This window comes from Oncorhynchus kisutch, linkage group LG13 (assembly GCF_002021735.2).
Source record: "Oncorhynchus kisutch isolate 150728-3 linkage group LG13, Okis_V2, whole genome shotgun sequence".
Lineage (NCBI taxonomy): Eukaryota > Metazoa > Chordata > Actinopteri > Salmoniformes > Salmonidae > Oncorhynchus > Oncorhynchus kisutch.
The window spans coordinates 73,266,845-73,337,074 of record NC_034186.2 but is presented as its reverse complement, the minus strand read 5'-3'; the positions used below and the strand labels follow the sequence as shown (position 1 = coordinate 73,337,074).

The 70,230-nt window shown below is 45.5% G+C and overlaps 6 protein-coding genes across 6 annotated transcripts; 1 reads left to right on the top strand and 5 right to left on the bottom strand.

Annotated features, from left to right (window-relative positions):
* Positions 1-17,114: 17,114 nt before the first annotated feature.
* On the top strand, positions 17,115-23,660 carry LOC109868242 (microfibrillar-associated protein 5-like). Its single transcript, XM_020457681.2, has 7 exons — positions 17,115-17,231; positions 19,657-19,725; positions 19,839-19,871; positions 21,957-22,025; positions 22,361-22,448; positions 22,628-22,701; positions 22,849-23,660. The coding sequence occupies exons 2-7, from the start codon at positions 19,683-19,685 to the stop codon at positions 22,962-22,964; spliced, it is 423 nt and encodes a 140-aa protein (XP_020313270.1). The 5' UTR covers positions 17,115-17,231; positions 19,657-19,682; the 3' UTR covers positions 22,965-23,660.
* Positions 23,661-23,736: 76 nt separating this feature from the next.
* LOC109868234 (adaptin ear-binding coat-associated protein 1-like) lies at positions 23,737-32,818 on the bottom strand. Its single transcript, XM_020457669.2, has 8 exons — positions 32,678-32,818; positions 31,593-31,693; positions 30,883-30,987; positions 29,666-29,747; positions 28,844-28,952; positions 28,377-28,635; positions 25,712-25,817; positions 23,737-25,635 (listed from the first exon to the last, which is right to left on the bottom strand). Exons 1-8 carry the CDS (start codon positions 32,770-32,772, stop codon positions 25,581-25,583), a joined length of 912 nt encoding a protein of 303 aa, XP_020313258.1. The 5' UTR covers positions 32,773-32,818; the 3' UTR covers positions 23,737-25,580.
* A 229-nt stretch (positions 32,819-33,047) lies between these two features.
* On the bottom strand, positions 33,048-35,274 carry aicda (activation-induced cytidine deaminase). The gene is made up of 5 exons (XM_020458518.2): positions 35,171-35,274; positions 34,427-34,592; positions 33,654-33,942; positions 33,464-33,579; positions 33,048-33,355 (listed from the first exon to the last, which is right to left on the bottom strand). Exons 1-5 carry the CDS (start codon positions 35,188-35,190, stop codon positions 33,305-33,307), a joined length of 642 nt encoding a protein of 213 aa, XP_020314107.2. The 5' UTR covers positions 35,191-35,274; the 3' UTR covers positions 33,048-33,304.
* Positions 35,275-42,993: 7,719 nt separating this feature from the next.
* Positions 42,994-45,805, bottom strand: nat14 (N-acetyltransferase 14 (GCN5-related, putative)). Its single transcript, XM_020457672.2, has 3 exons — positions 44,356-45,805; positions 43,754-44,056; positions 42,994-43,602 (listed from the first exon to the last, which is right to left on the bottom strand). Exons 1-3 carry the CDS (start codon positions 44,434-44,436, stop codon positions 43,144-43,146), a joined length of 843 nt encoding a protein of 280 aa, XP_020313261.2. The 5' UTR covers positions 44,437-45,805; the 3' UTR covers positions 42,994-43,143.
* A 109-nt stretch (positions 45,806-45,914) lies between these two features.
* LOC109868791 (uncharacterized) lies at positions 45,915-54,660 on the bottom strand. The gene is made up of 9 exons (XM_031787242.1): positions 54,501-54,660; positions 53,462-54,036; positions 53,077-53,149; positions 52,045-52,923; positions 51,683-51,862; positions 50,913-51,267; positions 50,590-50,744; positions 49,984-50,226; positions 45,915-48,378 (listed from the first exon to the last, which is right to left on the bottom strand). Exons 2-9 carry the CDS (start codon positions 53,860-53,862, stop codon positions 46,321-46,323), a joined length of 4,344 nt encoding a protein of 1,447 aa, XP_031643102.1. The 5' UTR covers positions 53,863-54,036; positions 54,501-54,660; the 3' UTR covers positions 45,915-46,320.
* Positions 54,661-55,038: 378 nt separating this feature from the next.
* On the bottom strand, positions 55,039-62,990 carry LOC116353138 (interleukin-11-like). The gene is made up of 5 exons (XM_031787241.1): positions 62,584-62,990; positions 61,465-61,631; positions 57,740-57,832; positions 57,439-57,600; positions 55,039-57,158 (listed from the first exon to the last, which is right to left on the bottom strand). The coding sequence occupies exons 1-5, from the start codon at positions 62,588-62,590 to the stop codon at positions 56,973-56,975; spliced, it is 615 nt and encodes a 204-aa protein (XP_031643101.1). The 5' UTR covers positions 62,591-62,990; the 3' UTR covers positions 55,039-56,972.
* Positions 62,991-70,230: the final 7,240 nt, after the last annotated feature.

The window sequence follows — 70,230 nt, the reverse complement described above, 5'->3', positions numbered from 1 at the left end:
GCATACAGAAATCGGTGGTGGTAGTCAAAGTCATTTGAACGGGAATGAAGTTGATTGGTGACGATGACATGAACATGTGTTAGGGTTGGCATCCATACAAGCTTTATACTCAGATTTTGACCCCAACATAGAGTGAGATATCACATACACAATAGCCTAAATGTAGGCAAATTTTGCTGGGGAGCAATGAGGAAATTCGGGATCTTTCTCCCACGGCCCTTTACCCCACACGATTCCATAGTAATTAAATTGTTTTGGTCGATTTTGATTGACCATTTCACTGCGTCTATGCATTAATCTGGGGCGGCAGGGTAGCCTAGTGGTTAGAGCGTTGGACTAGTAACCGGAAGGTTGCAAGTTCAAATCCCCGAGCTGACATGGTACAAATCTGTCGTTCTGCCCCTGAACAGGCAGTTAACCCACTGTTCCTAGGCCGTCATTGAAAATAAGAATTTGTTCTTAACTGACTTGCCTAGTAAAATAAAGGTTAAAAAAAAAAAAAATTCTATGAGACTTCAAGGAGGGCCAGCTTACTTTCTGATACAAAATGCAATGATGTGTACTGAACCTATCGCCCGTAATAAAGCGCAATGTGCTATGATAAACTGTGTACAATGGCTTCAAAACAGTGGCAGCTGGATTCATTAGATATTGCCATAGTCAATAACCGGATTGAGTGTTGACTGGATTATTTGTTTTCTGCTATTTAACAAAAGACCGGACCTGTTCCTATAGACGAAGCCTAATAATTATTGAAATAATAATTCATTTCTTAACTAACTCATCAACATACTTTTTGAAAGATAGCTTTTCATCAATCCAGTTACCCAAATAGTCATAAGCAGAGACACGATCAATGAGGCACCATCCAAAGTCATGCATCAGATACATTTTAAAAACATATACTTGTTTTTACTTGCATTAATGACCAATATCAGTTCAACAAAGGCCTTCTACAGGGCTATAAAGACAGATTGAAGCTTTGACAGAGGCTGATCAGCTGTGGGGGCAAAAGCATTCACCACAGTGTTAGCTGCATACAGGTGACAGTCATGTCTTCATTTTTTTACAGATGAACTAATATTGTTCATGTAAATAGTGAAAAGAACAGGACCAAGAATCGATCCCTGTGGGACACGCTTTGTTACGCCCAGAATACCTGATTTAACACCATCAGTAAATACACTCTGTTCTGTCCTTTAAATCATTTCCAAACCAGCTACACGCAGCCTGGTCCAGGCCAATTGATGAAAGCCTCTGAGTAAGTAATTGTGTCGAAGGCTTTAGACATATCAATAAAAAGGGCCGCACAGTGTTTCTTCTGATCCAAACAATTAAGAACATCAGTTAACCAAAGAAATAGCAGAAATGGTGCTATGACCAGGTCTAAAACCTACCTGACTGGTGTTCATTTTAGAATACATTTCATCGTTAAAAGGGATCTAAGTTGAGTATTTACCAAGGATTTGATCATTTGTGCTAGGCAAGAGAGTTAGGAAATGGGGTGATAATAATTTAGGTCACACAGGTGTGTCACACCTTTGTGAAGGGGGAGTATATAGGTCGCTTTTCAATCTTGCTTAATGCATCTAGCACATCAAAAGTGGAAAGTTGTTGAAATGAAAACAAAGATTCATTACAAGTTGCCAGAACTTCAATTGAGACTAGAGGTGGGGAGAGGGGCAGGCAGTCGACTGGCTGACCAGGGCCAAATAAACCACAATTTATTTACAATAAAAAGCCTGCAGAGATAAAAATGCTGATTAAAAGCATCACATCTCACTTTTCTTAGTAATAATGGCAGAGTCTGACACAATTTGCTTAGGCAAGGAAGGAGTGGGATTTCCACTGTTTTCCAACATGTAGACAGATCCGTCTGAGATGGAACTTAGACAGTAGATAGATTTGGCCTAATTTGCGAAAGTGCATCTATTTTACAATTGCCTGAAAAGCTGCAAATCAGCTACAGAGTAATTTTTTCTATCCTTGGCCCAGGCCTCATAAAAATATCTGATCATAATGAGATGTAGCTGAGGACAAGTCAGAGTAATACATCATGAAGAAAGCTTGTTGGGATTTAAAAAATGTCTCTTCATGATTATACGAGGACCAGTGTTAATCTGTTTAGTATCTCTAATAAATGCAGTAGAGCAGTGATCACTGAGATCATTGAAAACAATCACAGTAAGGTATTGAATTGTTACCCAGAAATGATTTGATATTGAGATAAAAACAGCTGCATTGGACCTTTAAGACCTTGGGACAGGATGAAGCCAGTACTGGAACTAGAGATATGGATTGAATCCAACTTTACATCTCCACCCCTCCTCCACCCCACACACACACACACACACACACACACACACACACACACACACACACACACACACACACACACACACACACACGCACACGCACACACACACACACACACACATGCACTTGGCTACCATTAGCAGTAAATAATACCTAATACCCTGACTGTTCCAAGCTCAGTATTCAATCTCATATGGCCCCTATCTGCCCTCTTCGCCCACGTTAGGAATAAGAGCTTATCAGGGTGTTTCATTAGAAGCAGGTCAATCAGGCACCATCATTACACTGCTGATGTTAGCAACAACTGACCCCAACACCTAACTACAAGAACAGGCTCCTTTAAAGTTATGTCACCACCTTAACAACAACTGACAAACATAATAACCTGAGGTGGAGAGATCTGCCTCCTTGACCCTTGACCTACACCCTGTATGCTTCAAATCAAATCAAATCAAATTTTATTGGTCACATACACATGGTTAGCAGATGTTAATGCGAGTGTAGCGAAATGCTTGTACTTCTAGTTCTGACAATGCAGCAATATCTAACAAGTGCAGTAATATCTAACATCTGTCCCTCTGAGTACAATAACTATACCTTAACTGCTTAACTGTCCCTCTGAGTACAATAACTATACCCTGCAGCAGATACAAAACGACAGACCACTGCATCCTAGCTGTAGAAGGAACTCTGGACCTGTCCCATTTCTGTCACTGAGAATGATTCCAACAGATGAAAAATGACCTCCCTGAATGTTACCCTAATAGCCCAGACCCAACCATGCAATGCTGTTAGCCTGCCAGTAGCCTATGTAGACCTGACCCCTAATTGAATGCAAAGCCAATGCTACCAGTTACGTAGCAGCATTTATTGGTTGATAGTGGGCAGACTGAATTGTATACCAATTAACACAAATAGGAAAACTACAAATCCTCAGCATGCGTGAGTGCATGTGTTAATTTGTGTGTGTGCATGTATGTGCTTGTGTGTGCATGCGTGCATGTGTGTCAGGAAGGGAGGTCTGTGCTAACCCCAGCTAAGGGCCACTCCAGATGACTTTATAAATAGACCCCAAGCCCCATCTATTTACACAACACATACATCATCACCTCTGGGGGCTATACTGCCACCCTGGCTCCCTCCCTCCCCCGTCTCTACTTCTCTCCCTCCCTCCCCCCTCTCTACTTCTCTCCCTCTGCCTCCCTCTGTCCCAGCCTCCCTTCCTCCCCTCTTTCTACCTCTCTTCCTCGCTCTGTCACTGCCTCCCTTCCTCCCCCTCTCTCCCTGGCTCCCTCTGTCCCTGCCTCCCTTCCTCCCCCCTCTCCTTGGCTCCCTTCTCCCCCTGGCTCCATCTGCCTCCTTCTCTCCCTGGCTCCCTCTGTCTCCTTCTCTCCCTGGCTCCCTCTGTCTCCTTCTCTCCCTGGCTCCCTCTGTCTCCTTCTCTCCCTGGCTCCCTCTGTCTCCTTCTCTCCCTGGCTTCCTCTGTCTCCTTCTCTCCCTGGCTTCCTCTGTCTCCTTCTCTCCCTGGCTTCCTCTATCTCCTTCTCTCCCTAGCTTCCTCTGTCTCCTTCTCTCCCTGGCTTCCTCTGTCTCCTTCTCTCCCTGGCTTCCTCTATCTCCTTCTCTCCCTGGCTTCCTCTGTCTCCTTCTCTTCCTGGCTCCCCGTGTCTCCTTCTCTCCCTGGCTTCCTCTGTCTCCTTCTCTCCCTGGCTTCCTCTATCTCCTTCTCTCCCTGGCTTCCTCTGTCTCCTTCTCTTCCTGGCTCCCCGTGTCTCCTTCTCTCCCCGGCTTCCTCTGTCTCCTTCTCTCCCTGGCTTCCTCTCACAATTTCGCCAAACAGTTTGACCTTCTGCTATCGGTTCTCTCACACTCTCTCTCTTCCTCCCTCCCTCAATCTGTACCTTCCCTCCCCTCCAAAACTCTCAAGGCAGCCTGACTTAGACAACTAATGGTTGTTCAACAGTTTGTCCCCTCTCTCTATCATGGCACCCCTTCTCTCGCACCCCCGTTTATCTTTACCTTATGTTTTTTTGTTTCCTCAAATGTATTATTACATCTTGTCCCCCCCCCCCCCCCTCTCTCTCTCTCCCCCTCTCCATTGCCTTCTGTCTCTGCAGGCCACTGCTTACTTGGTCTGTATGCAACATGTGGACATCCTACAGTGCCTTTGTTACATTAAAACCTTATTCTAAATACATTTTCCTCATCAATCTACACACAATAATGACAACACAAAATCAGGTTTAGATTTTTTTGCTAATTTAATAAAAGTAAACTGAAATATCATATCTACATAGGTATTCAGACCCTTTACTCAGTACTTTGTTGAAGCACATTTGGCAGCATTGAGTATTCTTGGGTATGACACTACAAGCTTGGCACACCTGTATTTGGGGAGTTTCTCCCATTGTTCTCTGCAGATCCTCTCAAGCTCTGCCAGGTTGGATGGGGAGCGTTGCTGCACAGCTATTTTCAGGTCTCTCCAGAAATCGGGTTTAAATCCGGGCTCTGGGTGGGCCACTCAAGAACATACAGAAACTTGTCCAGAAGCCACTTCTGCTTAATCTTGGCTGTGTGCCTAGGGTCGTTGTCCTTTTGGAAGGTGAACCTTTGCCCCAGTCTGTGGTCCGGATTACTCTGGAGCAGGCTTTCATCAAGGATCTCTCTGTACTTTGCTCCGTTCGTCTTTGCCTTGAGCCTGACTAGTCTAATATTCCCTGCCACTGAAAAACATCCCCACAGCATGATGCTGCCACCACCATGCTTCACCAAGGGATGGTGCCAGGTTTTCTCCAGACATGAAGCTTGGCATTCAGGCCAAAGGAGTTCAATCATGGTTTCATCAGACCAGAGAATCTTCATTTCTCATGGTCTGAGAGTCTTCAGGTGCCTTTTGGCAAACTCCAAACAGACTGTCATGTGCCTTTTACTGAGGAGGCCTGATTGGTGGAGTGCTGCAGAGATGGTTGTCCTTCTGGAAAGTTCTCCCATCTCCACAGAGGAACTCTAGAGCTCTGTCAGAGTGACCATCGGGTTCTTGGTCACTTCCCTGACCAAGGCCCTTCTCCCCCGTTTGGCCGGCTCTAGGAAGAGTCTTGGTGGTTCCAAACGTCTTCCATTTAAGATTGATGGAGGCCACTGACCTTCAATGCTGCAGACATTTTTTGGAATCCTTCCCAAGATCTGTGCCTCGACACAATCTTGTCTCTGCGCTCTACGGACAATCCCTTTTGACCTCATGGCTTGGTTTATGCTCTGACATGCACTGTCAACTGTGGGACCTTATATAAACAGGTGTGTGCCTTTCCAAATCATTGAATTTACCACAGGTGGACTCCAATCAAGTCATAGAAACATCTCGAGGATGATCAATGGAAACAGAATGGACCTGAGCTCAAATTCGAATCTCGTAGCAAAGGGTCTGAATACTTAGGTAAATAAGGTATTTCTGTTTTTCAAGAAAACAGTAGGGATTTTGTGGCTAATTGAGGTAAGACTGCTGAGTAATTCTGCTCATAGATTATGTATGTATGAACTACACATTGACACATCCCAAAGAGGGAGGTTAATAAAATACTTTCTTATTCCCCAGAGTACCAGAGCATGTCTTTAACACCCCTCACCCCGTCTCTTTGTAAATGGTTGTGCTGGATCCCCCCCTCAGTTGTTGATGTTTAGGGTGCACTATTTCCAGGAAACAGGGGGACAGGACTCATGTGACAGGGTTGGGGGGGGGGGGGGGGGGGGAGTTCATACAGGAGCACGGAAACTCTGTTTGACAAATGGAAACACATGGTGCAGGGAGACAATGGAGTGCCAACACAAAGATGCTGATCCAGGCGTAGATCTGTGGGAGGCTGTCTGCATGGCAGAGAGAGAGAGAGAGAGAGAGTGACAGAGAGGTGATTAAATAATAGGACAAAGCCAGGAGGACAGTTTGATATGAGGAACAGTGAGACAATAGGACAGAGAGGGGGTGGGGCAAAGCCAGAGGGACAGATAGACAAGAGGACAGACAGAGTTAAACAGAGAGACAGACAGGCAGGGTCAACAAGATACAGTAGATAACCAGACTGAGTGAGACAAGATGGCGAGAGAGAGAGACAGGATGACAGAGAGGTAAACAGAGAGACAGACTGGGTAAATAAGATACAGTAGATAACCAGACTGAGCAAGACAAGACGGTGAGAGAGAGAGACAGGTTGAAGACAGACTGACCCAGATGGATGGGAAAAAGAGACCGGGAGATGAACAGAGAGACTTTTAAATGGACAAAGAGAGAGATCAACAGAGAGAGATCCGGCAGACAGAGAGCTACATGTAAATGGATGGAACGAGATCTAGATGGATGGGCAAAATAAAGTGACCAAGTAGCAGGGTGTTTGAAATGTCAAGCCTAATGACTAAGTAAACTACACAGTCCAATCTGATCTCTCCCTCTCGCCCTCATTATATGTGCCCCGCCCCCTTGTTAAGTCAGTAATACTGGAATTGTTCTGCTGGATCAGGGGAATGGCATCAGTAAGGAGTCTGGATGATTCTCAAATTAACTATCTTACTAGAGGGAGCACTGACTCACACAATGTCACCTGATCTAGGTCATAAAGGCTGTGAGTGATTGAGTGTGTATGCGAGGGAGAATGTGCACTTGTTGTTTGTGTGTGTTTGTGTCCAGAGCTGTAACCAGGGTTAGAGTTTTAGTGAGTGGGTGTCACGCTGGTATAAAGGATTTGGAGACAGGCACAGGAATTCATCTGGGTTGTTAATACACCTGAAACAAACACGTATACGAAACACTGGGATGTACCCAAACAAAAGAGCGCAGGTAAACCTAGTAGAACGACACGGGGCCCGTAATAAACAAAACACGCAGCACAGGTTGAGAGAACGCATAGGTACTCACGCGACCAACAGTCATGTGAACAATGATCGATAGCCCAATGGGGAAACAAAGGGCACTTTTATACAAACAAATCAGTGAGGAATTGGAACCAGGTGTGCGTAATGACACAGTTCAGTGCAGCCTAGAAGGCCGGTGACGTGGACCTCCGGAACTGGTGAACAGAATGAGCAGCAGTACCTGGGGGATCCGTGACTGTGGGAGGCAGAGCTCCGCACAAACAGACATCAAAATGCAAAATGGAGCACACAGATAATCATATTATCACATTCACATGAATTATTAGAATATTACTTACAATTCTGTATTAATATCAGTGATGTAGAGGTCCAAAAAAAAGGTGGGTGATGGATAAGACAAACAATCACCAATATAAACTAAAACATGACATTTTTACTGAACTGTATTGTTTGCATTTTTATATCATTGTAATGTAGGCCTGTAGGGAAGATAGAATATGAACACGTCCAGATGGCCTAACATATGTTCTTTTTTAAAGTTCCTAACCTGTTTGATAAGATGAGTGCAGGTGGACCACACATTCCTTGCTTCCTCTCTCTCTGTCTCTTTCCTCCTGCATGCACTGCAGCCTGCCTCAGCCTCACCACTGAGCGCAATATCACTGTCTGTCTTAGTAGCTCACTCTCTGTAAAGCAAAATTATTATGAGAACTTTGTATCTTGTTTTTTTGCTGAAAAGGCTAATCTGGGCGGCAAATCTGGGGGATGCAGGCGAACATAATAAACAATCCACTGTTCATGATTCTACTTGTTCGCATAGAGGCATGCCTGATTAGAACTCAGTCAGAACAAGAATATATTTAGATATTTGTAATGATATAAGAAAATAGTGTTTGCTAGATTGATTACCATGCCTGGGCAGGATAACGCATGCGCAGGAGTGCTACTTACTTGTGGCAGTTGAAGTTAGACGAGGCCAGCTCTAAATGATGTACATTCAATACCCCTCATGGCAGATACAGGTTCCTGAGATTACAGTTTGGCATTGCCTCAGCTCCTGAAGTTTATCACAAAACTATACATCTGATCTACAAACTTATTGAAGGCGTGGACACATCTATAAATGACATTACTGTATGGGGGACATCGAAAGCAGAGCACAAAACAAGACTGAAAAAAAGTGCTAGAAGCAATAAGGAAAGCAAACTTGAAACTGAACAAAGAGAAATGCCAGCTTGGTGTAACGGAGTTGACTTTCATTGGAGACATCATCAGCTGTGAACCGAAAAGGACGTCCAGAGGTTCAATGGGATGGTCAAGTACTTGGGAAAATTCATACCCAACCTCTAAGAGAAGATTGCTCTGCTGAGAAGACTGACAGAAAAGAAAATGGAAGTTGCATTGAACAACTTAAAGAGACAGCTGACACAGGAACCAATCTTGGGATTTTACGACCCAGCGAGACCCATCAAGACAAAACTATACATCTGATCAGATGCATCACAGAGTGGACTGTTCTGTTGCAGAAGTACGAAAACAACTGGCAACCAGTGGCATATGCATCTTGTTCAATTACTGACCCTGAGACCCCCTTAAATTGAAAAGGAGCTGCTCAGCATAACGTATGCTTGTGAGAGATCCCATCAGTTTGTGTCAGGACAAGTGATCACCATTGAAACGGATCACAAACCACTGATTCTGCTGTTTCAAAAACCATTGAATGAATGTCCGCTGAGTGAATGTCCACTGAAGGTCCAAAGAATGATGATCAAACTACAACGCTATGCTCTGAATGTAGCATACACTCCAGGAAAGATGATGCACACAGCAGACACTATTTCTAGAGCTGTGGACCCGAAGGCGCCAGCGAGTACCAAAGCAGATGAAGAAGTGAGAGCAGAAGTGGACATGATCACAACAGCATTGCTAGTCGCAGATGGAAGACAGAAACATATGGACTGAGACAGAAAAAGACACTACACTGACAAACATGAAGAAAATAATAATCAATGGCTGGTCTAACATGAAACAAGACTTAACCGATTACTGGAACTGCTGAGCTGAGCTGACAGTAGTTGAAAATATTGTCTATAATGGAAGCAAAATAGTAATTCTGAAAAGTCGAAGGAAATGTTAATTCTCTAGGATAGGGTGCAGCATTCGGAATTTTGGATGAAAAGCATGCCCAAATTTAACTGCCTGCTACTCATCCCCAGAAGATAAGATATGCGTATTATTAGTAGATTTGGATAGAAAACACTCTGAAGTTTCTAAAACTGTTTGAATCATGTCTGTAAGTATAACAGAACTTATTCAGCAGGTGAAACCCAGAGGACAAACCATTCAGATTTTTCCCCACTATCTTTTCAATCTTTTTTCTTGCAGTTCCTACCGCTTCCACTGGATGTCAACAGTCTTTAGAAATTGGTTGAGGTTTTTCCTTTGTGTAATGAAGAAGGCGGGCCATCCAGAACGAGGGTAACTTGAAGTGTACTGTTAGATAGAGGCGCGTGACCAGAAAGCTAGCTACAGTTTGTTTTCCTCCTGTATAGAACACAGATCATCCTGTCTTCAATTTGATAAATTATTTACGTTAAAAAAATACCTAAAGTTGTATTACATAAGTAGTTTGAAATGTTTTGGCAAAGTTTACAGGTAATTTTTGAGATATTTTGTAGTCACGTTGCGCAAGTTGGAACCGGTGTTTTTCTGGATCAAATAAATGGACATTTTGGATATATATCGACGGAATTAATTTAAAAAAAAAAGACCATTTGTGATGTTTATGGGACATATTGGAGTGCCAACAAAAGAAGGTACGGCATGAATTATATTTTTATTTCTGCGTTTTGTGTCGCGCCTGCAGGGTTGAAATATGCTTTTCTCTCTTTGTTTACTGGGGTGCTATCCTCAGATAATAGCATTGTTTGCTTTCACCGAAAAGCCTTTTTGAAATCTGACACGTTCGCTGGATTCACAACAAGTGTAGCTTTAATTTGATATTTTGCATGTGTGATTTCATGAAACTTTGATTTTTATAGTAATTTATTTGAATTTGGCGCTCTGCACTTTCACTGGTTTTTGGCCAGGTGGGACGTAAGCGTTAAACCATTAAAGCCCCACCCTGCACCTCAGAGACCAGACCAAAAGGTAGGAGCTGACCTTTTCACTTGTAAAACCATCAAACAGGCAAAGCATCAATACAGGACTAAGATTGAATCCTACTACACCGGTTCTGACGCTTGTCGGATGTAGCAGGGCTTGCAAACTATTACGGACTACAAAGGGAAACCCAGACACGAGCTGCCCAGTGACGCGAGCCTACCAGAGCTAAATGCCTTTTATACTCACTTCGAGGCAAGCAACACTGAAGCATGCATGAGAGCACCAGCTGTTCCGGACGACTGTGTGATCATGCTCTCTGTAGTCAATATGAGCAAGACCTTTAAACAGGTCAACATTCACAAAGACGTGGGACCAAATGGATTACCAGGACATGTACACAAAGCATGCACGGACCAACTGGAACGTGTCTTCACTCTCTGTAAAACTTACATGTTTTAAGCAGCCCACCATAGTCCCTGTGCCCAATAAAGTGAAGGTAACCTATGTGAGAATACTGTTCATTGACTACATCTCAGCGTTCAACACCATAGTGCCCACAAACCTCATCACTAAGCTAAGGACCCTGGGACTAAACACATCTCTCTGCTACTGGATCCTGTACTTCCTGATGGGCTGCCCCCAGGTGGTAATGGTAGGGAACAACACATCTGCCCCGTTGATCCTCATCACTGTGGCCCCTCAGGTGTGCATGCTTAGTCCCCTCCTGTACTCCCTGGTCACACATGACTGCGTGGCCAAACATGACCTCAACGACATCATTAAGTTTGCTGACGACACAACAGTGGTAGGCTTGATCACCGACAACGATGAGACAGCCTATAGGAAGGATGTCAGAGACCTGGCAGTGTGTTGCCAGGACAACAACATCTCCCTCAATGTGAGCAAGACAAAGGAGCTGATCGTGAACTACAGGAAAAGGAGGGCCGTACAGGCCCCCATTAACATCGATGCGGCTGTAGTGGAGCGGGTCGAGAATTTCCAGTTGCTTGGTGTCCACATCACCAACGAACTATCATGAACCAAACACACCAAGACAGTCGTGAAGAGGGTACGACAAAACCTTTTCCCCCCCAGGTTTGGCATTGGTCCTCAGATCCTCAAAAAGAAAAAAAAAAAATCAAATGGCCACTCAGACAATTTACTGTACCCCTGCACATTGACTAGGTTCCGGTACCCCTGTAAATAGCCTCATTATTGTTATTTTATTGTGTTACTTTTTATTAGATTTTTTACTTTAGTTTATTCAGTAAATATTTTCTTAACTCTATTTCTTGAACTGTATTGTTGGTTAAGGGCTTGTAAGTAAGCATTTCACGGTAAGGTCTACACCTGTCGTATTCGGCGCATGTGACAAATGACATTTGATTTGATTTAATGGAATGGATGACCTTGTTCTTACAGACTACTACTCCCTGTATCCAGAGGTTTGTAGGCTGAACACCACCACCTCAGACACTGAGGTAATGTGTATGAAATCCATAAGCATTTCGCTACACTCGCATTAACATCTGCTAACCATGTGTATGTGACAAATAGAATTTGATTTGATTTGATATTATCCAGACACAGAGTGGCAAGTGAAGTCTTCAGCGATACTAGACCGTAATTCTCTAATGCAAAAGTTCAAACAATTCAGCAAGGACTGGGACTTGGTCCACGCTACGTCAAGTCCCCACTTCCCACAATCGAACGGACTCGTGGAGAGATCTGTTCAGACAGTGGAGAGACTGATGTACAACGCAAAAGACGGTGGAACTGAATGGGGGTTTTCCCCAGCACACCTCCTCATGGGATGCAGACTGAGGACCAACTGACCCATCACTGAGAACCTCCTAAAAACAAAAGACAGAGAGAAAGTGAGGAAGTTCAAAGAACAACCGAAAACAAATCAAAAGTTCTACAATGACAGAGGAACAAGAAACCTATCTGATCTCCAACCTGGTGACAACATGAGGTACAAAGATTAAACAAAGGCATGGACACAAAAAGGAACAGGTACTGAAGCACAGCTAAGGTCATACAACATACGAACAGAAGATGGCGCTGTTCTATGGAGAAATCGCTGTGATCTTCTAATCTAAGGGGTCCAGCAATAGACAGTCGTTACACTGTTGAAGAGGCTGAAAGCACAGTTCTGGCAGAAGCAACAAATGATCAGAAGATCGACACGGCAAGTGAGTGTCCTCATGTAGTTAAGGCCATGTTTGTGTTGTTTGCAAATAGATATGGAACACTTGTGTGGACTTGTGGGGCTAAGAACAACTAAAGGAGAATAAAAAGAGAGAGGGTGAGAGAGGGGGAGAAAGGTGCTGCAGGGTTAAAGATGCACTCTCAAACCTTTGTATAATTTCAGCCACTAGTTTTGAAAGTGGTGCTCACGAGCCAAAACCGGTCCCAGTTTTTTGTGTACTTTGTCATTCAATTGTGTACTATGTCATCCAGTTCGTGTGATATGTTACGCATTTTTTCATTTGCGTGATATCATCCTATTTTTTGCAATTCGTGTGATATGTTATGAATCCATTTTTTGCAATATGATACAAATGTTTTGTGCTTAAGATCCCAGAGTGCATCTTTAACAGGGGGTTGTGTGGAGGAATCATGCACCAGACAGGAATGGGCAGTCTTGTAGAGGGGCGGGGAGAAAAGCCTTCAACCAATAAACAAGTCTGGAGGTTTATCAGTGTTTATGACCTGGCATCTCTCCCTCCTCACTACCAAAATGGACGCTTCCTGGGCTCCCTCTATCAACCACCATGCTGCCCTCTCTCTCTCTCTCTCTTTCTCTCTCTCTGCTAAAATATTCACTGTCCCTCTACCTCCCAATATGTCCCTGTACCACTCCCTCTAAAGCTTTTTCTATACTTACTTACTGTCCCTCTTCCCACAATTTTCTCTCAATGCTGAAGTTCTTCTTCTCTATACTTTGTCTATACATTCTATCCCCAGTGAGCACCGACATGATGCATGGACGTTGTTTATTGGTAAAAATTGTGTCAGTCCCCCCATGCCTTGAATTTAATGTCTATAGATGTAGATTTTTTTTGCAAATCTGGCCTTGCAGGACCGGCCTTGATTTGGCCCCAAAATAGTTTTTTTTTCAACATCCATAAAAGAGGTTGTTTCAACTTTCACTCTGTACCAAATCCGAACATCCTTTGGTCATCAGGCAGAGTCATATTTTCTATGTCTTGCCGACTGGGTCTTGCTCACTATGCCCTCCCTCCCTATTTCTCAGGGTGAAAGCAGAGTGTTCAGAATGGCGGGTCGGTGTGTTCCCTGGCCTGATCTCTCCATCACTCAACCTGTCATCAGCCATGCCTGCCTGACCTTGTTAGGCCAGCGCTTCTCTCCCGCTCACCCCCCCCCCCTCACCCCCAGCCTCATCCCCATTGACTATGTAGCCCTGATATGTCAGGGGGATGATGAGTGTGTGTCCCTCTTGAAGTGACTTTGGGAGAGAGCGCGCCAGCGGAGTTTTGTTGTCTGTGACTCTGGTAGTATGTGTGACAATATTTATATTGGTCAAGTTCATGGAAGCCTGCTGTGATCAGGTTTCCCCCATACAAGCTATTAATGGTCCCCATGGAAACCCTCTTTTCAACACAAGTAGGGGATCAAACAAAGGGTCAGGAGTTTCGGTCGTGATATTCACTCATCTTTGTTGAAATGCCTTTTGATGTAGCAATATAATTGTCTACTCTAGTTTCTTAATCCTGCACGGTCCTTCGGGTCCCACAGCACATTTCTGCTTCAGCCCATCACCTAATTCAACTACCCAACCTAACTTAAGCCCTTGATTAGCATGATAAGGTGTGTGTTAGTGCTGGGCACGATCAAAATATGCACCCCTGTGGGTTCCCAGGACCAGGATTAAGAACCCCATGAATACAGAAATACAGTGGGGGGGGGGAGTATTTAGTCAGCCACCAATTGTGCAAGTTCTCCCAATTAAAAAGATGAGAGAGGCCTGTAATTTTCATCATAGGTACACTTCAACTATGACAGACAAAATGAGAACAAAAATCCAGAAAATCACATTGTAGGATTTTTAATGAATTTATTTGCAAATTATGGTGGAAAATAAGTATTTGGTCAATAACAAAAGTTTATCTCAATAGTTTGTTATATACCCTTTGTTGGCAATGACAGAGGTCAAACGTTTTCTGTAAGTCTTAACAAGGTTTTCACACACTGTTGCTGGTATTTTGGCCCATTCCTCCATGCAGATCTCCTCTAGAGCAGTGATGTTTTGGGGCTGTTGCTGGGAAACACGGACTTTCAACTCCCTCCAAAGATTTTCTATGGGGTTGAGATCTGGAGACTGGCTAGGCCACTCCAGGACCTTGAAATGCTTCTTACGAAGCCACTCCTTCGTTGCCCGGGTGGTGTGTTTGGGACCATTGTCATGCTGAAAGACCCAGCCACGTTTCATCTTCAATGCCCTTGCTGATGGAAGGAGGTTTTCACTCAAAAATCTCACGATACATGGCCCCATTCATTCTTTCCTATACACGGATCAGTCGTCCGGGTCCCTTTGCAGAAAAACAGCCCCAAAGCATGATGATTCCACCCCCATGCTTCACAGTAGGTATGGTGTTCTTTGGATGCAACTCAGCATTCTTTGTCCTCCAAACACGACGAGTTGAGTTTTTTCCAAATGGTTCTATTTTGGTTTCATCTGACCATATGACATTCTCCCAATCTTCTTCTGGATCATCCAAATGCTCTCTAGCAAACTTCAGATGGGCCTGGACATGTACTGGCTTAAGCAGGGGGACATGTCTGGCACTGCAGGATTGCTTCTACACCTGCATTGCTTGCTGTTTGGGGTTTTAGGCTGGGTTTCTGTACAGCACTTTGAGATATCAGCTGATGTATGAAGGGCTATATAAATACATTTGATTTGATTTGATTTGAGTCCCTGGCGGCGTAGTGTGTTACTGATGGTAGGCTTTGTTACTTTGGTCCCAGCTCTCTGCAGGTCATTCACTAGGCCCCCCCTTGTGGTTCTGGGATTTTTGCTCACCGTTCTTGTGATCATTTTGACCCCACGGGGTGAGATCTTGCGTGGAGCCCCAGATCGAGGGAGATTATCAGTGGTCTTGTATGTCTTCCATTTCCTAATAATTGCTCCCACAGTTGATTTCTTCAAACCAAGCTACTTACCTATTGCAGATTCAGTCTTCCCAGCCTGGTGCAGGTCTACAATTTTGTTTCTGGTGTCCTTTGACAGCTCTTTGGTCTTGGCCATAGTGGAGTTTGGAGTGTGACTGTTTGAGGATGTGGACAGGTGTCTTTTATACTGATAACAAGTTCAAACAGGTGCCATTAATACAGGTAACGAGTGGAGGACAGAGGAGCCTCTTAAAGAAGAAGTTACAGGTCTGTGAGAGACAGAAATCTTGCTTGTTTGTAGGTGACCAAATACTTATTTTCCACCATAATTTGCAAATAAATTCATAAAAAATCCTACAATGTGATTTTCTGGATTTTTTTTCTCATTTTGTCTGTCATAGTTGAAGTGTACCTATGATGAAAATTACAGGCCTCTCTCATCTTTTTAAGTGGGAGAACTTGCACAATTGGTGGCTGACTAAATACTTTTTTGCCCCACTGTATGTGTGACCTTTAGCTACAAGGAACTCTGGACAGTGATACAGGCCGTGCAAGCTTTTCAGCCCAACACTAGCATGCCTCATTCAATCTAGACCACGATAAGTTGGTGTACAGTTAGATTTGGGCTGAAACAAAAGCCTGCACACACTGCTGCTCTTCCGAAACACAAAATTGGCCACTTCTGAGCTGAGACCACACTCACCAACTACACTGTTGTTGTCTGGTGAATATAGCATATCTAATAAGGTGAAGTATCATACAAACTCATTCATAGAATCTACCCTGTAAAGACCTTTATTATACACAGATTTAAAATAGATATTGATAACAAATGTGTACTTTGTGGATGTGACCCAGAAACTCTTGAACATTTATTTTAAGACTGTTTTTATGTCAGAAGTTTTTGTAGTGAGTTAGAAGATTTTATTTGAAAATAAACAACTATTAATGTCAATCTGAGAGACTCTGATGTTATGTTTTATTTTGATCTAAATGATATGGACCCTGATTGAACTTTCATTGTTCATGTGTTTATTTTTCATGGAAGATTCTTTATCCATAAAATAAAGTGGGCAGAGACCAAACCCCTCTTCACATTATTTAAGATAGAATTGAAATATCATTTTGAAATTATCAGTAAATGTAAAAACAAAAATGCAAAACACACCATAAAACTTTTAGACAAATGAAAAATGTATTTGATATGTAATACCCCTGTCTGTTAGGTTATGTACTCTTGTTTGTATATTTCTGTTTTGGTATTTGTTGTGTTCATAATAAAAATGAAAAATACTCACCAAGTTTACTGCCCCGCCTAGTGGAGAAAGGGGATCACTGCAAACGCAAGGTCTGCCAGACCTGTACCAGACATTCCAACATATTCCTTTAGCTGCTCTAAAGCATACTGGGCTAATTGTTAATGTTCATATTTATTACACAATATTCTACCTATCATCGTGTGTTGATCATTATTCTTTCAGTTGTTTGTATTTGTAAAGTGTAAGTTCCTAGTTCAATGCGCTGATAGATGTGTTTACTATTAGTGATGGTTATTGTGAAATCAACAGATATATATTTTTGATAATGAGTTTGTGTTGTTTGGGTGTAGACAAAACCAACTCTGGACTAGAACAATTCTCCCTAAATCTCAGATTAGAGGAGAGGAAAGTAAGAGAGCAAGAGAATTGTAATGAGAGGGGAGGACAAGGGGTGGAGGAGAAGGAGGAGGAGGGGATGGAGAGAGAAGGAGGGGAAAGGAGAGAGGACAAAATATTCAAAACAAAGGAAGTTTTTGGACGACAGGAAAAGTTGTGAGTATGAAAACATTGTGTTCTTTTCTTAATTTTGAAGACTATAAAGACATTAGTAGCACTGCAGTACTGTATATAGAATGTTTACAATAAATAACATGAAGTACATATACAAAAGATGTATAGAGAAACTAAACTACATTTTACTGCAAAAAAAACTAACTTTTTATGAAGTCATCCTAATAGAATACTGTTTGTGAGCTTCGGTCATGGATGACAATATGTCATTCAGAACTAATGTATTTTAGAAAGCTATGTGCCCTGGCATACAAGAGTGTATAAATGAGTCGCAGCAAGTTAAATCAATTTAACGTATTCAGGGCCTGGGTAAGATGCTGGTAAAGGAGGAACGGGTGACATATTAAACATATTGCGTGACAAAACTGTTCGGATGCTTTAGAACATTCTTAATGAGGTTTACGAAAAGAGAAGTGTATGAAAAGAGTGTGTATGAGAAAGGAGGAGTAGAGGGGTGCTCAGATAGGGCACAAAAACACATTCCTTTGTGAGAACTCATGTCTTGGACTCCAAACTCACACTGACACATCACAAGAGGAATGATGCAGGGAGAGAGCTGAGGGAGTGTGTGTGTGAGAAAGAGAGAGAAAGAGAGAGAGGATTAAAACAGCATCCTGATTCCAACTGCTTGATTAATACTGATACTACCAACAGCACATATACTGATACTATCAACAGCACATACAGTGGGGAGAACAAGTATTTGATACACTGCCGATTTTTCAGGTTTTCCTACTTACAAAGCATGTAGAGGTCTGTAATTTTTATCATAGGTACACTTCAACTGTGAGAGACGGAATCTAAAACAAAAATCCAGAAAATCACATTGTATGATTTTTAAGTAATTAATTTGCATTTTATTGCATAACATAAGTATTTGATCTCCTACCAACTAGTAAGAATTCCGGCTCTCACAGACCTGTTCGTTTTTCTTTAAGAAGCCCTCCTGTTCTCCACTCATTACCTGTATTAACTGCACCTGTTTGAACTTGTTACCTGTATAAAAGACACCTGTCCACACACTTAATCAAACAGACTCCAACTTCTCCACAATAGCCAAGACCAGGGAGCTGTGTAAGGACATCAGGGATAAAATTATAGACCTGCACAAGGCTGGGATGGGCTACAGGACAATAGGCAAGCAGCTTGGTGAGAAGGCAACAACTGTTGGCGCAATTAGTAGAAAATGGAAGAAGTTCAAGATGACGGTCAATCATCCTCGGTCTGGGGCTCCATGCAAGATCTCACCTCGTGGAGCATCAATGATCATGAGGAAGGTGAGGGATCAGCCCAGAACTACACGGCAGGACCTGGTCAATGACCTGAAGAGAGCTGAGACCACAGTCTCAAAGAAAACCATTAGTAACACACTATGCCGTCATGGATTAAAATCCTGCAGCGCACACAAGGTACCCCTGCTCAAGCCAGTGCATGTCCAGGCCTGTCTGAAGTTTGCCCATGACCATCTGGATGATCCAGAGGAGGAATGGGAGAAAATCATGTGGTCTGATGAGACAAAAATAGAGCTAAGGAGTGGCTCTGTAAGAAGCATCTCAAGGTCCTGGAGTGGCCTAGCCAGTCTCCAGACCTGAACCCAATAGAACATCTTTGGAGGGAGCTGAAAGTCCGTATTGCCCAGCGACAGCCCCGAAACCTGAAGGATCTGGAGAAGGTCTGTATGGAGGAGTGGGCCGAAATCCCTGCTGCAGTGTGTGCAAACCTGGTCAAGAACTACAGGAAACGTATGATCTCTGTAATTGCAAACAAAGGTTTCTGTACCAAATATTAAGTTCTGCTTTTCTGATGTATCAAATACTTATGTCATGCAATAAAATGCAAATGAATTACTTAAAAATCATACAATGTGATTTTCTGGATTTTTGTTTTAGATTCCGTCTCTCACCGTTGAAGTGTACCTATGATAACAATTACAGACCTCTACATGCTTTGTAAGTAGGAAACACTGCCAATTTTGCAGGTTATCAAACACTTTGATCCCCACTGTATACTGATACCTCCAGCAGCACATATACTGATACTATCAACAGCTCATATACTGATACTATCAACAGCACATATACTGATAATATCAACAGCACATATACTGATACTATTAACATATTATACTGATAATATGAATAGCACATGTACTGATACTATCAATAGCACATATACTGATAATATCAACAGCACATACTGTATCAAGCTCATTCACCTGGATTTCATGAGGTGCACATTTCCTACAACTGCCTTAGAGAAGAGTATACATTGCATTAGAAGGTAGGGCCAGGGGCAGAGCAGAAGGAAGACGGAGGAAATGTAAAGTCAAGATATTGAAGAGTTCCTCTGTGTGAATTGAAACAAACTATTTTCCTCTTTGGGCTTTTGTGGGTCCTGTTTCCTTCAGCTCGTAAACATCCAGCTCTTACAAGGATGGGCAGTCTTCCAATCGCCCTGCTCCTCTGCGGTTTCCATGGTAACCCCTGACAAACACAACACACAAATCATCACCTTCAATTAGGTTTGAGTCCATCTCTGTTTGTTTTAACTCCATAAAAGACTCCCCTCATATGGTTTTCTGTTCCACAGCCCTCACAGCTGTAGCCCAAGCCCCGCAGGCTGGTAATAATGCCCTCTATTCAATGGTCACACATTATTTCAACAGACATTAAGTTGCATGATACAGTTGAAATCGGAAGTTTACATACATCTTAGCCAAATACATTTAAATTCAGTCTTTCACAATTCCTGACAATTAATCCAAGTAAAAATTCCCTGTCTTAGGTCAGTTAGGATCACCACTTTATTTTAAGAATGTGAAATGTCAGAATAATAGTTATTATTTCAGCTTTTATTTATTTCATCACATTCCCAGTGGGTCAGAAGTTTACAAACTCAATTAGTATTTGGTAGCATTGCCTTTAAATAGTTTAACTTGTGTCAAATGTTTCGGTAGCCTTCCACAAGCTTCCCACAATAAATTGGGTGAATTTTGGCCCATTCATCCTGACAGAGCTGGTGTAACTGAGTCAGGTTTGTAGGTCTCCTTGCTCGCACATGCTTTTTCAGTTCTGCCCATACATTTTCTATAGGATTGAGGTCAGGGCTTTGTGATGGCCACTCCAATACCTTGACTTTGCTGTCCTTAAGCCATTTTGCCACAACTTTGGAAGTTTTCTTGGGGTAATTGTGTCACACCCAGACCATAGAGAGCCTGTTTTATTCACTATTTTGGTTAGGTCGGGTGTGACTGGGGGGGGGGGTGTTCCTATCTAGGTAGTTTAGTTCTATGTGGCCTGGTATGGTTCCCAATCAGAGGCAGCTGTTTATCATTGTCTCTGATTGGGGATCATATTTAGGCAGCCATTTCCCCACTATGTTTTGTGGGATCTTGTTTTTGTGTTGTTGCCTTTGAGCACTTCATTTACATCACGTTCGGTGTTTCTTTATTTTGTATTGTTCTAAGTTCCACTTCAATAAATATGTGGAACCCAGATCACGCAGCGCTTTGGTCCGAGTATGCTTCCAACGATGATTGTGACACATTGTCCATTTGGAAGACCCATTTGCGACCAAGCTTTAACTTCCTTACTGATGTCTTGAGATGTTGCTTCAATATATCAACAATTTTCCTTCCTCATGACGCCATCTATTTTGTGAAGTGCATCAGTCCGTCCTGCAGCAAAGCACCCCCACAACATGACGCTGCCACCCCCGGGCTTCACGGTTGGGATGGTGTTCTTCGGCTTGCAAGCCTCCCCCTTTTTCCTCCAAACACAACGATGGTCATTATGGCCAAACAGTCCTATTTTTCTTTCATCAGACCAGAGGACATTTCTCCAAAAATTACAATCTTTGTCCCCATGTGCAGTTGCAAACTGTAGTCTGACTTTTTTATGGCGGTTTTGGAGCAGTGGCTTCTTCCTTGCTGAGAGGCCTTTCAGGTTATGTCGATATAGGACTCGTTTTACTGTGGATATAGATACTTTTGTACCTGTTTCCTCCAGCATCTTCACAAGGTCCTTTGCTGATGTTCTGGGATTGATGCGCACTTTTCGCACCCAAGTACGTTCATCTCGAGGAGACAGAATGCGTCTCCTTCCTGAGCGGTATGAAGGCTGCGTGGTCCCATGGTGTTTATACTTGCGTACTATTGATTGTACTGATGAAAGTGGTACCTTCAGGCGTTTGGAAATTGCTCCCAAGGATAAACCAGACTTGTGGAGGTCTACAATATTTTTTCTGAGGTCTTGGCTGATTTCTTTTGATTTTCCCATGAGTTTGAAGTTTGAAGGTAGGCCTTGAAATACATCTACAGGTACACCTCCAATAGACTCAAATTATGTCAATTAGCCTATCAGAAGCTTCTAAAGCCATGACATCCTTTCTGGAATTTTCCAAGCTGTTTAAAGGCACAGTCAATTTATTGTATGTAAACTTCTGACCCACTGGAATTGTGATACAGTGAAATAATCTGTCTGTAAACAATTGTTGGAAAAATGACTTGTGTCATGCACAAAGTAGATGTCCTAACCGACTTTTCAGAACTATAGTTTGTTAACAAGAAATGTGTGGAGTGGTTGAAAAACAAGTTTTAATGACTCAAATCTAAGAGTATGTAAACTTCCGACTTCAACAATATGTCTCGGTCTGTGAGTCATGCCGTGGGTAGAGGTCATTCCCATGCTGATGTTTCCCTGCTGGTAGAGGTGGAACTCCACAGAGGTGACTGGAATGAAGAGGAGGCTCTGGTGTCTGTCTCTACCCTACCGCCTGGTGAGTGAGGTGTCTGTCTCTACCCTATCGCCTGGTGAGTGAGGTGTCTGTCTCTACCCTATCGCCTGGTGAGTGAGGTGTCTGTCTCTACCCTATCGCCTGGTGAGTGAGGTGTCTGTCTCTACCCTACCGCCTGGTGAGTAAGGTGTCTGTCTCTACCCTATCACCTGGTGAGTGAGGTGTATGTCTCTACCCTACCACCTGGTGACTAAGGTCTTCAATGTGGAACAGAAACATCACTAAACAATGTTAGGCCAGGGATGACCAGGGGTGTCCAGTGTTATCTAAATATTGTGTGTGGGTTATCTGGATGTTGTGTGTATCCTCTGTGCTAGACTGTAGGGAAGAGACGTACCCCTGCACCAGGATGTACTCTGTCCACCGGCCCATCAAGAGATGCATCCACTCCCTCTGCCTTTACAGGTAAACTGCAACTACAGGTTCTCTCTCACAGGAAAACATAGACACACTCAGTGCCTCCTGGTCATGCAGTCAAAGTTCATTGGTTTCAACCTGAGAGCATGTACAGAGAGGCATGTTTTAGAGACAGCAGCTGGGCTCTGATTATAGTGTAATGATGTATGTCTCCTGGTTTGTCTCAGCCTCCCTCGTGTCTATGTGATCAACAAGGAGATATGTGTTAGAACTGTCTGCCAACAGGATGAGTACCTGAAGGGTAAGACAGTCCACCTGATAGCACTTCATTAGACCCATTGTTAGGATTATAACAACATAACAATCTGAGTGCATGAAACACTTACTGGCTTTAGGACAGCATGTACATCTGAGCCCACACATCCTCTCTCTCTTCTCTCCATCCCAGCTGAGCTCTGCAGGGAGCGGTCCGGCTGGCCCAAACGCTTCCAGAGGTCAACCACCAATAAGAAACGCTGTCACAATCTCCGCGGCAATCCCAAAACCTGGGAAAACAAGGCCTGATGGGCCCAAGATGGAGGAGTTAGAAGGAGGGGTGGAGGAGGAAGGAGAGAAGGAGTAGGAGGGAGGACACCCTTGGAGACAGAACACTGGGTTGTTTCCATAAAAAGACCCCGAAACACCATAAATTCCCCGCTCAACACCTGGTGCTAGCCTGTGCCTTAATACACAACCACAACCACAACCACAACCACACACACAAACAATATATATATAAAACACAGTCCACGTGACTCCAATTAAGAACAGTCTGAGTCATATTTCTCAGTTCTTCTATTAGCCCTGTGTTTTAATAGAACTGTCTGTGAATATCAGGGGAGAAATCACTCCCCACAGATTGGACCTGTGTTTTAATAGAACTGTCTGTGAATATCAGGGGAGAAATCACTCCCCACAGATTGGACCTGTGTTTTAATAGAACTGTCTGTGAATATCAGGGGAGAAATCACTCCCCACAGATTGGACCTGTGTTTTATTTGACACGGATCATGTTCTGTGCCATTGCGGGCTGTATAATACTGTTCAGATGGAACGCTGTTGAGTTCCTGTAGTTGTGTACTGTAGAGACAGTCTGAGAACAAAGTATCCACTCTGTCATTGCTGACACCTTATTGTAAAGCACTCTATCACAATCCAATACCAAAGCAGTGCAATACTACAAAGCAGTGCAATACTACCCAATAAAATGTCATTCATTGGTTTGTGTGGATCACTTTATTGATGTAGTCCAGTTTTTTTCCTCGCTTAGATAAAAAGAAAACAAGTCAACCTTGACTCAACATTAGTTGATATCTTTATGCTTTGATTTTCAATACATCAACATTTACATACAATATGTGTATTTGTAATGTCAAGAATAAACACAAAAACCAACATGAGTAGAGTCTACACAGACTCTCACCAGTTCATACCAATTATCCCACTAGCTGTGTTCTCACACAGGAAACCAATTATCACCTCATTAATCATGTCATCAGTCAATGCAAATGTTTGAGTCCATGTGTGTCCATGAGAGAAAGACACACACAATGATAAGTACAAAAGCCACATAACTGGCTTACTGTAATATTATGATGTCCTGTACAGCATTATCACCCTTCCCTCCCTCTATCCATTCACCTATCCCTCCATCCTTTATCCCTCCCTCCCTCCATCCTTCCTTTATCCCTCCCTCCATCCTTTATCCCTCCCTCCATCCTTTATCCCTCCCTCCATCCTTTATCCCTCCCTCCCTCCCTCCATCCTTTATCCCTCCCTCCCTCCATCCTTTATCCCTCCCTCCCTCCATCCTTTATCCCTCCCTCCCTCCATCCTTTATCCCTCCCTTCCTCCATCCTTTCTCTCACAATAACAACACAACAGTAAAGTAAAACACTGCATCTCACAAGGAATGGAATAGTCTGTCTGAATTGACAATGTTACGTTAGTTCCAGGGATCAACGTATAGAATACAGACAGACGGACGGACAGACAGACAGACAGTTGTATGTACACACACAGGGCTACTCATCCAGCAGGGCAAAAGTTGTGACCTAAATTAGTCATCACTACCCAGAAACCCCTAGGGACTGTTGATTACATCACTAGGCCTAAATCAGGCCTGTCTATCACCCCATGGGTTTAACCCCTTCCTCACCCTCCATCCCTCTTCAGACCTCACCCATCTTTCCCTCAATCAGCACACTTTTTTTTGCTCTCTTTCCCTCCATTTCTGTGTTAATTGACCAACTAACGGCAGCCTCCTGTTAAAACAATGCAGCCAAGTGACCCAGACAAGTGCCCATCCCTAGCAGTGATCACGTCCACAGCAGCTGCTGCTGTTCATCTCACCACTCTCCCTGTCAGACTGTGGTTGTAGTACCGCAATAGTCCACTAAAGGGCGCCAAACAGCATGGCTGCTGTGTAAACGTACAGTAGATCAGTGTCCACTCAAAGCAGAAGCTGCTCCAAAGCACAGCTCCAGACTCACCGTGGCCTGACCTTAGTAATTAAGAGGAAAAAGCTAAACTGACCTTGGATCAGATATAAGATAACTTGGTCATATACTAATGCATCCTGTAAATCAGTTATTTCAGGTGATAATTCCAGTTGTACTGGAGATTATAAAGGAAAATTAGCTACAACACTACCACAACAACAATGGGAATTACAAACTACTGACACTATATGCATTTCCAATAATATATTATGTACATACATTAATTTATTTATTTATTTATCAAGACTATATTAGTGTGAGTCACCATCATTCCTTTCTGTACCATCTTCCATTTAGAGAGATTTGCCCTCAGTCTTTTCCCTCAGCAATAAATAAATACTCTGTTGCAATAGATAGAGAGACAGAGGGAGAGGGCAAGAAAAGGGGGACAGAGGGGGAGAGAGTGTAGAGTTGGGGCTGAGAGGGAAAGATGTAGAGGGAGAGGATGGTAAGGAGAGGAAGCCAGGAGAGGGGTGAAGAGAGTAGGGGAGGGGTGAGAGAGAGAAAAATAAAGAGAGGGGGGAGAGAGAGAGAGTACACTGAGGTTGAGGTGATAATATACAGTGTTCTGCTGGAATCCTCCTCTAGTCAGGGGTTAAAGGTCAGGTGAAGGTCAAGTGAAAGGGATTGTGGGACGGCCTCAGAACTGCTGCCAGTTGGTGGAACCATCATCGTTGGCGAGAGGAGACATTGACCTGCATTATGGGGAAAAAGAGGAGAGCATTAATGAAAGAAGAGAGAGGGATGAAAGAGAGAAGATTTTCCCCTTACTTTTCTGGGGCAGAGAAGTCTCCCCACATGTCCGAGCCGCCTGCAGGGTTGGGGTTCGGCTGCACCACAGAGTTGGAGTTACTGCTGTCCAGGTCTAACAAACAGCCTGTGAACAGAGACAATGACAGAATTAGGAATTAGAAAAATAATGTAATAGGATCTCTATGGAGACAACACACATCAAACCCTTCCATACACACACTCTACTGCTTTCTCTACATTCATACTCTAACGACAATAGCCTTTTTTCTTGGTTAGCTCATAAAACTAAACTAAAAAACACGCAGGGCCCCATTCAATCCTTAACCTAATTACACAGTGGCATATAAAACATACCCTTTTTCCCTTCAGTCAAATGAATTCACAGCCTGGTTTGGGGAACTGGACAAATAGTCTTCAACAATGGTAGCAAAAAGTGCTATACAGAAAAAGCAGTTACTAGGGTAATCGAACAAGATAAACAAACAGATGAATCAGAAGCAGCAATATAAAAACAGGGTTGCATTCAGGAGAACACAACGCTCTGAACGTTGCACATAGAATTGTCTTGTATGGAGCTGACATCATCCCTAATCTACATGCCAGAGCAGATCTATACTGAACAAAAATATAAACGCAACATGCAGCAATTCCAATGATTTTAATGAGTTACAGATCATATATGGAAATCAGTCAATTGAAATAAATAAATTAGGCCCTAATCTATGGATTTCACATGAGAGGCCAGGGGCACAGCCATAGGTGGGCCTGTGAGGACATAGGCCCACCCACTTGGGAGCCAGGCACAGTCAATCAGAGTTTTCCCCACAAAAGGGCTTAATTACAGACAGAAATACTGCTCAATATCATCAGCTGTCCAGGTGGCTGGCCTAAGACGACCCCACAGGTGAAAAAGCCGGATGTGAAGGTTCTGGGCTGGCGTGGTTATGCGTGGTCTGCGGTTGTGAGGCCGGTTAGACGTACTGCCAAATTCTCTAAAACAATGGGGGACGGCTTATGGTAGAAAAATGAACATTCAATTCTCTGGCAACAGCTCTGGTGGACATTCCTGCAGTCAGCATGCCAATTCCACACTCCCTCAAAACTTGAAACATCTGTGTCATTTTGTGTGACAAAACTTCACATTTTAGAGTGGCCTTTTATTGTCGCCAGCACAAGGTGCAGCTGTGTAATGATCATGCTTATTAATCAGCTTCTTGATATGCCACACCTGTCAGGTGGTACGATTGCAGTATCTTGGCAAAAGAGAAATGCTCACTAACATGGATGTAAACAAATTTGTGAACAAAATTTGAGAAAACTAAGCTTATGGAACATTTCTGAGATATTTTATTTCAGCTTATGAAACATGGGACCAACACTTTACATGTTGTGTTTATTTTTTGTTTATTATATACACTAGAAATATACACAATATGTGAATATCCCTTCAAATTAGTGGATTCGGCTACTTCAGCCACACCCGTTGCTGACAGGTGTATAATATTGAGCACACAGTCATGAAATCTCCATAGACAAACATTGGCAGTAGAATAGCCTTACTGAAGAGCTCAGTGACTTTCAACGCGACACTGTCATAAGATGACACCTTTCCAAAAAGGCAGTTTGTCAAATTTCATCCCTGCTAGAGCTGCCCCAGTCAACTGTAAGTGCTGTTATTGTGAAGTTGAAACGTCTAGGAGGAACAACGGCTCAGACGCGAAGTGGTAGGCCACACAAGCTCACAGAATGTGATCGGCGAGTGCTGAAGAGCGTAGAGCGTAAAAATCATCTGTCCTCTGTTGCAACACTCACTAACAAGTTCCAAACTGCCTCTGGAAGCAACGTCAGCATAGGAAGTGTTCGTCGGGAGCTTCATGAAATAGGTTTCCATGGCCGAGCAGCTGCACACAAGACTAAGATCACCATGCAAAATGCCAAGCGTTGGCTGGAGTAGTGTAAAGCTAGCTGCCATTGGACTCTGGAGCAGTGGAAACGCGTTCTCTAGAGTGACAAATACACTTCACAATCTGGCAGTCCAACAGACGAATGATGCCAGGAGAACGCTACCTGCTCCAATGCATAGTGCCAACTGTCAAGTTTGGTGGAGGAGGAATAAAGGTCTGGGGCTGTTTTTCATGGCTCATGCTAGGCCCCTTCGTTCCAGTGAATGGAAATCCTAACACTACAGCATACAATGACATTCTAGACAATCCTGTGCTTCCAACTTTGTGGCAACAGTTTGCGGAAGGCCATTTCCTGTTTCAGTGCACAAAGAAAGGTCCATACAGAAATGGTTTGTTGAGGTCGGTGTGGAAGAACTTGACTGGCCTGCACAGAGCCCTGACCTCAACCCCATCGAACACCTTTTGGATGAATAGGAACGCCGACCACGAGCCAGGCCTAATCGCCCAACATCAGTGCCTGACCTCACTAATGCTCTTGTGGCTGAATGGAAGTAAGTCCCTGCAGCAATGTTCCAACATCTAGTGGAAAGCCTTCCCAGAAAAGTGGAGGCTGTTATAGCAGCAAAGGGGGGACCAACTCCATATTAATGACCATGATTTTGGAATGAGGTGTACGACAAGCAGGTGTCCACATACTTTTGGTCATGTAGTGTATATCTGTCTGAACAACCAGTAGCATTACACCTCGCTGAACGTGGCCCAAAATGCTGTTCACCTACCTGTGTTACTTCCCCCTGAGAACATGTCACTTCCTGCTGAGAATGTGTTGTTTCCTCCTGAAAATGTGTCACTACCCCCTGAAAACGAGTCACTTCCCGCAGAGAATAAGTCTCCCCCTGAGAATAAACCTTCGTTGTCATTGGAGGAGCTTGACATAGGGGGAGGGGCTATCTTGGCACCACCACCGCCAGGGGGAGGAGGGAGGAGCCCAAAGCCACCAGCGCTCTGGGGGCGGGACTTGTCTCTCTTTCTGCCTTGCTGAGAGAGGAACAGAAAGAGAGAGGGGTGACAGGTGAGAAGGAAGGAGAGAGGAATAGGTGTTTGAGTGAAAGCTTGACAAAGTTTATAAACAGAGCATGGTTTTGCAACATGTGCGTGCAAGCGTGCATGTTCGCGTTTTAGTTGTTAAGCGCTAACCAGATGGTACCATGGTAGGAATATTATGGGTATGAGTTGAGGAAGTTACCCCGATATTGAGAGTGATGGTCTGTCCTTCTTTGAAACCCAGGTCCAGTTTAGGAGTGTTGTCTGGGGTCTGAGACTGCTTACTGATCTCAAGCTCCTGTTTCACCCACCTGAGAGAGAGACAGAGAGACAGAGGTAGGTAGAGAGACAGAGGTAGGTAGAGAGAGAGAGAGAGAGAGAGAGACAGAGGTAGGTAGAGAGAGAGAGAGAGACAGAGAGACAGAGAGACAGAGAGACAGAGGTAGGTAGAGAGACAGAGGTAGGTAGAGAGAGAGAGAGAGAGAGAGAGAGAGAGAGAGAGAGAGAGACAGAGGTAGGTAGAGAGAGAGAGAGAGACAGAGAGACAGAGAGACAGAGAGACAGAGGTAGGTAGAGAGACAGAGGTAGGTAGAGAGAGAGAGAGAGAGAGAGAGAGAGAGAGAGAGAGAGAGACAGAGGTAGGTAGAGAGAGAGAGAGAGAGAGAGAGAGAGAGAGAGAGAGAGATATACAGTAAACAGATAGAGAGAAAGAATGAGTGTGCAAAAGGGACAGAGAGATATAGCTAGATATAACATTTCAAGCATCTTTATTCTTTTGAAAAATGTTATGTGCATAATGTTTGCTGTTAATTTGTGATTGTTTATTTCACTTGCTTTGGTAATATAAACATGTTTTCCATGTTTTCCAGCGCCTTTGAATTGAATTGAGAGTTATATAGTGAAACAGATGACAGGCTATTACTAATTCATGTCAGTTAGAAGTCAACATTCTAGCTCTGATGCACTTGTTTTGCAAATGTTATGAGTTTTTATCTCTGTTGTGACAGCTGTAAGAGCAACACACTTGAAGTGGTCCTGCAGCGCCACGTTGAAGTCAAACGAGTCTCCTCTGTCCCCGAACCCGATGCCTATGAAAGCACTGCGACCTGAGAGACAGAGGCCAGAAAAGAACAACAATGTAAATTACAAATCAAATCACTTGGTACACACACTGATCCTAAAACAGAGACATAGCACAGTGAGAAACAATTGATTCCAGTACTCCAAATGTTGTAGTAGAATACGGTTTCATACTACACACTCAAATGATCCAACACAAACCTTGTTATTACTGTGGTATACTACTACTACTACTACTACTATTATACTAAACAAAAATATAAACGCAACATGCAACAATTTCAACAATTTTACTGAGTTACAGTTCATGTAAGGAAATCAGTCAATTGAAATAAACAAATTATCCCCTGATCTATGGATTTCACATGATTGGGCAGGGGTCCAGCCATGGATGGGCCTGGGAGGGCATAGGCTCACCCACTTGGGAGCCAAGCCCGCCCACTGTGGTGCCAGTTCCAGACAATCAGAATAAGTTTTTCCTCACAAAAGGGCTTTAGTACAGACAGTTTCATCAGCTGTCCGGGTGGCTGGTCTCAGACTATCCCGCAGGTGAAGGGGCCAGATGTGGATGTCCTGGGCTGGACTGGACTGGTTAAACATGGACTGAGGTTGTGAGGGGGGTTTGATGTACTGCCAAATTATCAAAAACAAAGTTGGAGACAGCGTATGGTAGAGAAATAAACATTACATTCTCTGGCAACAGCTCTGATGGACATTCCCGCAGTCAGCATGCCAATTACACACTCCCTCAAAACTTGAGACATCTGTGGCATTGTGTTGTGTGACAAAACTGACAATTTTAGAGTGGCATTTTATTGTCACCAGCACAAGGTGCACATATGTAATGCCGATTCTGTTTAATCAGCTTCTTGATATGCTGCACCTGTCAGGTGGATGGATCATCTTGGCAAAGGAGATATGCTCACTAAAAGGGATGTCAACAAATATGTGCCATTTTTCTTTTGATAAATAAGCTTTTTGGGCGTATGGAGCATTTCTGGGGTCTTTTATTTCAGCTCATGAAACAAACTTTACATGTTGCATTTATATTTTTGTTTAGTATAATAAATACAAATAGAAAATGTGAGAAAGTAGTGTGTGATACTTCTGCCCTTTCTAATTTGGCCAGATGGTGACTAGTGATGACAACCAACAACCCACCACTCTCATCCTGGATCCGAAGCACAAAGTAACGACTGGAGTCACTGACGGTTTCTATGGCGATGCCAGGGTACTCGTCCACTGGTGCCTGTGCAAACAGCTCCCCTGCAGAGATGGAGGGAAATTAGAACTCAGGCATTATAACTAATGGTTCGAGTCAAGAGTCAGAGGGCAAGGTGGAGAAGTTAACATAGTCCTTTCAGATCAACAAGAAGTGCCCAGGGGACAATTTGGAATTGGGCACGATGATCTTCTGACTAGAAGTGCCTTTAGGTAGGCTAGGGGCTAGGGGCTAGGGGCTAGGGGCTAGGGGCTAGGGGCTAGGGTAGGAGTCCCCAATTACATTCAGCAGTGGGACAAATTTTCCTTGAGCGGATGCTCGGAACATAGTTATAAATAATTTGTACACTGGAAATTGACTGCAAGAAACAGATATAGTATTTGACAAAAACAGAATCATTTCAAACCTTGATTACATTGGGATACGATCACATATGCCTCTCTAGTTATGCGTGAGAATACTTGGGAACAGATTTCCTACATTAAAATGACTTTGAGCATTTCCTGGTGATTTTACAGTCTTTTGTGTCTAAGAACAAAAATAATTATTTGTACAAATGTAAAACTTGTGGGGCCAAATCAAATTTAGCCTGGTGGCCGCCTATTGGGTAACCCTGGGCTAGGGGCTAGGGGACAATTTGGCATCTCACCAGAGATCTTGTCCTCCAGTTTGATGAAAGCCACTTTTCCCCGAGCCGTCACTCTCATGCGACCTGTCCAATCAGGGGCGTCCAGCTTCCAATCCGCAGCCCTGAGGGAGAGTCAGACTGCCAATCAGAGATGAGACTGACTGTATAGGTGTGTGTGTGTTAGAAAGAGGGAGACCATGTTGATAGCCAACCACCACACTTTGCTACTGAAATGAGATTGTCTGGGCTGGTGACTGGGCTGGCAGTTCACCAGACCTGGGGTGGAATACCCCCTCATTATTATTACTCACTACATCACACAACAGACTCAGCTTTGTGCGTGGTCATGGTACGTTACTGAGCCAATCAGCTCCCAGGAGACAGATACAGTATGGAGCGCTGTCCAGTCAGCATGGAGATAGACTGGATCATGTTAAAACACCAGCCAATGAACAAATGGGTAAATGCAATATAGTCACACACACTGCCAAACGTAGACTGTACCCTAACAGGACAGAAGTCACTGTCAACAAGAGATCGTTTAACGAACCCTGTTCAGAAAGTAACAGGATAGGCTACAACAGAGAAAATGCCCAGATAATCCTCAGAGGGAGTAAAAATCTCACCTAATCCTCTAGACCTTTAAATACCGTAGTACCCGCAAAAGCCCTTCACTAATCATTCGCCCCAAAGCAGAGTGCAGGCAAAGCGCATTCTGTAAAAAGGGCACACGACACGGTCACGTTTTCGCACTGAAAACAGGATTCAGTGTCATTGTCTGATACCGACAGGTGGACTACAATAATGACAGGTGTATTCTCCCTATCCATCCCACTACGCACAACCTTGACATCTGGTGGTAGATTATTCCTCACCAATAGAAGTCAACCAGTTTGCCTAGTAAACCACCTTAGAAAAAGCTATTGCGCACTGCAAAGGCGACAGAGACGACCATTATAGCCTTTATATGGGCTATGCATTGCCTTGATATGGGGACAAGAGCTTTGCCTATGGGAACGTTTATATATCGCCGCATCAAACAATGGATGCTGGAGTCAGACCAGGGCAAGGTCACCGGTTGATGGTGACGGAACCGGGTCTCTTACCTGACTCCCCGGTTCGATGCCCGCGGCGGGATTCGGTAAACGTTGACGTCAGGTTTCACACACAGGATCGACTCGTATTCGCCCTCGGTCGCCATCTTGACTTTAATTCAATCGGTGTGTGGTGATCGTGCACGTTAACGGGTGCGAGAGCGTAATACACTGTGTATGTGCGCACATGAAGCGTTCACATCCATTTCTAATGTCATTTATCCAGATGAATCAACCATTGTCAGTGATAGATTAGAGATCATTTTAATCAATTAGCCTAAACTTGATTTGTTTGTTTATTGTTGACTATGTGAGAGATAAACAGCTGGTCAAATGTAAATAGAGGACAGGATAATGTCAACACAAAACGACTCAATCACAGTTGGAGGGGATGATTTAATGGATGTGTTCCAAGACAGTAATAATGCTACAAAGGGTAAAAATGTAAATCCCATGGATTTAATAACAGTATATAAACACATTATTGAGTTGTACAGTTGACCTATTTCAGTTATTATTATTTACTTTACAATGATAGATTAAAGTGATCTTTACAGTATAACACTGACAGATAGCACCAGTGGGAGGAGCAGAAATAAATAGCTCCATATCAGCATATATGACAGGGATAGAGGTGAATCACAGTCCAAGTAGCTCGAAAGCATCTCCCCAATCTTCTGCCTCACCAGGCTGAAATAAAAATCAGTAAATAATATTAGCCTACTAACTCAAGGGTACAGTGTGTGTGTGTGTGTGTGTGTGTGTGTGTGTGTGTGTGTGTGTGTGTGTGTGCCCTACCTGGAGGATGTCGTTAAGTTTCCTGGCCAGTTGAACAGAGTTCTGATGCAGTCCGTCCCAGGCCTTAAACACACGCTGTCTGCAAGCCACAAAGGTCTGCCAACAGTAGAAATAGTCTACAGGGAAGAGACAGAATTATAATGAGAGACGTACTCACACACACCCACACACTCACACACACCCTCTCTACCTTCATAGTTCATGACAGTGATCTGCACCCCGGCTCTCTGCAGCATGCGGAGACCCTCTCTCGCACTGCTGTCCTCCGGGTCACAGAAGTAGAGCCTGGAGACGTAGATTCTGAGGCGGAGGTTGGGGGTCTGGCTGAGGAACTGGGCCAGCCTGTAGGAGCAGTCTGAGCAGGGGGACCAGGAACAGAACCAGGTGACTGAGTAACACAGTCCCACACTGTCTGGAGCTCCATAACCCCACAGGCCTGGACACAGGGCGCCTGCTTCCAGGAGGCGCAGGAATAGCAGCTGGGGGGGGGGGGGGGGGGGGGGGGGGGGGGGTAGATAGTGATGGAGATATGTGAGGAAGGTATATGGGTGAGGAATGAGGGAGAGATAGTGATGGAGATAGGTGAGGAAGGTAGATGGGTGAGGAATGAGGGAGAGAGTGATGGATGTAGTTGAGGAAGAGAAAGAGAGAGATGGGAATGTTTGAGGAAGGAATATGTAGACAGAGAGAAAGGAGAGGTAATGCATGGACAGAGAGAGTGTAGAGTAGAATGACGGGAAAGAGAGTGATGAAGACAGGGGAAGGAAAGAAAGAAAATGGAAGAGATAGGAAATTATATGAAGATGGAAAGAAGGAGAGAAACTGGAGCAAATGACAGATGATGAGATTTGTTGCATGTCTTTTACCCCTTTCCTCTGTTTCCTCCTCTCCCTCTCTCTCCTCTCTCTCCTCTCTCTCCTCTCATCTCCTCTCTTCTACCCCCCCCCTCCCTCCCTCCCTCACCTCAACATGACAGCCGGACCGGTTGCGCAGGTGTCCAAAGTCGAAGGAGAGTGAGTTTGGTCCCACCCGCCTCTTGACCACGAAGCACAGGTAGGTTTCGTGTCGCCCCTTGGCCCAGCGCATGTTCTTATAGTGGTAGATAAACTTTTTCTGGGCCAACAGAACACTGAGACACAGAAAGTAGGTTTTCACTCAAATACGTATTAGAGATGCTGGCAAATAAAAATTCATAAGCACACTGAGGCAGGCTTAAGGTGAATGGTTATAGCCACTACTATTGCTTTTCCCTCCTCTGCCCCGCAGTGTCTTCTCTGGTGTGGAAACCCCATATATTCTGGTTATGAGGACTGCACTAACTACTCAACACTTTCCTCTTCTTCTTTAACAAAACCACAGGTTTGGTTAACCATCTGTCAATGAACTGGTGTCTAACAAACTGGCCCTGGTTCTCAGTCTCAGTTTGAATCAGACAGCTTTCAGTGAAACTAGCGAAAGCTATTCAATACATTGTTGTCATCATCACCGAAACTTCTGATTGTGCTGCATAAGAGAAAGATGACAGGAGTGGTTTCATAAAGCATCATCAATAATAAATAGGACAGCAATCACCAATTGGCAGGGATTAGTTTAAAAAATGTACTACACCATTAGTTGATCCTGTCATGTGATATTATATCATATAAATACATTTGCTCAACTCATTAAACAATTAATACAAAAAAAACAGATGTTCATTTTACTCACCTGTCAAATTTGTTGATCATTTCAGAAGCCTAATTTGTCTCACACAGTCAATCAGGCGAGAGCGAGTGGTGTGATGAGTGTGGGGGGAGGAGGGAAGGGAAGGAGGGGACAGGGTAGATATATATATATATATATATATCTATACGCTCAGTCAAACAGCTTGTGTAGAGAGGTGGCTCTGGTTGGATGGAGAGGTTTTTCAAAACAAGAATAGGGGAGGGGTGACAGCAGTAGCAAAACTAGAACAGGGTCGTATAGATACAGTATACTACAGGACATTGTTATTCAGCAAACAACGATGTAGGCCCACAAACTGTCAAACTAGATAAGAAATACTAGTTATACTAGATAGATACAGTCCGTGTGTTGATTATGACTAATACTAAACTGAACAAAAATATAAATGCAGCATGCAACTACTTCAAAGACTTTACTGAGTTACAGTTCATAGAAGGATATCAGTCAATTGAAATACATTCATTAGGCCCTAATCTATGGATATCACATGACTGGGAATACAGATATGCATCTGTTGGTCACAGAAACCTTAAAATAAAGGTAGGGGTGTGGATCAGAAAACCAGTCAGTATCTGGTGTGACCACCATTTACCTCATGCAGCGCGACACATCTCCTTCACATTGAGTTGATCAGGCTGTTGATTCTAGCCTGTGGAATATTGTCCCACTCCTCTTCAATGGTTGTGCAAAGTTGCTGGTTATTGGCGGGAACTGGAGCACGCTGTCGTACACGTCGATCCAGAGCATCCCAAACATACTCAATGGGTGACATGTCTAGTGAGTATGCAGGCCATGAAAGAACTGGGACATTTTCAGCTTCCAGGAATATGTACAGATCCTTGCAACATGGGGCCATGCATTATCATGCTGAAACATGAGGTGATGGCAGCAGATGAATGGCACGACAATGGGGCTCAGGATCTCGTCACGGTATCTTTGTGCATTCAAATTGCCATAAATAAAATACAATTGTTTTTGTTGTCCGTAACTTATGCCTGCCCATACCATAACCCCACTGCCACCATGGGGCACTCTGTTCACAACAATGACATCAGCAAACAGCTCAAACACACAACGCCACACTATCTGCCATCTGCCCGGTACAGGTGAAACCGGGATTCATCCGTGAAGAGCACACTTCTCCAGCGTACCAGGGGCCATCGAAGGTGAGCATTTGCCCACTGAAGTCAGTTACGATCCCGAACTGCAGTCAGGTCAAGACCTTGGTGAGGACAACAAGCACGCAGATGAGCTTCCCTGAGATGGTTTCTGACAATTCTTCGTTTTGCAAACCCACAGTTTCATCAGCTGTCCGGGTGGCTGGTCTCAGACGATCCCACAGATGAGGGTGCCAGATGTGGAGGCAGGACCTGTGGAGGATGGCGTGGGTACACGTGGTCTGCAGTTGTGAGGCTGGTTGGACGTACTGCCAAATTCTCTAAAACAAAGTTGGAGGCAGCTTATGGTAGATAAATGAACATTCAATTATCTGGCAACAGCACTGGTGACATTCCTGTAGTCAGCACACCATTTGCACACTCCCTCAAAACTTGAGACATCTGTGGCATTATGTTGTGTGACAAAACTGAACATTTTAGAGTGGCCTTTTATTGTCACCAGCACAAGGTGCACCTGTGTAATGATCATGTTGTTTAATCAGCTTATTTATTTATATGCCACACAAATTAAATGAAATCAAATTTTATTTGTCACATACACGTGGTTAGCAGATGTTAATGCGAGTGTAGCGAAATGCTTGTGCTTCTAGTTCCGACAATGCAGTAATAACCAACGAGTAATCTAACTAACAATTGCAAAACTACTACCTTATACACACAAGTGTAAAGGGATAAAGAATATGTACATAAAGATATATGAATGAGTGATGGTACAGAACGGTATAGGCAAGATGCAGTAGATGGTATCGAATACAGTATATACATATGAGATGAGTACTGAAGGGTATGTAAACAAAGTGGCATAGTTTAAAGTGGCTAGTGATACATGTATTACATAAAGATGCAGTAGATGATATAGAGTACAGTATATACATATACATATGAGATGAGTAATGTAGGGTATGTAAACATTATATTAAGTGGCATTGTTTAAAGTGGTTAGTGATACATTTTTTCCGTCAATTTCCATCTATTCCCATTATTAAAGTGACTGGAGTTGAGTCAGTGTGTTGGCAGCAGCCACTCAATGTTAGTGATGGCTGTTTAACAGTCTGATGGCCTTGAGATAGAAGCTGTTTTTCAGTCTCTCGGTCCCAGCTTTGATGCACCTGTGCTGACCTCACCTTCTGGATGATAGCGGGGTGAACAGGCAGTGGCTCGGGTGGTTGTTGTCCTTGATGATCTTTATGGCCTTCCTGTGACATCAGGTGGTGTAGGTGTCCTGGAGGGCAGGTAGTTTGCCCCCGGTGATGCATTGTGCAGACCTCACTGCCCTCTGGAGAGCCTTATGGTTGTGGGCGGAGCAGTTGCCGTACCAGGCGGTGATACAGCCCGATAGGATGCTCTCGATTGTGCATCTGTAGAAGTTTGTGAGTGCTTTTGGTGACAAGCAGAATTTCTTCCACCTCCTTCACAACGCTGCGCCTTCTTCACAACGCTGTCTGTGTGGGTGGACCAATTCAGTTCGTCCGTGATGTGTACACCATCTCTACCATCTCTACCATCTCTACCAACTACCATCTCCACATGTCAGGTGGATGGATTATCTTGGCAAATGAGAAATGCTCACTAACAGGCATGTAAACAAATTTGTGAACAAAATTTGAGAGAAATAAGCTTTTTGTGCAAGATTTCTGGGATCTTTTATTTCAGCTCATGAAACATGGGACCAACACTTTACATGTTGCATTTATGTTTGTTCAGTATAGTTATATGAATCCATGAGTTGATTATGACTAATTAGAGAACCTCAGGAACAAATCCATTTCACAATGCAGGAAACACAAAGTAATTATAGTGACCACACATGAGTCCAGGAGTGTTTGACGTGATTTGTAACCTTTTGATTTTCTCACATACGTCAGTAAACTCAGCCAAATGGGTGGACATTTCCAAAGGCGCTTTGCTCGCTCCCCCAGCCAGTCACCCAGCCAGTCACCCAACCCTCCAGCCAGTCACCCAGCCAGTCACCCAACCCTCCACTCTGGTTTTCCCAGATCATAAAAAATGAAAACTTCCAGATACCTTCGCGCCTTGATGCAGACTGGGTTTTACCACCCTTACTCGTTCCACTCCACTCCTCCCTCCTTTCCTTCCCTCCTCCCCCTCGTCACCGTTTCCAGGCCCCAGAGTTGGGGTAGACATGGGCATTCCCCATAACCCAGAGGCCCTGACACCTATACCTCTGATTTGGGTTTTGTGAGTGCATGTGCTTGCACATGTCATATTTGGGTTTTCCCAAAGGGTGTCAATCATAAAAACGTAGGAGCTGTGAGTGACCTCTCACCCCAGGCTTCCCTCTCTGTTCCACCACCGCAGTGTGTGGCTCTCTCCCCTTACCCACAGTGTGTATAACTCAGACCAACCAGCCTTTGAACCATGAGATGTTGTCATCCATCCTCCTCCATAGACGAGGGTGTGTTCACTCTCTCTCCGGCTTTGTTCTGTGCTGTCGTTCTGTCTGTTTTTGCTCCGGCCTGGTCCCGTTCACTGCAGCTGCACGCATCCTGTGCCTCTGTTTCCCATGACTCCCCACTCCCCTCTCCCTCTCATGCACTCTGTGGTTTGGGGAATTCACCGTTTCCCAGGGTGGGTGTATTTGGGGCTCATCTGTACTGTGTGTGTGTGAGTGTGAGTGTGAGTGTGTGTTTGGTTGGCTTGTGGAGCCCATCTGTGTGAGTGTGTCATAATTATGATCTTTACACATCATCTGGAACGGATTTATCCACTGCCATTTACGTACCAACCGCCGGTGGTGCGGTGCCCCAACATCAAGATTTACACTCCTCTGCAATGTTTGTCTGTGTATGTGTTTGTGTGTGCTGTATGTGTGTGAGAGTGATTCTATGTGTTGACAGCAACTAACCTTAGTAACCTTGTTGCACTATGTTTATTAAAGCACCTACAATTCACTGTGCAAGTGAATGTGTCTATGGAATGTTACCATCCATGACCTCCAGTCTGTTTTAAATATGATCCTGAAAACATGTGTGTGTGTGTGTGTGTGTGTGTGTGTGTGTGTGTGTGTGTGTGTGTGTGTGTGTGTGTGTGTGTGTGTGTGTGTGTGTGTGTGTGTGTGTGTGTGTGGTTCTAAGTAAGACATATGGATTATACATCACCATCTTCCATGGTTTGACCACAGTTTACCGAGGTCGCCTTTCGGTCACATATCAACTCACATGCACTGGCCCTACTCTCGTACACAGCCCTACTGTAACAGACAGCGTGTGTGTCAGAGTACAGTAGGTTATGGTAGACATGGCTGTGCATTTAACCCATAGTCAGGGGGGAACCAACCGGCAGCAGGATGTGCGAAGTCATACTTTCCGAAACCCTTCCACCCACCCACCCACCCACAAACACACACACACACACACACACAAACACACACACACACCGTGCAGAACCATATGACCACAGTCACAAACAGGCTTACTTTCCAGTAGCGTGAACTCACATCTGTTTCCTCACAACAATAATGGTTTCAGATGTGTTAGACTATATAAGGCCAGCTAACAGGTGTCTGCAGCAGGGCAGGGCAGCCATGGAGACAGAGAACCATGAATCTCAATAATAAAATGACCTCATGCTCAACAGGAAGAATGAGGAAGACTGTTTCAAGGATAACAATTACTCCCACACTCACCATTACATCTGTCTGCACATTTCCTTCACTAATGTGCATGGCCACTGGTAGGGCTAAATGTGTGAGTGGGAGGGATATTTAATGGGGTTTACTGTAATCCCAGCACTACAAAGAGTTGTGGCATAGTAATGTATTTATTCTGAAGACTGTCTTTTGCACTGCAGGGAAATCACTTTATGTTACACAGAATCCTAGAGGCTTAGAGCTAAGATTTTGTTCTGGTTAAACAGTTGATGCAATCTTTGGTGGTTCTGTTTTCTTAAACTTTGTATTAGGGGAGATACTCCTCCCCCAAGACCACACACACACACCTCTAGTTGTTTAATTTACAACACTCCAACACTGTATGTCTGTAAGAAACAGGTTAATGTAGTTATGATACGGTCTGAGGTTAGCATGGTGAGCGCACGTTTAGCTAACCACGCTCTAATTCTGGTTAGGCCGAGACAGGGCTGAAGAGCAGTGTCACTCATACCCTTCCACCCACACATAAACTGACATTCACCTGCAAACAGCACACTTCACTACTGCTATAATTTACTACGAATGCCATGGTGTGTAATCTGTACCAGGGATAATATAGATGACACTTGTGTCCTGCCATGTGACAGATGTGCAGTGTGAGGAAGGATATTAAGTGTCATTAAAGGGGGGGATGAGGATAGAGAGAGAGATGAACGAAGGAGAGCATGTGTTTGCAGACTCATACAAAGCCACACACAGGCGCAGGTGAGGAGTGAGAGAGAAGAGGGGGGAGAAATAGAGAAAGGCGAACAGAGAAGTTCTGCAGAGTCACATAAACCACATACTTCCTCACACACAGTAAATGTATACTCACTGACACAAGTGTGCACAAAGCCCCGCGTATGCACACATTTATTTGCAAAATCACTTATTAATAAAAACAAGTTTTTACAAATAGAGCCAGCCAGACATATAAACAGATACATTTTACATTGAATAAGAACTCAATGACAATTGTAAAAGCAATACATAAATAAATACATCCTACAAATCAGGAGGAAAAAACATCATTTAAATGAGGTTCTGTTCACTAAATTGTCCATTGTCTTCCAACATTTAAGTTAGACTCTACCCTCATTATTGCCTTGATAAGAGAGGTAGTCCCCATCTTTTCACTGTATCTCTCCTCCTCATCTCTCTATTTCCCTATAGTATCTCTCCTCCTCCTCATCTCTCTATTTCCCTATAGTATCTCTCCTCCTCCTCATCTCTCTATTTCCCTATAGTATCTCTCCTCCTCCTCATCTCTCTATTTCCCTATAGTATCTCTCCTCCTCCTCTCTCTATTTCCCGATAGTATCTCTCCTCCTCCTCTCTCTATTTCCCTATAGTATCTCTCCTCCTCCTCTCTCTATTTCCCTATAGTATCTCTCCTCCTCCTCTCTCTATTTCCCTATAGTATCTCTCCTCCTCCTCCTCTCTCTATTTCCCTATAGTATCTCTCCTCCTCCTCTCTCTATTTCCCTATAGTATCTCTCCTCCTCCTCTCTCTATTTCCCTATAGTATCTCTCCTCCTCCTCCTCTCTCTATTTCCCTATAGTATCTCTCCTCCTCCTCCTCTCTCTATTTCCCTATAGTATCTCTCCTCCTCCTCCTCTATTTCCCCATAGTATCTCTCCACCTCCTCTCTCTATTTCCCTATAGTATCTCTCCTCCTCCTCTCTCTATTTCCCGATAGTATCTCTCCTCCTCCTCTCTCTATTTCCCTATAGTATCTCTCCTCCTCCTCCTCTCTCTATTTCCCTATAGTATCTCTCCTCCTCCTCCTCTCTCTATTTCCCTATAGTATCTCTCCTCCTCCTCCTCTATTTCCCCATAGTATCTCTCCACCTCCTCTCTCTATTTCCCTATAGTATCTCTCCTCCTCCTCTCTCTATTTCCCGATAGTATCTCTCCTCCTCCTCCTCCATTTCCCTATAGTATCTCTCCTCCTCCTCCTCTCTCTATTTCCCTATAGTATCTCTCCTCCTCCTCTCTCTAATTTCCCTATAGTATCTCTCCTCCTCCTCCTCTCTCTATTTCCCTATAGTATCTCTCCTCCTCCTCCTCTCTCTATTTCCCTATAGTATCTCTCCTCCTCCTCTCTCTAATTTCCCTATAGTATCTCTCCTCCTCCTCCTCTCTCTATTTCCCTATAGTATCTCTCCTCCTCCTCCTCCTCCTCTCTCTATTTCCCTATAGTATCTCTCCACCTCCTCTCTCTATTTCCCTATAGTATCTCTCCTCCTCCTCTCTCTATTTCCCGATAGTATCTCTCCTCCTCCTCTCTCTATTTCCCTATAGTATCTCTCCTCCTCCTCTCTCTATTTCCCTATAGTATCTCTCCTCCTCCTCCTCTATTTCCCTATAGTATCTCTCCTCCTCCTCCTCTATTTCCCTATAGTATCTCTCCTCCTCCTCCTCTCTCTATTTCCCTATAGTATCTCTCCTCCTCCTCCTCTATTTCCCTATAGTATCTCTCCTCCTCCTCTCTCTAATTTCCCTATAGTATCTCTCCTCCTCCTCCTCTCTCTATTTCCCTATAGTATCTCTCCTCCTCCTCCTCTCTCTATTTCCCTATAGTATCTCTCCTCCTCATCTCTCTATTTCCCTATAGTATCTCTCCTCCTCCTCTCTCTAATTTCCCTATAGTATCTCTCCTCCTCCTCCTCCTCTCTCTATTTCCCTATAGTATCTCTCCTCCTCCTCTCTCTAATTTCCCTATAGTATCTCTCCTCCTCCTCCTCCTCTCTCTATTTCCCTATAGTATCTCTCCTCCTCCTCCTCTCTCTATTTCCCTATAGTATCTCTCCTCCTCATCTCTCTATTTCCCTTTAGTATCTCTCCTCCTCCTCTCTCTATTTCCCTATAGTATCTCTCCTCCTCCTCTCTCTATTTCCCTATAGTATCTCTCCTCCTCCTCCTCTCTCTATTTCCCTATAGTATCTCTCCTCCTCCTCTCTCTATTTCCCTATAGTATCTCTTCTCCTCCTCTCTCTATTTCCCTTTAGTATCTCTCCTCCTCCTCTCTCTATTTCCCTATAGTATCTCTTCTCCTCCTCTCTCCATTTCCCTTTAGTATATCATCTTTGTCTTATTTTCCACATTCCCTTCGTTGTCTCCTACATCACTTAAGGTCTTTGACAAACACCTTAGTGACATGGAAGCCCAGAAATGTCCTCTCCGGCTGCTCTTCATCCTCTTCTTCTTCCTCCCCATCGTAGCCCACCTCCCCCTGCAGCCTGTAGCCCAGCTTCCTGAAGAAGGCCTCTCCTACTGCAGAGGGGTAGGGGACGTGGGCGTAGACCCTCCTGGCCCCTGTCTGCCTCTCCCTCTGCTCCAGACTCTGGACCAGCAGTCTGCCGAGGCCCTCCCGGCGGTACCAGCAGCCCACCACCACCCTGCAGAACCTCCTCATCCCCAGACGACAGTCACCCTCCCTGGACACACAGCCCACGATCTCCCCCTCACAGTCCGCCACCCACACCTGCCCTGCTGCCTTCTCCCTCTCCACGTCTACGATCTCAGGAGACGACTCTTTGTCCTTGTCCTCTGCATTGGGTTTGGTCCTCCGTCTGGCCTTGCCCTTTAATGACAGATAATAATCAACTTTATTTGTGCAGCAACTCAGCCCAAAGCACAAAAAGACCAAATCACTAACACACTGTAGTAAAACCGAGCAATGCATGTAACATCCACAACATATAGTACCTAAAGTCAAAGAAAAGGAAACCTACTTTAGCCGGTGGGGGTTTCCCACTGATCCTGCTATAGGGGTTGGGAAGGGTCTCGTCCTGCGCCCCTCTGTAACTGCTCCCCACATAGTCCCAGTAGGGCCGGCTGGTGCCCAGCACTCCGGTGGAGCGTGGCATGGTGAACTTGAGGTAGACGATGAGCAGGAAGACAGGGATGATGAGGGCCAGGATGAAGGAGTGAAGGAAGCAGCGGAGGACTGAAGAGACGGTGGCCAGGAGTAGGAGGCAGACAGGACGAGTCAGGATGTGGAGGATCAGACGGTTTTCTGTTCCCTGACAACCCTCCTACAGAGAGAAAGAGAGGGAGGGACAAAGAGAGAGAGAGGGGTGGGGGAGGAGAAAGAGAGAGAGATAGGGGGGACGGAAGGGATGGGGACAGAGAGAGAAAGGTGAGTGAGTGATAACCTGAAAAAGTACTCTTACAAAAAGAATGGTTCTTCAAACGGTTCTCCTATGGAGACAGCCGAAGAACCCTATTAGGTTCCAGAGAGCACCTTTTATTCTAAGAGTGTAGAGACAGAGCATAACTCAGGCTTGAAGTGTGTGTGTGTGTGTGTGTATAACTTTAAGGATAAAACACACACCTTGATGATAGCTTTGACAGTCTCGATGTCATCTTCCCTCATCCTCCTCATTACCACCTGATCTAGCTCCAGCTTTACCATGTCTGGACTTCACACACACAGCAACACACACACACACCCTCACTCACACACACCTCATACAGCAACACACACACCCTCACTCACGCACACCTCATACAGCAACACACACCGCTCTGCAAATATAGAAAATCTCATGGTCACATAACACATTGTTTTGTACAGATACACCATTTGGTTGAATTTTGCATATTTGATTACATACAACTCTACAATGACAATATACAGCGGAGTATTTACATTCTGGTTACCATAGTAGCTAAATGGTATAAAATCGTATTCAAGATGATGGGAATGTGGTGGGTTATATTTGATCCAGGCTATTTGGGGTTTGAGGCCATGACTCACGAGGGAAAGCAATCCATCCCTGTAACACTGTATATGTAGCCTACATAGATACCTGGGCTGGTCTCAATTTGAATTGAAGTCAGCCAATTCAGGAAGTTTAAAATCTTTTGAAATAAATTGCTTCTACTTTTCAGTTTATTGAGAAGTCATTGAAAATAAATGCCCTTTTTTCCATTATTGGATTGTAATTTTTTGTTAAGTTCCTGAATTGACAGACACACATTGAAAACACATGACAGATAGTAAGGGGCAGACCCCTATGATATCCCTCTATAGGTGGCTGCTTTGTGCAACAAAGTAACAGCACAACGTTTGTTACTACAATGTAACAACCGATGCGTCACACTGGCACAGGTTGATACAATGTGTCAGTTGTGAGTGCAGTGGCGTTTCCTCCCAAAATCAGGCTAAAGAACGGGCGATTATTTGAGGGTGTTGGGAAAGGATTTGTCTATTGCATGGCCACACTGCTTCTACAAGGCGTACCAACAACAAACGACCGGCCAAGAGGCTCCTTTAGGACACTGTTGGTCTTCTATGTACAATAAAATGGAGTTCGCAAATCAGAAATGACTATTAAAAAGCAAACCAAAACACACGGTTTTCATATATTTTGAGCCTGTTTTAACCCCGTTGACATGTTTTAAATCCGTATATGGTGAGTGGAGAAGGGTTATTCATGCGCAATGTCTAAATAAACGTCGAATCTTTTCGTTCAACCCAGCCGAACCCACGTAGCCTACCTTGCAAACTTGCAGCGTTGGACCACCGCCAAATGCAGGGAAACGGATTTATTTATTCGCTGTGTATTTATTCCTCAAAACGATTTTTCTTATGTTTGATTGAATGACTCGCAATACTTGCGTGGCCACCATGGCCACCTATTGCAAATGTTGTGTTACGTAGTTTTACGTTAACATTTACTGTCATGAATGCGGTCTCTACGCCATTTGCATAGTGAGTACTGCAGAAAATTGACTAACCTGCTACGTGAATGTGGTCAGTCGCACTTTACGTAGTGGATCTATTTCCCATAATAAACTGGGATTGTCCGTTATTCTGAGCTGATCCTCTTAATCTTCATATTTATATTTACGAAATAAGAAAGGTGAATTAATCAACATTCATAAAAATATATTATTAACAAATTTATTAATAATGACTATTTCCTAGTATGAATATTTATAGTGAAACCCGAGCCAACATAGCCATCTATTCATCCACCCAAAAAAACTCTTAGGTGTTTTATATCAACACTGTCAACATGACAGTTTAATTGAAACTCATAAGTCATTTGTTGAGGTCCCTCTTCATTAACAGTCAGTGAATGCAACTCTTTGTGTTTCTGGCACCTTGGTATTGTTTCCTACAGTACTTTCTATAGTCTCTTTCTGAACGACCATACTCTCCTTTAGTTCAGTAGCTGGACAAGGCCTCCACATCAAAAACACACTCACACACGCACATGTACATTCATGTGTGCACACACATGCACACGCCTTCACACACATTTCCTGACAGTGGTTGTTTGGTTTAGGTTTAAGAGAACTGAGAGTTAGGTGTAGGGCCATTCGTAGCTGTGTTTTCTCCTTCATTCGCTCCAGTCTCTATTTCAATGCATTCCGCTGAGTTCCTGTCTTTTTCAGGCCTCTCAGTTATTCCACTCCCTCCTTTTGCTTCACTCCTCTCTACAGTTACTCCTCCTTCCCTTCTGTCCATCCCCCCTTCTCTTAGACTGCTGGTGCTAACCTCAATTATGACGATCCCCTCTCCTCCCTCCAGCTGAAAAATGCCCTCCATTGGCACCCTTCCCTCCCCTACTGCCCCACTGTAACTGTCCCCTTCTCCCTCCCCTTCGCCTTGGATCAGGGCTATCATCTGCACACTCTCTCCAGACCCCTGGCCCACCATCTTGTTCTCATCCCCCAGCTCAAACACCACCTCCTGCCCATTCAGAGGCATTAAGGCATGGGGAGGCGAGCAGGAAAGTTCCAGGCTGTTGCTGGGGCCTTCTGGATAGCCACGGTCAGAAGTGGTCCGTTCTTCGCTCTGCGGTTCTGTTTGGAAATGAAGCACAAAGGACTCTCCCTCGCCACCATCCTCCCCTACTCGTCTTTCTCCTTCCCTCACTCCTCCCCATTCCTGCAGCAGGTTCAGTGACACCAGGCCTCCTTTCTCCTTCCCTCCCTCTCTCTCTCCTTCTCTCTCACCCTCAGTCTGAAAGCGCAGCACGTATGACTCCCCATCCCCCTCTCTGCCCATTCCTCCTTGCCCCCCCTCCCCGGACCCCTCCCCTTCAAACTGCAACACGTAGGACCCTCCTCCCTCTCCTCCTATCTTTACCTCTTCCTTCTTCCCTTCTTTCTGGAAGCAGAGGACATACTGTTCCCCTCTCATGTCCTGCTCAGTGGACTTGCCCAACTCTGGGGCGGTTTGGCGTTCCCCAACCCAGGCCACAGGGTCAGACGGCAGGGAGGGCGGGGTAACCGTGGTAACTGAGTTAACTGTGGCAACCTTTAGGGGTCCTGAGGTAACAGTGGCAGAGGTAGAGGAGGAGGGGGTAGAAACAGAGACAGAGGCTGTTGGTGGTGAGAAAGGACTTTGTGACTTGGCGGGTAAAGACGATGGCAATGATGATGTCATAGTGTTGGCAGCAGTAACAGTAGCGGGAGTGACACTAGTTGCATTACAGCTAGACACAGCTATTACATCCCCCGACTGACTGATGGGGGCTGTTGTCATGGTGACATAGGTGGTTGTCGTAGCAACTGAGGTGGCAGTATTCCGACCTACAGCGGCTTTGGGTTTCCGTCCTCTCCTGGACCTGGCTGTCCGGGTACTTTTCCCTAAAATGGGCTTGTTCAGCATAGAGTTCAGGGAGGGAGTTGTTGTCTTAGCAACAGGAGGGTTGTTTACATTGTTGTTGGTGGTGGTGATGATAAACCTGGGCTGCTGTTGTTGCTGGGATATTGTCTGGAAATGTTGCATCTGGGTTTGGGCAGGGTTTAGAACTGTCTGGACCAATGGGAGGCCCTGTGGCTCCAGGGTGGGCTGGGGATTGGTCGCTGTGGTGGGGACGAGAATCAGGCTGGGCTGGGTTCCATTGGTGGAGGGGCACTGTAGGAGGATGTACTGTGTCTGGGGGGGAGGCGGAGGGGGAGGAGGGGGGGCGGGGGCAGACAGGGGGATGAGCTGAAGCCCATTTGCTGTCTGGATCATGAAGTAGTTCTGGGAGGTGTTGGGGGGAATGTCCAGCGCAGGCTGAGACACGATCAGAGACCCAGAGCTCCCTGTGGTCTCTAGGGTGATGGGGTTTAGTAAGGTGGTGGTGGTTGTCACCCCTCCACCCCCTTTACCTGCCCTGCCTCCCTCCTTCCCCCCCACCCCAGCGTCCCCGGCCTCAGCCCCGTTCCCATGGGTCCTCATGTGCCTCTGCAAGTAGGACTGCATGACAAACTCCTTCCCACAGAAGGGACACTTGTAGTCCTTCCTGGAGGAGTGGGTTCTCAGGTGGAGCTGGAGATTGGAGGAGTGGGTGAAGCTCTTGTGACACTGGGCACACTGGAAGGGCCGCTCGCCTGAGTGGGTGCGTTCGTGCTGATGGAGAGAGGAGGGTAGGGAGGATGAGAGAAAGATAAAGGGAGAGGAGAAAGTGTTTGTGACAGAGTGATACAGTACATTCGGAAGGTATTCAGACCCCTTGACTTTTTCCATATTTTGTTCTAAAATGGATTCAATTGTTTTTCCCCCTTATCAATCTCCACACAATACCCCACAATGACAAAGCAAAAACAGGTTTTTAGATAAGTAGTCAGACCTTTACTCAGTACTTTGTAGATGCACCTTTGGCAGCGAGTCTTCTTGGAAAGAACGCTACAATCTTGACACCCCTGTATTTGGGGAGTTTCTCCCATTATTCTCTGCTGCACAGCAACGCTGTTCAAGTCCGGGCTCCTGCTGGGTTCAAGTCCGGGCTCCTGCTGGGTTCAAGTCCGGGCTCCTGCTGGGCCACTCAAGGACATTCAGAGACTTGTCCCGAAGCCAGTCCTGCCTTGCCTTGGCTGTGTGCTTAGGGTCATTGTCCTGTTGGAAGGTAAACTAGCACCCCAGTCTGAGGTCCTGAGCGCTTTGGAGCAGGTTTTCATCAAGGATCTCTCTGTACTTTGCTCCGTTCATCTTTCCCTCGATCCTTAATAGTCTCACAGTACCTGCTGCTGAAAAACATCCCCACAGCATGATGCTGCTGCCACCACCATGCTTCATCATAGGGACGGTGCCTGGTTTCCTCCAGACGTGACGCTTGGCATCCAATCTTGGTTTTATCAGACCAGAGAATCTTAGTATTTAGAGTATTTAGGTGCCTTTTAGCAAACTCGAAGCGGTCTGTCATGTGCCTTTTACTGAGGAGTGGCTTCCGTCTGGCCACTCTACCATACTGGTAGAGTGTTGAAGAGATGGTTGCCCTTCTGGAAGGTTCTCCCATCTCCACAGAGGAACTCTGGACCTCTGTCAGAGTCACCATCAGGTTCCTGGTCACCTCCCTGACAATGGCCCTTCTCCCCCGATTGCTCAGTTTGGCCAGGTGGCCAGCTCTAGGAAGAGTCTTGTTGGTTCCAAACTTCTTCCATTTAAGAATGATGGATGCCACTGTGTTCTTCGGGACCTTCAATGCGGCAGACATTTTTTGGTACCCTTCCCCGGAACTATGCCTCGACACAATCCTGTCTCAGACCTCTACGGGCAATTCTTTCGACCTCATGGCTTGGTTTTTGCTCTGACATGCACTGTCAACTGTGGGACCTTATATAGACAGTTGTGTGCCTTTCCAAATCATGTCCAATCAATTGAATTTACCACAGGTGGACTCCAATCAAGTTGTTGAAACATCTCAAGGATGATCAATGGAAACAGGATGCACCTGAGCTCAATTTCAAGTCTCAAAGCAAAGGGTCTGAATGTAAATGTCTAAAAACCTGTTTTTGCTTTGTCATTATAGGGTATTGTGTGTAGATTGATGAGGGAAAAATGTAATTTAATGCATTTTAGAATAAGCATGTAACGTAACAAAATGTGGAAAAAGTCAAGAGGTCTGAATACTTTCTGAATGCACTGTGTATATATAGAGAGATGGAGCTAAGGAGCCACTGTACACAATATCATAAGAATCCTAGCATCGGCCATAGCAGAGCTATCTGTGCTGACCTGTTTGAGGTTGGAGGTCTGTGAGAAGGACTTGGAGCAGATGGGACAGATGTGAGGGCGCAGGCCAGAGTGGAGCTGACTGTGTCTCCTCAGACAACTGCTGTTTTTGAAGGACTTGCCACACTCCTGACACACGTAGGGCCGCTCGCCCGTGTGCTGGCGCAGGTGGTACTGGTAGTGGGAGCTCCACTTGAAGGTGAGCTGGCAGTAGGGGCACTGGAACGCTCGCACACCTGTATGCACCTGGAGAGGAGGGAGGGATCAGTCAGAAAACAACTGAATACGGCCTGGATTCTTCTGAAAGTGCAGGTACATTCAAAAGGTTGAACAAGAAAATAAGGTCATAAAGTGCTATAATGCAGCAGTGCCGCTGTTCTGCACATTGTGACAAATGCCATAAGCTGCGTTCAGACAGGCTCCCAATTCTGATCTTTTTTTCTCACTAATTGGTCTTTTGACCAATCACATCAGATCTTTTCACATCAGATATTTTTCAAGGCTGATCTGATTGATCAGAAGACCAATTAGTGAAAAAAAGAAGATCAGAATTGGGCTGCCTGTCTAAACGCAGCCTTAGTGAGATAGAAATTGACGGATGCGTCTTACCCTCTGGTGTATGGAGAGCAGTGAGGACCTCTTGAAGCTCTTGCCACACTCTGTGCAGCGGTAGGGTCTCTCTCCTGTGTGGTCCCTCATGTGGTACCTCAGACCTGACGAGCCCTTGAAGGCCTTCCCACACTCAGAGCAACGGTACGGCCTCTCTGTACCGTACCCACAGGGACGAGGAGAGGGAGAATGTTACATAGACTTCTATTATTTTCTTCCAGATAATTTCATGAGCAGCAGTTAGTTAGGCCCTGTTACTGTCAAGGTATCTCACTTTTAAAGGTATTTTCTATCAAAATGCCAAAAGAAAAAGACTAACTCACCATTGTTCCCCCCAGCAGTCCTACTAGCTGCTCCTCTCCTCTGGCCCTTGACCACTGCTCTGCTGGATGCCTTCACCACCTCCCTGTCCCCCTCCTCGGTCACAGCCATCAGGCGGACGTGGATGTCCCCCTGGGTGTCCTGGTGCTGGTCCCCCTGGCTGGGGGAGGAGGGCAGGGGCAGGGAAAGGGACAGGGACGCCGGGCAGACGATCTCCGCCTCAGCCTCGGCCAGGAGGCGCTGCTCAGGGGTGTGGGAGTGCTGGTGGGTGAGCAGGGAAGAGAGGAGGGTGAAGGAGCGGTCGCATGCAGAGCAGCTGAACTGGGAGCGAGACTGGGAGGGAGAGAGGGAGTGGACCTGGAGAGGGAGCAGAGGGAGAGAAGAAGATTTAAGAGAGAGGGTCATCAAAACAATCTATAGATCATATAACTTCAGCTTTACAGACACCAAGGAGTAGATCGGTTCACACTAATCAAAGTATAGATTACATCACACATTCCAGAGTTCCAACTTGTAATACAGCTGGAGGGGCTTTCTACTAATGCATCCAATGGAACTGTCTGCGAAAGGCATACCGCCCGGGAGCTGCATGTGAATTTGACAGCTCTCAAACAAAAGCAATGATATGCTATGCTGTTGTCAGTTATTGCAGGTTAATGCTTAACTGATTGAATCTAGGCCCAAGTTAGACGAAGTAGAAACAGACTGGCATCCAGGACAGAGACCTTATGACATAGTAGTGAGGATGTGCAGCCCACCAGCTGATTGGTACCTGTGCCAGGTGTCTGTTGAGCCCTCCGCTGGTCTTGAAGCTCTTCCCGCAGTAGGCACACTCTGTGCCCATCCCTGGACCTGTGGTGTTACCCGCTGTCTCCACGCTGTCTGTGGGGATCTGAGCCCCCACTGTGAAGCTCTGCAGCAGGTCAAACTGGGCCTGGGTAGTCCCCATATTCTGACATGGGACACAACACTATTAGGCCAGAGTCATTGCACTACAACATCAACATCACAGCAGTCATATTAGCTGATATATTGACCTAGAGGGTAGAGTAAGAAACCAAATATTGATCATGATTGGATGAATCTGGTGTGACCCTAAAACAGAGCCTTAGAGACAAGAGTCCTACTACTCACCCCTCCGTCCACTCCCCCGGTCAGTCCCAGTAGTTCAGCAGTAGTGTGTCCGTTCTCTGCTGCTGCCGTCGTCTCCACCACCTCCTCAAAGTCAGCCAGTAGATGCCCCACCCCTCCCTCCCCCTCCTCCCCCACCCCGCTGCCCCCCTCCTCCCCGGGGCCCAGGTGCATGTCCTGGTGGTCCTCTAGCTCTGTCCGTGTGCTGAATGTCTGACTACAGCTGCCACAGCTGTACAGCAGCACGCTGGCACCCGACTCCGTGCTCATGTGCACTTCTGTCCCGATGGCCCTGGATGTGCACACGCCCCCCTGGGTGGGGGTGAGGGTGAGATGGGGCAGGAGATTCTGGTGACCTGACGATAGGAACACCTCCCCGACCCCTACCCCCACCGTGGCCTCCTGGCTCACAAAGCCCATGTCCGTCAACATTTGTGATGTCATGTCCTCCCCCACTATCACTTCCTGTATCTCATCCCCCATGTTGTCTCCCCCTGTCTCCCCCCCCTTTCCTTCACCAGTGTGACTTTGAGAATTCCGGTGCAGGGCCAGATTGGACGAGTGTGTGAAACTGCGTCCACACTCTCCACAGATGTAGGGCCTCTCTCCTGTGTGGATTCTCATGTGTTGTCTGAGGTTGGTGGACTGGGTGAAGGCCTTGGTACACACGGTGCACACGTAGGGTTTCAGACCCAGGTGAACGTTCTTGTGTCGGCGCAGACTGCTGGAGTTCTTGAAGGCCTTGGGGCAGCTGTCGCAGGGGTAGGGGCACTCGCCCGTGTGCTGGCGCAGGTGGTACTGGTAGTGGGAGCTCCACTTGAAGGTGAGCGGGCAGTAGGGGCACTGGAAGGTCCGCAGGCCTGTGTGGACGCTACGATGGACCTGGAGACATGCACAAGAGAGAGGACGTCCGTGACTGGTCCCTTAACCCAAAAAAGAGCCTTTTAATACTGTAACATTCAACTTTTTAAAGTTAAAAATGCAACACATTTTTACCAAAAAATGGGGGAACCACTACTGCCCATTGTTTCTCACCTGGAGCAGAGAGGAGCGTTTGAAGGCTTTGTCACAGTCGTCACACTTATAGGGCTTCTCCCCTGAATGAGACCTGCACAGAAAAAACAAACAAGAAAACAGACAATCTACTGACCCTTCAATGGATCTACAGGACATCCTACCGGCTACAGAAACAATTCCTGCTTGTATTGATTATTCCACTAGTTTCTAACGGCCCTAAATAGACTCACATTATATTGTTCACGTCACCTTTCCCTCATTTGGATTATTGTGACAGAATGAAACAGATGGACACAAGGAGAAGAATACTCTTCATAAAGTGAGATGTGTGTTATAAGCTGCAAGCATTTCTATAGCTAACTTTCACTGTGCCAGTCCCCCTCTGTCTCCCTCCCTGCAGTACCTCTGGTGGTACAGGAGTGCGGAGGAGCCCTTGAAGGCCTTGGGGCAGAGGTTACAGCGGTAGGGTCTCTCGTTGTTGTGGCTGCGCTGGTGGTGGGCCAGCCTTGAAGACCACTTGAAGCTCTTGCCACAGTCCAGGCACTGGAACGGGTGCTCAGGTTGCTCCTGGAGATGGGGCACAGCCAGGACCGATGACGTCACCATCTGCACCCCTACCCTGGTTAGCACTATATCCTCATTCCCCTCCACCATCCCTTTCTCCCCATCCACTTCTTCCCCCCTTTCCCTGTCCTCCTCCCCTTCTCCTGATCCCTGCAGCGATGGGAAGGGAGAGAGGGAGGAGGACGATTGAGGGGGTAATAGTTCCGCTTGGACCACTTGAGTGGCCACTGAGTTTGCCATGTTGAGGCAAGACACGATTAGGGAATAAAAGGTTGTATGTTTGGTATTAATGTAAGTGTGTGTATTAGTGTTGGTGGAGCTGTGTCTCTTCTTTCCCGGTTTAATTCATTGCTGGTGGAAAGGTTCCTTCAGCTGATGTGACTCTGTTCCTCAGTGTGTGGAAACAAAGTAGGACTGTGAAATAAAATAAAACACAAAGTATTGATTAATGACACAAGGTCCAGGAACTAACACCAAAGCAACATGAACTATTGATCTCCATCTACAATTATTCAAACATCTACACATAATAAAGTCGGCCAAAAGGCTGACCAGTCTTTCCTTTAAATCCCACCTCCTCCCGACCCCTCCCTCCTTCTTATTTCTCCCCTCCCTCCTTCCTGGCCGTCTTTCTGTTTATACGCGTCTGTCCCTGATGAGCGTGTGCGAAAAAGATCGGTTTCTCCAAGCTAAAAGGCAGAAAACAAATGCTACCTACCCTATGATGTTAACTATAAGCAGAAAATGTTACAGATGCCGCCTTCAATGCCTCCTCTGCAACTGGCCTGCGAATCTATAAGCCTTCATCCGTGCGTCATTCTTCGCTATATAATGTTTGATAGGAATGGTGCGTTAGTAATATTGCAACAATTACTCACCTAGTATCATTAACTCATTGCTAATGCTTTTGTTGATATTGTGAAAATGGATTGAGACTCGCAGTGCTACTCCATACAACCTTTACAATAAACCTGAGCACAAACTAACTAGCTAGCTAGTAGTCACCCACCCGCTGCCGCCTCCCAACAACGACGATCGCTATAGGCTGGGTCTAGCCCCGAATGCACCACTGCCATTGGGTAAGAGCTTCAACAGTCAAGTCTTATCTGTAGATCTGTTAAAAAATATAAATATAATACTGTACTAACTTGTGTACTTGAATTCACACATTGTTTGAATGTTAACCCCAAATATAAAAAGGCTTTTTATAGGTTAATTGGAAACGGTTTTATGAACTCTGTGCTTGCTGCAATGCCTGATGGTTAATGTAGGAAAGGACCTGTAGTGTGGTGATGGAGGAGACACAGGAGGATGGTGAATGATGGAGGGAAATAAAAAAAAGAGAGCATGATGTGTAGGCCTATCTAAAGATGACAAAGTAACATGAAAAGCCCATCTCATTGTGCATGTTCTTTATTAACTTTTAATTTTTTTATTTTCAAGGCACACATTTCACATTTAGGCCAATCAGTCAGTCTGTGTGCTGGAGACCCCAAGCACAAGGTTTTACACAGCGTTCAGGCATGGTACTACAATGATTTCAACATGGATGATAGCAATGATAATGGTAATTATGAATAAAAACAGTATAAAAGTACAAAAACAACAGGAGACTTGCTCCTCTGCAGCACAAATAAATAGTTCCACCAAAGTAACTTAAATAAATAGTAAATACTGTCACAAAATACTAGAATAGAATAATATTGATATTGCGACAAAACGATAGGGATAACATTGACAGAGTATTTTACATTTATATCATAGAAAACTATACTTACACAATTGCATTGTATACAACAATTTACATTATTGTACAAGTATGTACAACTGTGCAGAACCGTAATATCACAATACATAGTATTTTAAGGCTTGGGGTGTTTTTTCATTTCTTATTTATGTCACTAAAACGCTCAAACATTATGTGTACCAAGGCACAGATTCAGGATCAGCTGATTCAAAAGGCTAATCCTAACAAATTTGTGCAAAGAGATTAGATCAGGTCCTAGATCAGTGCTTAGCAACAGGGCATTTTCATAAACCACCTGTGTTAGATATACCACCTGTTATTTATCCATGTGGGACACAGCCACTTATAGCAACTAAACCCATGGAAATACGATCTACCCTCCTATGTTGTGTTGACATCCTGATTGAGGCATGGTTCATAATTCTCTTTCTTAACAGTTTACAAAACCAAACAGGTGGCACATTTAACATGTTCAGAAGATTCTATGAGTAACCCTAAATCTACAAGGTAAAGTACAGCACTGTAAGAAAAATACATGTAGGCTCTCCCAAGATATGCTTGCTACAAGCCAAGTATGTTTGCTACATCTACTGGCGGAAATAGGCTACTCTGTGTAAAGAGAGACAGGTTATATAGTTGAAAATACAATCCATATCATTAGAGACTGTAAGAAGTCAGGAAGTGCTACGGTGTGGTCTCCTTGTTTAGTTTGGGAGGAGGGATGAAGGGTGAGAGAGAACAAAGTATTGACAAAGTACAAGGAATTAAATTCACAACAATAAAGTAAAAATGATATGTGACACGTTACAAAATCAAATAAATAATGACATCAAATAAATAAGTAAATAAATAAATAAATAGATAAATAACACAGTCAGGAACAAGGTATTTAAGAGAGAGGATGGGGTGGCAGTGACGTGTTTGTGAATATTGGAGACCATTACTGGTTGTAATAGTGTGAATATGGTGGATCCTCATAGGCTGTGGTTTGAATATGGAGGTCTCTCATTGGCTACAATGAGGATGGAGGGTCAGTGACAACAGTGCAAGGTTGTAGTGTGGTTGTCTTGAATCCTCATTGGCTGTAGTGTGGATTTCTCGGATCATCATTGGTGGTAGTGTGGATTTCTTGGATCATCATTGGCTGTAGTGTGGATTTCTTGGATCATCATTGGCTGTAGTGTGGATTTCTTGGATCATCATTGGCTGTAGTGTGGATTTCTTGGATCATCATTGGCTGTAGTGTGGATTTCTTGGATCATCATTGGTGGTAGTGTGGATTTCTTGGATCATCATTGGTGGTAGTGTCGATTTCTTGGATCATCATTGGCGGTAGTGTGGATTTCTTGGGTCATCATTGGCTGTAGTGTGGATTTCTTGGATCATCATTGGCTGTAGTGTGGATTTCTTGGATCATCATTGGCTGTAGTGTGGATTTCTTGGATCATCATTGGCTGTAGTGTGGATTTCTTGGATCATCATTGGCTGTAGTGTGGATTTCTTGGATCATCATTGGTTGTAGTGCCGGTTGAAGCTAGTAGGTCCCCATTGGTTGTAGTGGGGATTCTGTGTATCCCTATAGACTATAGCACTTCAGGAATCATCACTGTACTGCAGACATTTTGGACTTTGTACTGAGCACTGAGAACACTCGTTGGGCCCAATCACAGAAGAGTCTGAACTGTAGTAGCAGCTCCTGGGAAGACTGTAACACATCAAACTGGGAGGGAGGTGGAGGCGGCATCGAGGGAGAGGGAGGAGAGAGACGCTGAGCATCAACTCTCATCATCTATGAGGAGAACGGTGAGAGAGAGAGGGATGGTTTAGATTTCCTGTCTGAAGTGCTAGGCTAGACTAATGTTCCTCCCATTCAAGGAATGTGATGCAACAGGCCTTAATGTAATGATTGAAACTGAGTGCCAGAACTGCAGAGTTATACCATTACTAGATCATCACACAGAACAGTAGAACGATCTGATAAAATCTCACATGTATAATATATCCAAATGATATAAATGTACTAAGCTGCATACTGTATCAGCCGTATTAGTGTTGAACAGAGCAGTTACCTGATGCTCTAGCATGCTGGTGAGAGACTTGATGAGTGACATCATCTGTCCCAGTTTAGGGAGAGCAGGGTGGTGGTGTTTCCTTGATACTCTGCTCAACCAGGCAAAATGGTGCTCAAACGACTTCAGGTCCGCGTGGAGCTGAGAGAGAGTGGGTCTCATCTGGAGGAGAGAAGAAGAGGGAGGGGGGCAGGGTGGTGAAGAAAGAGCGATTTAGTATCAATGTCTGGGACATGAAATGTCTGGGTCTTCATCTGGAAGGCAGAAAGACATAGACACACACAACGTAAAAGACATTTACCTCAAGGGAGTTGATGTCACTGGCCCTGTTGTTCATTAGTGGCAGGGACTTAAATCTATGCTGTTCTGGGTCTGTCTCGAACGCATGTTCCTTCTGTAAGAAAAATGGACAAAACAACACGCTACGTCAGTCAACTACATCCTCACAAGAGTCATGTAAGCATAAGGAAAGTATTACTCCAGCAGCACCTAGATCAGATGACTGTCTGGTCAGGCCAGGACTAGAGACCCTAGCTTTCCCTGAGAAAAGTGTGGTCGGGTCAGGGAGAGTTCACCCAGATCGTAACCCCGAAAACGTCAACAATAAGAGCAAGTGACCTGAAACCACAGGATGTTTTCTACTGGGAGAGGAGGAGAACAACATATGCTGTGACTTAGAGAGCTCCGAGTGGGATAGACAACACAGAGCTGCAGGGAAACTCCAGGGTCGCAGCAAAGTCTGAGATGACGTATTGCTGTGTAGTAATGTGTGTACAATCCTCAGTCTGTCGCCACTGCTCACAGCCACCACTAGGGGGAGACAGACCACATCACAGCAGACTCGGGGGGGGGGGGCACTGCTACTGGCTATATCTCTCTGGGCCCTTAACAGGTGGCTGTGATTTATGAGTAGAATGTAAATGACTGAGAATGACATGAAGCACGACAGTGACTGATGCCATGTGCGTCAGAGCACCAATCAGTGGAGAAACATAACAGCATTAGGAAAACATGATGGATGTTGGTACACAATGAGTTGTGTACACTTAATGCTTCCTCATGCTATTGTGGTGTTCTGTCCTCATTGTGCTTTACCATCGTGTTTTGCAATTATTGTTGTTGTTGCTATTGTTGATTTCCCATCGCTCTCTCATCCCTCCCTCTCTCTCTCTCATCCCTCCCTCTCTCTCTCTCATCCCTCCCTCTCTCTCTCATCCCTCCCTCTCTCTCTCTCATCCCTCCCTCTCTCCCTCTCCCTCTCTCTCTCCCTCTCTCTCTCTCATCCCTCTCTCACTCTCTCCCTCTCCCTCTCTCTCATCCCTCCCTCTCTCCCTCTCCCTCTCTCTCATCCCTCCCTCTCTCCCTCTCCCTCTCTCTCTCTCATCCCTCCCTCTCTCCCTCATCCCTCCCTCTCTCCCTCTCCCTCTCTCTCATCCCTCACTCTCTCCCTCTCCCTCTCTCTCATCCCTCACTCTCTCCCTCTCCCTCTCTCCCTCTCTCTCTCTCATCCCTCACTCTCTCCCTCTCTCTCTCATCCCTCCCTCTCTCCCTCTCTCTCTCTCATCCCTCCCTCTCCCTCTCTCTCTCTCATCCCTCCCTCTCTCCCTCTCTCTCTCTCTCTCATCCCTCACTCTCTCCCTCTCCCTCTCTCTCATCCCTCCCTCACTCTCTCCCTCTCCCTCTCTCTCATCCCTCCCTCTCTCCCTCTCTCTCATCCCTCCCTCTCTCCCTCTCCCTCTCTCTCTCTCATCCCTCCCTCTCTCCCTCTCTCTCTCTCATCCCTCCCTCTCTCCCTCTCCCTCTCTCTCATCCCTCACTCTCTCCCTCTCCCTCTCTCCCTCTCTCTCTCTCATCCCTCACTCTCTCCCTCTCCCTCTCTCTCATCCCTCCCTCTCTCCCTCTCCCTCTCCCTCTCCCTCTCCCTCTCTCTCTCTCATCCCTCCCTCTCTCCCTCTCTCTCTCTCATCCCTCCCTCTCTCCCTCTCCCTCTCTCTCTCTCATCCCTCCCTCTCTCCCTCTCTCTCTCTCATCCCTCCCTCACTCACTTGCTTCTGTCTTTTACAAAAGACCACTAATGTTTGGCTTCAAGTTTTGTCTCTCATAATTAATCCAATCCCACCCCTCTTATCCCTTTCACCCCTCTTTGGGTTATTTCTCCTGCTTTCCTCTCTACCTTCTTTCTTACACCCTGATACACACACACACACACACACACACACAGGCTGGTGATCACTTCTCATGCACCTCTCTGATCTCTTTATCTGCTCAGTCTCAGCATGTAATTCTCTTATCCTCCCTTTCTCGTTCTCTCCATCATGACCTCACTCAACTGAACCTTGCCCCCCCCCCCCCCCCAACAATCTTCCTGAATGCAAATACTGGAATGTGATAAATCTCTGTGATTTTTATCAGGTCACTTTGCTGTGGCGACCAAAAAACCAAACACTAAACACCACACCTACACAACTATTTACAGCACCCTCAATGCACACATACTCTGACACACACAACACATGGACACACATACTCTGACACACACAACACATGGACACACACACTCTGACACACACACACTTGAAAACGCACAACAGACATGTAGAAACATTACACAGACACACACACAGTTGTATTGCTTTTTTGCGGGGACTTTCCATTGTCTCCAATTCTATTTTTCTTTCCTAGCCTTGACCCCTGTTCAGTGGAACTCCACACTTCAGTGGAAAATAAACCCCCGAAAATGCATCATGTCAGTGAAAAACGAACACAACATTTTGTCAAAGCAGCATATTGCCGTTGCTGTGCAGAGTTCTCTTCTTTGATAGCTTCTTCCTCATCTGGCCCCCATACTACACTATTGCTATAGCACTGTGTCCTCATACATACAGAGATACTACTCACACACACACACACACACACTTATTGAACAATCCTTCTGCCAGAGACTAGAGAGTGTAACTATTTTCAGTTTTGTGTCTTAAACAAATGTGGTTTCTGATTTACATCATATAAAAATAGAATGAATAACCAAAGATAAGGATATGTTCTGGTTCACCTGTTCAAACACATTGCTTACAGGACACTTCCAGCACATCTGTAGGCCAAACGTACACAGCAATCATTTCCATTTCAATACAAACTCCCCAGCCGCTTTTACTTGGGCATCGAGATTAGAACAACTTCAGGAAACAGCACCAGATAAGCAACAGGTGCCAATCCACATTCCATTTCCTCACAGCTAATAAACAGAGTTAATCAGTTCCAGAAATAACTATTACCGGTAGTTACTTTCTATTCTCTTTGAGTGTGTTCTACTCCAGTTATAAGATGTCCATAGGCACAGATCTAGGACCAGCATACCTACCCCCAATCATAACCCTTAGCATTAACACTAAACTGACCTGAAATCAGTGTCTAGAGGCAACTTTCTCCTACTATGAGGGCTCCATCAGGCCCTGTGGTATCAGGTGACCAGTCAGACCAGGACGTTGAGTCAGATCTCCCCACGGTCAGTCGGCCCTCCAGTTGGTCCTGTCTGGATTAAGGCTGACCTCACATAGTGAAATCTCTACTGTTCTTGCCCTGACTGTCCTTCTCACACAGCTAAGGGACTCTTAATACACTGGCTGACACAACACAAGCAGTTTAACGTAGCCAGGAGAATAAGACGTCTAAGTCAACTGTCCAATTCAGCTGTCCAAGAGTTGTATTGCGTCACAGTCAGGGAGAGTGAGGCAGAAGGAGCAGGGCTTCTTATGACTGTTCTATGCAATCACTATGCCACTATAGTAGTCATTAAGGCGTCATAAAGGTGAGCTATTGGACAAAAACTTCAGCCAGTCTCTTCATGTGCCTCAGGTAACTGGTCATGGCATGATCACCACCACACAATCAATACAGCACCCAGATCAGAATAGCAATCTCCCCATCATGACATCATCACCACCACACAATCAATACAGTACCCAGATCAGTATAGCAATCTCCCCATCATGACATCAGAAGTGAGTACAGTACCATTCCACTCACCAATAGATCTGCTGTGATCTGCCTCAGATTCTTCGTCTGATTGGCCAATCTATCCAGTTCGTGCACGACGTTCGGCCTCCGGTAGGGGGCGGGGACGGCAGACGTAAATAAAGGAAGCTGGGCCAATAGCAGTGAGAGCAGCAGAGAGGAGGAGGAGTCGACAAGCACTGCAGGGTGGGAGGAAACGGAAGCAATTATTAGGTTTATATGACCACAGAGAAGCGCTGTCATGTCGATATAATGATAATGACCTCGGGGTACGGCTGTCAACTCTCCAGAGATATTGCACCATAATGTAAACATAAACCCAGACTTGGCAGTGGAATCCTTCAGAGTTGCACAAAGCCAGCAGAGTCATGTTTTCACAGGTTGAATCAAAATCTATCCAAATCATTCAATCCTATGACTCGTAATATCATTAACATTAACAACACCTTCACAGTTATTGACTTTCCTGAATGCCTCTAATTGTCACACCTGCAATACGACACATCAGTTGTTGGATGTGACAAGAGTCCTAAATGCAAATCACTTGACCTAAATCATTACATGCTATGACACACTATAATATTATGTTGATCTCCTTCACAATTATCGACTTTCATGAACGCCTCCAAATGTCACACCTCCAATAGTATACATCAGTTGTTGGATGACATACATTACACAGCCTAAACCAAGACAGTTCTGGAACAGTAAGCTCATTCATTCCTTCTCTTTCAAGTTCAAATACAAGGTAAAGAAAGTCCCAATTGCTGCTGAAATGATAAATGCCTGTGTAATTACAGGAGAACCACAAGAAGCACAAGCCAGGACTCAGGAGAGCATCACTCCTTGTTCAAAATTTAACCACCTGCTGGTATAAGACGTCAGTGTCTAGGCTTCTTGAAACAAATGGATCACTCAGTGGTCACTGAACATGGCAATGCTTAGCTGCAATTAAGTAACATTTGCATGCTCAGTAATTGCATTTGAATATGGAATAGCCCAATCAATGATCATACCCTCAGAATCTTGTCAGCATATTATTATGCCAGCATATTGGACATAGACTTAACTAAACAAGACACGTTAGAGAGAAAGGATGATAATAAGAAGAAACAAATCAAAGGCACTTACATTTCATATTTGTTCGTGTCCAAGAAATAAATGCACGACTTGCAGTAAATAAATAGTTAAAATAAGGTAAGAAAATTAATAAATAAATCGAACTCCGGAAATTGTCACGTGCTCCAGTTTCTTCTGCCTTTCACACTCCGCGAAAAGAGTGGAGGCAAGAGATTGCAGAAGAGAAGAACGAGAGAATGAATGAATGAAAAAGTAGAAGAATGAGGGCGAACAATCCAATAAAGAAATAAAATACAATGCCTCCAAACTTTTTGTTCCGTAAAGTTTGAGTTGAGTTCTAGTAATGAACTGATAGTGACGATAGACAGACACTCAGACAAATGGTTAGGGAGGGATAGACGGATGAGTGCAGAGAGAGGGACGCGAGCGTGTGTAAGTCAAATTTTCGCGCAGTGAAATGTTTAGGCTTGTTTTAAACGTCCTTTTATAAAGACTGGGCTGTATGACACATCGACTGAGTCACCGACATTCATTCATAAAAACACACGTGCTCCCTCTTTCCTCCTCCCCTCCCTCCCAGAGCTGTCTGTCTCCTTTAGCAAATTTTTCAAAATGTTCCGTTGTTTTTTCATTTTTTTTCGGTCTGTATCACTTTCTCTCGTCCATCCTGTCCCTATCTCCAGTAGTCTACACTTCCTCCGTCGCATCCCGCTACCAATTTATCAGTCCATCTACCTCTATCTTTCCATCTCCAAATCTCTTCCCCCCTCTCTCTATCACTGCAGAAGTTTAAAAAGGCCATTGTTTAATTTTATATCAGTCTATCTCCAGTCCTGTATCCTTTATACAGTGGATCTACCTTGTTTTCTCTCTCTCTCTCTCTCTATTGTGTTTCTCTAAGTGTTAAAAATGCTTTTTGACTGTGGCTTTACAGTAGGACTCTGCTCCATATGGCACGTCCCCCACTTCATAGTTCATACACAGAGCAAACACCTCTCTCACCCCCCCACTCTCCCTTTTTTCAGACAGCCACTCCTGAGACATCATCCTGTTATTTCCACTTTCCCCCCTTCTTTTTTCTCTCCCTCTCTCCCTCTCCAGGGTGAAGGAAAGAGTGAGAGACAGAGCGGGACGGGAGAGAGGTGTTGTCAAGAAGGGGCCTAGTGTTGCATAGAAACAGTGACTGGACTCCAGTCCAGTAGTACAGTGTCAGGGAGGGGGAATAAGATGGGTTAAAACAGTACACACACACACACACACACACACACAGCATAATGCACACACACACACACACACAGCATTATGCACACACACACACACAGCATAATGCACACACACACACACACACACAGCATAATGCACACACACACACACACACAGCATAATGCACACACACACAGCATAATGCACACACACACATACATGGCAGAATGAATACACACACAAACAAACAAAGATGTGCAAACAAGCAGGCACTCCACGCACCAATCTCACAAACACACACTTTCTCAGTCACTGACTGAGCGTCCCTGGAAACGCCCATCAGGTGAAGTAAAGCATAGCACAGTGTTGCAAAAAGGCAGAAATTAGTTTCCAGTCATCAAGGCAGAGACAGAGGATTAATGCAGCATAGACATAAACCCCAGGGGAGTGGGCCTGTGGACACACACACACACACACACACACACACACACAGTCACACTTACTGTATAAACGAGCACATGTGCACTCACACTCACTCACGCCTACACACACAAACACACATGCACGTACACACACACACTGCATACATGTGCACTCCCTCCCTCTCACTCACTCACTCACTCACTCACTCACTCACTCACTCACTCACTCACTCACTCACACACACACACACTCATAAACCAACAAAAGGATAAAATGCTTAGAGGGTGGGTCTTCAAGGGAGAACATCAGACACACTAATAATGATGTGGGTAGTGGGTACAAGTGTTAAGTGATGGGCCTACACACACACACACACACACACAGACACGGATACACAAATAAACACACTGACACTTATGAGGGCATAGTGGCGAGGAGACTGGGTGGTAGAGGTGTTGTGGGAAACAAGTAGTATTCTCTTTTCCTGGGTCAACAGCAGACAAGAAAAGAGAGGAGAGGAGGAGATGGGGAGAGGAGGAGAGGAAATGGATGAATGTGGTGGACCGAGGGAGATATTGACACACTCACTCTTTTTAATTTCCCACATCAAAGGGCTGTTTGAAGACACAGCTGGGGCAAGAAGAAAAGAAAGAGTGAAGTTAGTCACTCTCCCTCCCTCGTCCCCTCTCTTTCCTTCTCTCCGTCTGCCTACCATGATGGGGGTCTCCTGGGTGGTTCTGAGGCACTGAGAGTCTGTTAGACAATCTGCCAGTGGTGATCACTCATATCACTCATACACATTGTCACTCTATGTGTTTGTGTGTGAGTGAGAGGGAGGGGGTGCACATGTATGCAGTGTGTGTTTGTGTGCTCATGGGGGGCTATTTGTTGGGAAAGAAGGCCTATGTGCCATGATGTGTGTATGTGTGTTAGGAGAAGGGGTAGTGTGTGTGTGCGAATGTGAGTGTGAGTGTGTGTGCATGTGTGTGGGTAATTAGTAGGCTGGTGGTGTGAGTGTGGTGTATATATGTGTACAAGAACATTAAGTTTGTGTGTGTGTGGCCTCGATGTGCTACCCATTACATCACCAATGTGTATAAACCACAGGAGGAGGAGTAGCAGAGTGAGACACTGAATTAAACCTGCAACACATCAGAGAGAACGGAACCTGTGACATGGTCTATACCGGCCGTGTGTGTGTGTTAAAATGTTAGACATCAGAGGAACCTGTGACATGGTCTATAGCCGCCGTGTGTGTGTGTGTTAAAATGTTAGACGTCAGAGGAACCTGTATCACAACGTACTACAGCCCTCCCTATGTCTGTGACTGTGTCGCTGCTTATTACAGCCCTCCCTATGTCTGTGACTGTGTCACCACGTACTACAGCCCTCCCTATGTCTGTGACTGTGTCACCGCTTACTACATCCCTCCACATGTCTGTGACTGAGTCACGGCTTACTGCAGCCCTCTATATGTCTGTGACAGTGTCACGGCTTACTACAGCCCTCCATATGTCTGTGACTGTGTCACGGTGTACTACAGCCCTCCCTATGTCTGTGACTGTGTCACGGCGTACTACAGCCCTCACTATGTCTGTGACTGTGTCACCACATACTACAGCCCTCCATAAGTCTGTGACTGTGTCACGGCGTACTACAGCCCTCCCTATGTCTATGACTGTGTCAAGGCGTACTACAGCCCTCCCTATGTCTGTGACTGTGTCACCACATACTACAGCCCTCCCTATGTCTGTGACTGTGTCACGGCGTACTACAGCCCTACATATGTCTGTGACTGTGTCACCACACACTACAGCCCTCCCTAAGTCTGTGACTGTGTCACGGCGTACTACAGCCCTCCCTATGTCTATGACTGTGTCAAGGCATACTACAGCCCTCCCTATGTCTGTGACTGTGTCACCACGTACTACAGCCCTCCCTATGTCTGTGACTGTGTCGCGGCTTATTACAGCCCTCCCTATGTCTGTGACTGTGTCACCACGTACTACAGCCCTCCCTATGTCTGTGACTGTGTCGCGGCTTATTACTGCCCTCCCTATGTCTGTGACTGTGTCGCGGCTTATTACAGCCCTCCCTATGTCTGTGACTGTGTCACGGCGTACTACAGCCCTCCCTATGTCTGTGACTGTGTCACGGCGTACTACAGCCCTCACTATGTCTGTGACTGTGTCACCACATACTACAGCCCTCCATAAGTCTGTGACTGTGTCACGGCGTACTACAGCCCTCCCTATGTCTATGACCGTGTCAAGGCGTACTACAGCCCTCCCTATGTCTGTGACTGTGTCACCACGTACTACAGCCCTCCCTATGTCTGTGACTGTGTCACGGCGTACTACAGCCCTACATATGTCTGTGACTGTGTCACCACACACTACAGCCCTCCCTAAGTCTGTGACTGTGTCACGGCGTACTACAGCCCTCCCTATGTCTATGACTGTGTCAAGGCGTACTACAGCCCTCCCTATGTCTGTGACTGTGTCACCACGTACTACAGCCCTCCCTATGTCTGTGACTGTGTCACGGCGTACTACAGCCCTCCATATGTCTGTGACTGTGTCACGGCATACTACAGCCCTCCATATGTCTGTGACTGTGTCACGGCGTCCTACAGCCCCCCCATTTGTCTGTGACTGTGTCACGGCGTACAGCCCTCCCTATGTCTGTGACTGTGTCACGGCGTACTACAGTCCTCCCTATGTCTGTGACTGTGTCACGGCGTCCTACAGCCCCCCCATTTGTCTGTGACTGTGTCACCACATACTACAGCCCTCCCCATGTCTGTGACTGTGTCACCACGTACTACAGCCCTCCCTATGGCTGTGACTGTGTCACCACGTACTACAGCCCCCCATATGTCTGTGACTGTGTCACCACGTACTACAGCCCCCCATATGTCTGTGACTGTGTCACGGCATACTACAGCCCTCCCTATGTCTGTGACTGTGTCACAGCGTATTACAGCCCTCCATATGTCTGTGACTGTGTCACCACGTACTACAGCCCCCCATATGTCTGTGACTGTGTCACCGCATACTACAGCCCTCCCTATGTCTGTGACTGTGTCACAGCGTACTACAGCCCTCCCTATGTCTGTGACTGTGTCACCACGTACTACAGCCCTCCCTATGTCTGTGACTGTGTCACCGCTTACTACATCCCTCCACATGTCTGTGACTGAGTCACGGCTTACTGCAGCCCTCTATATGTCTGTGACAGTGTCACGGCTTACTACAGCCCTCCATATGTCTGTGACTGTGTCACGGTGTACTACAGCCCTCCCTATGTCTGTGACTGTGTCACGGCGTACTACAGCCCTCACTATGTCTGTGACTGTGTCACCACATACTACAGCCCTCCATAAGTCTGTGACTGTGTCACGGCGTACTACAGCCCTCCCTATGTCTATGACTGTGTCAAGGCGTACTACAGCCCTCCCTATGTCTGTGACTGTGTCACCACATACTACAGCCCTCCCTATGTCTGTGACTGTGTCACGGCGTACTACAGCCCTACATATGTCTGTGACTGTGTCACCACACACTACAGCCCTCCCTAAGTCTGTGACTGTGTCACGGCGTACTACAGCCCTCCCTATGTCTATGACTGTGTCAAGGCATACTACAGCCCTCCCTATGTCTGTGACTGTGTCACCACGTACTACAGCCCTCCCTATGTCTGTGACTGTGTCGCGGCTTATTACAGCCCTCCCTATGTCTGTGACTGTGTCACCACGTACTACAGCCCTCCCTATGTCTGTGACTGTGTCGCGGCTTATTACTGCCCTCCCTATGTCTGTGACTGTGTCGCGGCTTATTACAGCCCTCCCTATGTCTGTGACTGTGTCACGGCGTACTACAGCCCTCCCTATGTCTGTGACTGTGTCACGGCGTACTACAGCCCTCACTATGTCTGTGACTGTGTCACCACATACTACAGCCCTCCATAAGTCTGTGACTGTGTCACGGCGTACTACAGCCCTCCCTATGTCTATGACCGTGTCAAGGCGTACTACAGCCCTCCCTATGTCTGTGACTGTGTCACCACGTACTACAGCCCTCCCTATGTCTGTGACTGTGTCACGGCGTACTACAGCCCTACATATGTCTGTGACTGTGTCACCACACACTACAGCCCTCCCTAAGTCTGTGACTGTGTCACGGCGTACTACAGCCCTCCCTATGTCTATGACTGTGTCAAGGCGTACTACAGCCCTCCCTATGTCTGTGACTGTGTCACCACGTACTACAGCCCTCCCTATGTCTGTGACTGTGTCACGGCGTACTACAGCCCTACATATGTCTGTGACTCTGTTGCCACACACTACAGCCCTCCCTAAGTCTGTGACTGTGTCACGGCGTACTACAGCCCTCCCTATGTCTATGACTGTGTCAAGGCATACTACAGCCCTCCCTATGTCTGTGACTGTGTCACCACGTACTACAGCCCTCCCTATGTCTGTGACTGTGTCACGGCGTACTACAGGCCTCCCTATGTCTGTGACTGTGTCACGGCGTACTACAGCCCTCCCTATATCTGTGACTGTGTCACCGCTTATTACAGCCCTCCACATGTCTGTGACTGAGTCACAGCTTACTGCAGCCCTCTATATGTCTGTGACAGTGTCACGGCTTACTACAGCCCTCCATATGTCTGTGACTGTGTCACGGTGTACTACAGCCCTCCCTATGTCTGTGACTGTGTCACGGCGTACTACAGCCCTCACTATGTCTGTGACTGTGTCACCACATACTACAGCCCTCCATAAGTCTGTGACTGTGTCACGGCGTACTACAGCCCTCCCTATGTCTATGACTGTGTCAAGGCGTACTACAGCCCTCCCTATGTCTGTGACTGTGTCACCACATACTACAGCCCTCCCTATGTCTGTGACTGTGTCACGGCGTACTACAGCCCTACATATGTCTGTGACTGTGTCACCACACACTACAGCCCTCCCTAAGTCTGTGACTGTGTCACGGCGTACTACAGCCCTCCCTATGTCTATGACTGTGTCAAGGCATACTACAGCCCTCCCTATGTCTGTGACTGTGTCACCACGTACTACAGCCCTCCCTATGTCTGTGACTGTGTCGCGGCTTATTACAGCCCTCCCTATGTCTGTGACTGTGTCACCACGTACTACAGCCCTCCCTATGTCTGTGACTGTGTCGCGGCTTATTACTGCCCTCCCTATGTCTGTGACTGTGTCGCGGCTTATTACAGCCCTCCCTATGTCTGTGACTGTGTCACGGCGTACTACAGCCCTCCCTATGTCTGTGACTGTGTCACGGCGTACTACAGCCCTCACTATGTCAGTGACTGTGTCACCACATACTACAGCCCTCCATAAGTCTGTGACTGTGTCACGGCGTACTACAGCCCTCCCTATGTCTATGACCGTGTCAAGGCGTACTACAGCCCTCCCTATGTCTGTGACTGTGTCACCACGTACTACAGCCCTCCCTATGTCTGTGACTGTGTCACGGCATACTACAGCCCTACATATGTCTGTGACTGTGTCACCACACACTACAGCCCTCCCTAAGTCTGTGACTGTGTCACGGCGTACTACAGCCCTCCCTATGTCTATGACTGTGTCAAGGCGTACTACAGCCCTCCCTATGTCTGTGACTGTGTCACCACGTACTACAGCCCTCCCTATGTCTGTGACTGTGTCACGGCGTACTACAGCCCTACATATGTCTGTGACTCTGTCGCCACACACTACAGCCCTCCCTAAGTCTGTGACTGTGTCACGGCGTACTACAGCCCTCCCTATGTCTATGACTGTGTCAAGGCATACTACAGCCCTCCCTATGTCTGTGACTGTGTCACCACGTACTACAGCCCTCCCTATGTCTGTGACTGTGTCACGGCGTACTACAGGCCTCCCTATGTCTGTGACTGTGTCACGGCGTACTACAGCCCTCCCTATATCTGTGACTGTGTCACCGCTTATTACAGCCCTCCCTATGTCTGTGACTGTGTCGCGGCTTATTACAGCCCTCCCTATGTCTGTGACTGTGTCACGGCGTACTACAGCCCTCC

Excerpts from the sequence above, each read along its gene's own strand:
- LOC109868242 (XM_020457681.2), top strand. The coding sequence starts at position 19,683 with ATGGGCAGTCTTCCAATCGCCCTGCTCCTCTGCGGTTTCCATG. Across the intron at positions 19,872-21,956 it reads AGCCCAAGCCCCGCAGGCTG|AGGTGGAACTCCACAGAGGT; the intron begins GTAATAATGCCC and ends CCCTGCTGGTAG. Across the intron at positions 22,026-22,360 it reads TGTCTCTACCCTACCGCCTG|ACTGTAGGGAAGAGACGTAC; the intron begins GTGAGTGAGGTG and ends CCTCTGTGCTAG.
- LOC109868234 (XM_020457669.2), bottom strand. The coding sequence starts at position 32,772 with ATGGCGACCGAGGGCGAATACGAGTCGATCCTGTGTGTGAAACCTGAC. Across the intron at positions 28,953-29,665 it reads GCGCTGCAGGACCACTTCAA|GTGGGTGAAACAGGAGCTTG; the intron begins GTGTGTTGCTCT and ends TCTCTCTCTCAG. Across the intron at positions 28,636-28,843 it reads CCATCACTCTCAATATCGGG|CAAGGCAGAAAGAGAGACAA; the intron begins GTAACTTCCTCA and ends TTCCTCTCTCAG.
- aicda (XM_020458518.2), bottom strand. The coding sequence starts at position 35,190 with ATGATCAACAAATTTGACAG. Across the intron at positions 34,593-35,170 it reads ATGATCAACAAATTTGACAG|TGTTCTGTTGGCCCAGAAAA; the intron begins GTGAGTAAAATG and ends TCTGTGTCTCAG. Across the intron at positions 33,356-33,463 it reads AACTTAACGACATCCTCCAG|CCTGGTGAGGCAGAAGATTG; the intron begins GTAGGGCACACA and ends TTTTTATTTCAG.
- nat14 (XM_020457672.2), bottom strand. The coding sequence starts at position 44,436 with ATGGTAAAGCTGGAGCTAGATCAGGTGGTAATGAGGAGGATGAGGGAA. Across the intron at positions 44,057-44,355 it reads CTGTCAAAGCTATCATCAAG|GAGGGTTGTCAGGGAACAGA; the intron begins GTGTGTGTTTTA and ends TTCTCTCTGTAG. Across the intron at positions 43,603-43,753 it reads GGAAACCCCCACCGGCTAAA|GGCAAGGCCAGACGGAGGAC; the intron begins GTAGGTTTCCTT and ends CTGTCATTAAAG.
- LOC109868791 (XM_031787242.1), bottom strand. The coding sequence starts at position 53,862 with ATGGCAAACTCAGTGGCCACTCAAGTGGTCCAAGCGGAACTATTACCC. Across the intron at positions 51,863-52,044 it reads CCGGGGGAGTGGACGGAGGG|AATATGGGGACTACCCAGGC; the intron begins GTGAGTAGTAGG and ends GTCCCATGTCAG. Across the intron at positions 48,379-49,983 it reads AGACCTCCAACCTCAAACAG|CACGAACGCACCCACTCAGG; the intron begins GTCAGCACAGAT and ends TCTCTCCATCAG.
- LOC116353138 (XM_031787241.1), bottom strand. Across the intron at positions 57,833-61,464 it reads AGATCACAGCAGATCTATTG|AAGGAACATGCGTTCGAGAC; the intron begins GTGAGTGGAATG and ends TTTTTCTTACAG. Across the intron at positions 57,601-57,739 it reads GTGACATCAACTCCCTTGAG|ATGAGACCCACTCTCTCTCA; the intron begins GTAAATGTCTTT and ends TCTCTCCTCCAG.